General features: G+C 40.2%; 1 protein-coding gene across 2 annotated transcripts; it reads right to left on the bottom strand.

The window, feature by feature from the left end:
- Positions 1-11321: 11321 nt before the first annotated feature.
- Positions 11322-58676, bottom strand: DBP (D-box binding PAR bZIP transcription factor). Of its 2 annotated transcripts, none has more exons than XM_075189820.1 (5): positions 58610-58676; positions 55284-55546; positions 48378-48710; positions 23886-24106; positions 11322-21877 (listed from the first exon to the last, which is right to left on the bottom strand). In XM_075189820.1, exons 1-5 carry the CDS (start codon positions 58615-58617, stop codon positions 21662-21664), a joined length of 1041 nt encoding a protein of 346 aa, XP_075045921.1. In that variant the 5' UTR covers positions 58618-58676; the 3' UTR covers positions 11322-21661. The 2 variants fall into 2 exon arrangements, with proteins under 2 accessions (XP_075045921.1, XP_075045920.1); XM_075189819.1 differs by having other exon boundaries at positions 23871-24106.
- Between the last annotated feature and the right edge of the window lie 12935 nt (positions 58677-71611).

Raw genomic sequence — 71611 nt, forward strand, 5'->3', positions numbered from 1 at the left:
AATATATCAAAGGATTTTGTTTAATATCTTTCTGTAAATCTATTGGATTTGTATGTATCAATGTTATTAGATCAACTTCTGGGGGTAAATGTATCAAACTGCGAGTTTGCCAGCGTGTTTAAATTGCAGCAAAACCCGCGATTTTTTTTTTTTAAAAAAAACTGTAAATGTATCAAGCTGCGATTTTGACACTCATGTTCAAAATCGCTGGTCATCTCTGGCGATTTTGAGCGATGTAAACACTCCCGAGTTTAGCTAACTCTCCTGTGTTTGGCAAACTCTCCTGTGTTGTAACAGTGAGTTGTAAACACATCACTGTTACACTGACCTGTCATACAGCTGCCAGAGCTCCGGCAGCTGTTAAAATGTTAAAGAACAGATAAAAGTTTTTTTTAAAAAAAGCGTGGGGTCCCCCCGCTATTTATGCTTAACCCTAGTGCTGCCTGACTAGTGCTGGTCCCGTGAAAATCGGGGAAAATTTTTGCGTGGGGTTCCCCCGATTTTCACTTTACCAGCACTAGGCAAACCAGCCAGGGTTGGCGGCACTATAGCAGTGGGACGCGCGGCAGGGGTCCCCCTGCCATAATGACTAACCAACCCTAGACTGTTCAGCGCTGGGCTGGATTCCCTAGGGAGTGGGGTCCGCTGAAAAAAACGAGCGGGTCCCCCCCCTAGAAAGAACCAGCCCAGTGCTGATAGCACTAGGGCTCTTCCTACTACCCCTGGGCTGTGGGTAGTAGGGTAATACGGCGGTAAATAGTAGAAAAAAACAAACTGACACCAATTTTGTTTGTGGAACTACAAGTCCCAGCCAGCCTGGTTGCCAAAAACAGTGTGGCCATGCTGGTGCTTGTATAACTACAAGCACCAGCATACCCACGGCAGCCAGGGCATGTTGGCACTTGGAGAACCACAAGTGCCAACATGCCCTGACATCCCTGGCTTGCTGGGCCCTGTAGTTCCACAAAGAAAAAAGTTTACAAAGCCACAACACCCTCTTATAAACCACATACATTTATTAAAAATAAAAACCCCACAATAAAGACACTAGCCACCCTCTTGTTAACCACCACTATTTATTAAAAAAAACAAATACTTACCAATGATGTCTTCTTTCATGATGGCTTGGTCCTGTCCTTAAGTATTTGTAAATCCATCTTGCCGGCTTGCCCCAGTCCCAGCCATTTATACCTCCATAAGGGAATCTTTCCCAACAGGAACTCTTTGCCCAGAAGGGGCACATATTTGTAACATCCCGACTCTTTAGGCTTGATTGAAGTTCCCCAAAAAAAATAAACTTGAGGCACCGCAAACACCTCCTACCTAGTAGGAGGTCCTAGCCGCAATGCTCTTACGCCGTTTGCGTAAGAGCTAACTACTGTATTATGGTATTTTCCCACGCTAGTGGGGAAATCACATATTACAGTATCTAGCGCTTACGCAATTAACGTAGTTCATTGCGCATGCGCTATGCTACTTGCGTAACCTGAATTTACTGTATTACAGGTTACGCAAGTAGCGTAGCGCATGCGCAATGCGCTACGTTAATTGCGTAAGCGCTAGATACTGCCGTATTACCCTACTACCCACAGCCCGGGGATAGTAGGAAGAGCCCTAGTGCTATCAGCACTGGGCTGGTTCTTTCTAGGGGGGGGCCCGCTCGTTTTTTTCAGCGGACCCCACTCCCTAGGGAATCCAGCTCAGCGCTGAACAGTCTAGGGTTGGTTAATCATTATGGCAGGGGGACCCCTGCCGCGCGTCCCCCTGCTATAGTGCCGCCAACCCTGGCTGGTTTGCCTAGTGCTGGTAAAGTGAAAATCAGGGGAACCCCACGCAAAATTTTTCCCCGATTTTCAGGGGACCAGCAATAGTCAGGCAGCACTAGGGTTAAGCATAAATAGCGGGGGGACCCCACGCTTTTTTTTTAAAAAACTTTTATCTGTTCTTTAACATTTTAACACTGCCAGGGCAGTGTAACAGTGATGTGTTGATACAACACGCTGCTATCAAGCAGCGTGTTGTATCTGGCGTGTTTAGAAGCAAACTCTCCTGAGTTTGCTAACTCGCAGCTTCATACATTGTAGACTTGTATAGCTGCAGTGGCAAACAGTGGTGAGTTTGATCTCTGGCGATTTTGCAAGTAGCGATTTTGACAAAAGCAGAACTCTGGCGATTTTGTATGAAAACTCAGCTTCATACATCGGCTAGTTTCAACTCTCCTGAGAAAATCGCTGGAGTTGCAAACTCGCAGCTTGATACATTTACCCCCTGGACTGAACGTTTGTTCTATATCTCAACTAGTACACATATTGGTTTCTCTTATCCAATCGATTGTATATCTATAGTTTGCCGCTGGATTATAATATTTATATTTGGCAAAATTATCCCTCCTTTATCTAAGGGTTGTTGTAATTTCATTAAATACATTCTAGGATGTTTATTCGACCATATAAATTTCTGAAAAACTTTATTTAAAGTTTTTATATCTGTTTTAAGAAGTATTATTGGTAGCCTTTGAATAAAATATAATATTTGTGGAAAGCTTATCATCTTAATAAAATAACATTTTCCTAAATAAGATATCGGTAGATTTTTCCAAAAAGAAAAATCTTGTATTATTTTATTAATTATTCTTGGGATATTTTCTGCTTATATCAAAATTGGATGTGTCAGGATATTAAACCCTAGATATTTCAATGATCTATTTGACCCCATGTCAAATTTAATAAAGTTGTAATTAATGATGGGGATTGTACTAACATTGTAGACTTTAAAATTGTATTTTTACTCTTTCTACCATACACAGTTCCAGATAAATTGGCAATCCTGAAAAATTAGATGTAACACCCCCTTATCCAGGCTCCTCTGGGAATTTGTGCATGTAAATGGCATGGGAGTAGGATTTCCTCTCACCTCTCTTATCCAGAATAGTGCCTCCCCCGAAATCTTGACACGTGATTTCTCTTCTGGGGAGTGTCCAGGAACAGGAGCACCAAGGGGAGATTTGGTGACCCTTTGCCCAGCACTATAACAATGCCATAAACATGAAAATCCCTTTAAAATGACACATGAATGGTGTAGAAGCCACCCTGGCACATTTATTAGATGAGGATAAGGCAGCAGCTAGATTTCTGTATTTTTATAACAAAAAATTCTTTATAACATAGTGAGAGGACATAATTACTCTAATTACTCTAGCTGGTATGATTGAACAACAGCTTGCAGCAGTATGCTCATTTGCAGTTTAATTTTTTATAGATGTTATGCAATAATTTCATAGTATTTTACAGTTTTCAACACACTGTACCACACCCAAACCCTTTAATCATGTAAATGCACAATAATACTTTTAGCTATCTTTTGTGATCCTTCATACTATATGCATATTTTACACAGGTACTTCTGCAAAGAAACATTTTACATCCCTGGTGATCCAGTTAATACTCTTCTCTAGAAACAATAGCACAGTTGAACACTCTCACTCTAAGAAAATGAGCAACTTGAATTCAAACACATTCACTTGAATAAAGGAAGTTTAATCACACACAGCAGATAGGATACATGACTTAACTTTTGAATAAATGCAGCTTCAGATTTCGATAGCAAAAGGCAGAACTTTCTCTGTAATCTCAGAATGGCTGCTTCTTATGGGCTGAATTGTATTAAGACAAAATGGTGGGTAGCAAGTTCAATTCTCTCTGTACAGCAGCTTTATTTTTCCTGTAGTCTTACAACTTTTCAAAAGCAGTAGCAATTTGTTAGCTCAGCAAACATTTTTATCACTTGCGGCAGGTCAAACTCTGTCTCTAAAACCTAACCACCATGTCTCCCTAATCTCTATTGCCTTTACAAAAGATATCTCAGTCCAGCAAAAGAGCATAACAAAAAAATTCACATATTCAGGACTCCCCACACTATCCCTAATCTCTTCACTCTAAGAGCAGTATCTCAGTTCACCAGCAAATAAGTAATATAACCATCTCCAATTCCTCCACTCCAAAGCTGCTTGTTTGAACTCTCCTTCAATAGTTGCTGTCTTTCGCTCTGTCCCAAATGGCAGCTTCAGACTACTATTTTTTTCTCTCTTCACAGTATCTCTCTCTCACTGCTTTGTTGCAGTCTTTCTCTGCTTCAGCTCTGCTTCAGCTCTGTTTTCTCTCCTTTCACAAACTTGGTGTTTTCCTCCCTCAGCTCCTCTGTCTTCACAGACTACTCTCTCAGATTTTTCCTCACACATTTTTAAATCTGTTCCGTGTTTTCTCTCCACTTCAGCAGGCATATCCACTGGGAAAGCTTAACTCATCCTCTGGGTCGTAAGCAGTGGAGATTACTAGGAGATGTAGTTTTACTCCTATCCTGGCGCATGTGCAATTGCACAGCGGTGCCTGTGTCGCATAGACACAGGGGACCTGATCAATGTTCAGTCATATGTCCATTTGCGTAGCGTATCTTGCGTAAATTAGCTCTGTGCATGCCTAGAAATGGACCTCATGCCAATGAACGCAATTGCATGTAATTAATGTCTGAACACAAACGTCACTTGCTACTGCTTACAATTGGAGAGGCGGAATGGGGGATTAAAGAGGTGAAATAACATAGGCTGTGTACAGTAAGGGCAGATGTGGCCAATTTCGGTACTGGGCTTCCCATAAGTGCACTTGCATAAAGCCATATCATTTGCACCCACTCCAGTGCTGGTGTAAATGCCAATTGATACTTACTGATAACAGTTGTTAGTTTACTTCATTATCAAAAAATTGTATGCGCTCAGATGTTCCTTTGACTTGTACATACGATTGTGCGTATAATGCAGTCTGTTCTGTGTATATATGTACCTAAGTACTATGTAGGAATAGCGTATATGCACCTATATTCAGATGGCAATGCATCTTGAAATATGCTTGAATTTGAACTACTCTCAAGTTCCGTTTTTCAAATACAACGTTTGATCTTGAATTGGTCCCAGAGTGATTTACCAGAATTATGTATCTAAGCATTCATGAGTAGGGTCATTAGGCACATTTGTGCAAATGATGCTGGATAGAAAATAAGGTACATGATTCTGACCATTCTGCTCTTATGGTTGATCTCCCTGTGTTCTTGCTAAATTGAATTAGTGTAGGTAAGAAAGAACAATAATTGATTTTTACTGGACACAGGGCCTACCAATGCCAAGATGACTGCCAATATGACAAGGTAATAAGTATGCACAATTCATAAAATGTACCATTGTGTGCCATTGAAATTTGGGAACATAGGGTAACCATGTTACCAAATTTGAATGGCACACAATGGTACATTTTATGAATTGTGCATACTTGTACCTAGACATATACGTTTTTGTGAATTGTAAGTGACTTCATCACCAGAGTAAGTATGCTTGACTTGTATCGAGGTTTGAATGTAGGCTACCGCTTATGCATCCTAGAGCGTACATGTGTGAGCACACATTCTCTCTTATGCAAAAAATGTCATGGGCAACATTTTGGTACTTATGCCTGAAATCAGGTAATTTCCCATGAAAGATACTGCTCAAGGCAGCACAGTGGCCTAGTGGTTAGCACTTCTGCCTCACAGCTCTGGGGTCATGAGTTCAATTCCCGACCATGGCCTTATCTGTGTGGAGTTTGTATGTTCTCCCTGTGTTTGCTTGGGTTTCCTCCGGGTGCTCTGGTTTCCTCCCACACTCCAAAAATGTACTGGTAGGTTAATTGGCTGCTATCTGGCTAGTCTCTCTCTGTTTGTCTGTGTATGAGTGTGTGTCTATATTAGGGAATTTAGACTGTAAGCTCCAATAGGGCAGGGACTGATGTGAATGATTTCTCTGTACAGCGCTGCGGAAATAGTGGCGCTATATAAATAAATGATGATGATGATGATGATGCTGATACCATGGTGTTATTTCCATTTGACTACTATGTATCAACTTTCCTTGACCTTGATTACTTCCTCTCTGGACTGATTTGGACCTGACCATTCTTGATTTATAATTCTGTACTTGCTGACCTTGGCCTGATAGATGGAACCATGTTTGTTTCTTTCTATTTGACATCTGCTTTACTGGAAGATCTTCAACTAAGTGCTTAACAACTGAATGCACTGGAGTAAAGGTAAACCTGTTTGCTGGTGGCTTGGTAAAGAATGTGCAAGAGCCTGGGCCAATGCCAATCACACAGTGATTTATGGGTCCAGATATTACATTAACATGTCAGTTCAACCCAGATCCTTGTTGACCAGATCATAAGTTTCAGTCTTATGGTGCAAGAATTAGTGATCAGAAAGGCCACCTAAGAAGAACCTTTTCAACGAAATGTTGATGGTAATGTTGTTACTGCTCTTAGCCCAAAGGTTAACCTTCAAAACCACTTTTCTGAAGATAGGTAAATTGAGACCACAGTCTTCTAGCTCAGAGAAGGTAAGAGAAACAATTATGTCCCAGACTTCGAAACTACATCCTTGCTTAACCTAAAACAGGGACTATTGGAATATTAGAATATTTCACAGGATTTTGTTTCTGGGCGATGGAACATAAGAGTTTGCTCCAGAACACAGTCTGAAGTTATAAACTATGCCATGGTGGATTATCCAAATTTTGTATTGTTTGACTCATATATGTAGTTTAAATAGACATCTGATAAAAAGTGTCAAGAGCAATCTTCATTGCCATCTGTTGTCATCTTTTCTAGAATAATTGATCTTTGATCTATTAACAAATACACCTTATTATAAATATTCACCCACAAACCATTAGGCCAACTATCTTTCAATTTGCTTATATCAATCCCTGCCTTCCCTGTGTCATGCCTAAGCATTTGTCTGTACCCGGACAGGGATGTGTCTCCGTAGGTGCTGGCTACGTGCAAAAAGCTGGATGGCCTGATTAGGTTTATTTGCATGAGATGGAAAGAACAGGTGCAGGTGGTGAGAGTTCAGGAGATTGCTAAATATGAATGGCACAGGAGACTGGCAAGAAGTCAAGATTAGCAAGACAATGATCACATTAGAAAGTGAGACTAGGCTGGAACTGGATTGCTGGACCAGACTGGGACCGGATTGTTGGACCAGACTGGGACCCGGATTGCTGGCTGCGCTGTCTAGGGAGAAATAACTGCTGAGACTGCAGACTGCTAGAGACCAGGTTGGCGTCTAAGGAATCAACAATGCACTGGCAACAGGTTAGGGCTCCAGGAAGTTCTTTTATAGTAACTGCTATCCCCTGATTGGAGGCTGCAGTCAGTTGAAGCAGCACTCTAATTGGCTGAGAGGGAGCATGTGACCGAATCCAAAATGGCAGCACCCATGCACTGGTTTTGGAGGGATCTCTGGAGTGGAGACAGACTAGGCAGCATCCTGCAGAAAGATCTGAGACCAGCACAGCCTGTAGTTCGCAAGGATAGCCAAGAAAGACAGCGGGAGGGGTAAGTAACAGGACCTAAGAGTCTGATGCGTGACACCCTACACATTTATCTATTAGGGCTTTTTTTGTGCATTTTGAATTACCCAGATCATTCTCCATCTCCTCTTCTAACTACAAGTTGACTTGAATACTGCTTTGCATTGGAGCTGACCTTTCTTCATCAGTAATGAATCTGTACTTTGCTTCCTGATTTTTGCCTGCTTAGAGTTAGCTGACCCTGCTGTTTGTCTGGATCCCTATACTACCTACGTTTCATTGTCATTGATTATTCTGAGGTAGTCCTAGACCAATGAGGACGTTCTACTATAATGTGATGCTTTCCATGCATTCTGATTTTAAGCCAAACTTTATGAAAATGTAAAATATGACCAGTCCCAAACCATGCTTAATATCCTTGCCAATCTATACTAAAGACCAATGTGGATTTGTTTATGAAAGGAAACACATACGAGTGCCTTTGTGATTAATTACTTGTGATGCTGATTAGGATCTCGACTTGGTAATTCAGATAACTGCTATACTTGCATAAAATGTTTGCATTTTCGAGGCCTTCTTTACATGCCATGTAGACATCACAATGCCTAGTGGCGTGTGTGAAAAAAAACAAAACCAAGCTGCAGCGCCACCTGCTAGGCAGAGTTATACACTGACCTATATATTTCTTGAAGAAGTGACAGTTGGGAGTGGTTGCCGGGGGTGATAGAGGGGAGTTTTTAACACCTTAAGTAGCTTGATGAAGGATGTGGCGATGAAGATGAAGGATGAGGTGATGGAGAAAAATGATGAGGTGGTGACATGTGGACAAAACCACGTTAAAAAAGGGCGCTTGCGTCGGGAAGTAATGCTCTTCCCCTGAGGAGGCCTGGGCTAGGCCCAAATGCATGACAAGAACCTTTTTAACACCTTAAGTAGCTTGATTTGACTAGAATGCATGAGTATCATGCACGGGTTAACTTGTATTACATAGTCTCCTTTTAGATCATGTGTGTAGTATATAGGTATGTAGTTTTAGAGTACTACACAGCAACCTAGAAGTCCATCTTTAGTCACTGATGTAAGATCTGACTGCCTCTCTTCCTGTCCATTCTGAGCTAAGCTTCGTTGACATCCCCTGTGTATCTTTAGTTCTTTTATTAAATGTGTTTCGCTGTAAAAAAAAATAAAAAAATCTTTTGTAATGCTACAGAGCATTTCATGGCCTTATAGCAACTATTCTTAATAAAACAACTGATGTCAGAAGCTATAAGAATGGAGTACTAGCATTATCCTAAATAAAAGTGCTTGTTTCAGCCTCCTTGTATTATAAGTAGGTGCAGCATTTGGTCTTTTCCACAGAAGGCTGGTGGGGTCTGGCATCTCTAGGTAGTTTGGATTGTCATGCTAGTGTGTGAAAAATTTACATCTCACCCTAGAAAGTGTCCCTTATAGACTACCAATCAGGAGGAGACCACGTTATGAGCGAAAAATACTGACTTTGCTTTCTAAATTGGACTTCGTTCATGTTAGGTGGTCCCCAACCTATCTCCAAGATTTTTCTGCTTGTCAGAATGCTGGGATATGTCATGTAAGTTCGGTTCAAGCTGGACATCATTGTGTCTACAGTCTTTCCATTCTACCGGCTCTTGTTACACTGCTACAGGATATCCACCCTCTCATAGATGGATGCTGAGAAACCTTATATCATTTGTACCTGGGAGTCCCTGTAAAAAAAATGGCATTAATTACTCAGATTCTAAGGGAACTCAAACGACAAATACTATGCCGAGTTGGATGCAATTTATGTAAAAAAGTAGGTGTAAACTGGGGCCAAAAAAATACGTATTGTACGTAGTATGTAGAGCTGCAGTTAGATACCTGCAACTCTGCATATTATGTAAAACGTGTATGAGTAAGATAGGCTTACATGGAATGTTGCGCTTAAAGCTGATACTAGCTTAGGCTAGGAACACTTAGTTTGGGAGATGGGGGGGAGCAAATAGACCTCCTGAAGGCTGCTTCCACCTCTGTTTAGTACATAAAGTGCACAATACGTTATTTTCCCAATACCTGTCCGTCCCTTCATTCCCTCATTTTACCTCTTAGCGTAGAGAGGCGCAAGTGCTTGGTATGTACAGGTCTGTATAGTTTGTGATTTTGGTGACTAATGACAATATCTTTTTTATGCCAAGAACATTTCTGATATTTAAAAAAAAACACAACCATTAATGTTATATTTTAATGATTTTTATTGTGTTTAATCTTTCTTTACACTTGTAAACAGCTTTTAAAAATCTCCATTAAAACAGATTCTGACCACGAAAAAGAAAAGAAATGGTAATTGAAAAATAATACATACGTACCATGTTTTTTTTTTTTGTGTTTTTGTTCCTTTTTATTCTCAAGCATAATTAGAATATTGAATTTCTTTCAAAAATACAATTTTTTTTTAGAATACTATTGGGGTCTGTGCTCAGAGAACTACAACAGCCAGGCGACCGTGCTGGACATGAAGGAAAAAAGTTTCATAATACAAAATAGTAGGAATTTAGGATTACAAAAGAAATCAACCGTCCACCTTTATACACCTATATTGTGCAAAACCCGTGTATTTATGTCAGTGGATTAACTTTTACAAAGCCTGCCATACACAGCAATTCAAAGATTTCATGGGGTTTGTATCGTTCTACAAAAAATATATTCTTTATAATTACTGTAAAAATTATCTGAATTTTTGCGTCAAGAGAACAAAATATGTTTCATATATACCATTTTATATTTCTTTCTCAATTCTGCCTTTGCAATTGCAGAAATTGTATGGTTTAGACTGTACATATATTCAAAAATACTTTGCTGAAGGTCACAATGCTAAACGGGAAACATTTTGAGAACCATATACCTACATTGTATTGCAGTCAACTTTGTAACACCTCAAAGGCTTGTAAACAAGGGTGCTTTTTATATGGTGAGCACAGTTTGGATGTAAGAAGTAGAGAAATTGTTTATTCTTAAAGGGAACTGCGTCACTGTGCAAATAAGCATTCATAGTGAGTACTGAACGGACCGTGGATGCAACATTTTCTTGTGCCCATGGCCCATATATACCATTGACTATGCATACTCCTTAGAGGAGCGGATCATAATTTCATGAAAAACACCCATGTGTACACACCTTTAACAGGTTTCCCTTCCTGCAATTGACCTTAGCACTTTACGAAAAACCTTGCTTCAGATTGGACTTTTTTCAGTAAATCGGAACCTGTATTAGAGAACAGGAATACAAATGCAAGTCTGCTACTCTATGATTTGGTAGTGCATCTGTGAAGTTACAACTCACAGCAAAGTGCTCTTTAAGGGCCTGATTCATTAAGAAAAGCAAAGCAAAAAAGGAGTAAGTTTGCTCCTGGACAAACCATAACACAATGCAAGTGGTGCAAATTATTTTATTATTTTACACGCAAGGAAAATACTGGCTGCTTTTTCATTTTGCACACAAATACCTGATAGCTTTATTTTAACATTTAAATTTAAAGTTGATCTAGGACATATCCTACCCCAAATATAAATCTGCCCCCACATTTTGCATTTACCTCCCCCTCCAATGCAACATGGTTTTGCCAAGGTGCAAATTTACTCCTTTTTTATTTTGCTTTGCTCTCCTTAATGAATCAGGCCCTGAGAGTATGGCTAGTTCATAAAATCAACAACAAAGTGTCCATTCACAGGAGGGTGCTTACTAAAGTCTCTTGGCTTGAATCATTACTTAAATCTGTTAATTATGAAATCTATTTTAATTAAAAGTACACATACTAATAACTACACATACGTTTTTGGGTGTGGTTATCGGTGTTGACTGTGCTGTGACCACTTTCTAAAATAAATCTCTCTCTTCACATATCAGTTTTTACAGATCTATGTGACTCATATATTGACCAAACCATTTTTAATTTAACATTTGGGAGATGTTAGATATTGGTGATCAAGACCACAGTATACAGGTAAAATTAGCAAATCTCTTAAAAACAATTATCACGATTGTGATTCTCAACCTCTCTGGTGATTAAAGAATCTGCGCTTAACAATTCACTTATTTTTATGATATATTTGCTGTTTGGTTCATATAGAAAATCAATATCTGATTCATTTTGCCTTTGGGTAGCACCCTTGCCCATAGAAAAATAGAATCTTTACAACTACATTTCTTTATAAAAGCAAACCACACGTGCAGTGTTCTCTGCTCCCACATTGCCACTGCGTACAAAGGATTTCAAATATATATTCGCGTTAACTATCCCTGCGGCTCTGACTTCTCTTTGTGCTTCTATCTTACCTAGGAAATGGAGGCCTTTTCTATATATGATTGTCGTTCTATAGTAATAAAAATAAATAAATAAATAATACCCACCATCCATTGCAAAATAACATATACATGCCTATTCCACAAACTGTTCTCATGAACTGCCACACAACCCATAAACACCAGAGAGGATTAAATAAAGGATATGGATGTAATCAACATTATTGAAAGTGACAGAAATGTATATCAAAGAAATAGATCCGGTTCCCCTTCTACAATTATATCTTATATTATAATACAGATGTTGTGGTTTGCATGTGTTAGCTTTACCTCCTATCCAGCCATGTAACATTGACCAGGTAGGTAAGTTTTGTGCGCTTTTCTATACCTACTTCTGCAAAAATGTTATAAAAAATGGCTATTGCCCCCATGCAAATATTGCCTCTAGACAAAGTGCAGGTTGACATCATATAACATCTAAGATTGTAGTAGAAGACAGGTATATTCTTTTGTGTATGATTTGATCGATTTATGTGTGACCTTGTCAGGGCCCCGATTTTCATTCACGCTTAAATTACAAAATAACCTTGTTAGATTCCTACTGTTCTGTCAGTTGGACGTCCTCAGGATAAAACGGTGAACTGCACCATCTCTATGATGTGAGCTTTTGGTAAATTAATATTTATTAAACATCTGGGAGTAAATGTACCAAGTTCCGATTTCTACAAGTTGCCGGAAATCGGCGACTTTGCAAGGGAAATTTAAAGCGGCGATGCCTTGTAAAGGCAAAGGCATTGCCGCTTTAAATTTCCCCTGCAAAATCGCCGATTTCCAGCGACCTGCAGAAATCAAAACTTGATACATTTACCCCCAGGTGTGCATGTCCGCATAACGTGCACATTCAACCGAACAACAGCAAGAGAACAGTAACAATTCCCAGAATGGGAGAGAAGACAGCTCAAAGATATTCCCCAGCTCTGGTGTACCTCTCATCTACACACGTTGGAGGCACAGTGGGCTAAACCAATACTCATAAATATAAAGCCTATTGATTCACTAAGATCTAGCGACGACTGGGGTATGAGGCACATGGTGAATGGATAGGCTGAATATTGGTTCAATGTCTGCCGATGTTTAGGTAATAGGTACACTTGAGAGTTGGAGATTCACCCCATCATAATAAAGGGTTTGAAATCTTCTGAAGTCTGCAGCTCCAGAAAAAAAAAAAAGAACATGATATTTAAGGGAATAAGATTCTCTTTAAATTCAGTTCTAAACGCAATAACGGAATGAATAAGGTATCCACTCTTTGGGAAGTAAAGTAAGACACTTTCAGGCAAACAAGGCTCAGTCATTTCCCTTGCACAATTAGAACCATGATGATAAACTTGAATGTCAGTCTAAAATAAAATACGTACTTATTTCTAAACAAACATCCTTCGTTCTCACATTGCACTGAAATATAAGCTACACTTAAAGAATCAATTTGGGCAAGTTAACTTTAAACTGTTCTGAGAAGAACACAAAATCAATCGCAGAAGTGCTTAAAATTTTCAACAATAGGATCCAAAGGCGAAAAAAATGGAGGGCACCAAGTACACGTCATGTGTATGCAAGTAAAAATAATCTTGATAGCTCCCTAATAAAACTGTAATATTTATAGGCAAATAAAACAGACTGTATTTTAGTGGTACTGTTCCAAATAGTCCATCAAAAACAGCATACATAAAAATAAAATATCAGCTAGAGAGTCCTTTTAGAGTAACCTTAAAAGTAATGCCACTGTGCAAAATTACAGGTAAACACAACACAGGGTTTAAAATTATGTTCATTTCAGGTTTTTAAAAAGCAATCTATAAGCATTTCTCCATTCTTGATGAGCCTAACATTTTTCATACAACTAGTGCTTGCGTCTATATATGTAGCTATACAGTAGCCACTATTTGTACTTTCTTTATGAAAAAAAGGTTTTTTTTTATACAACACAAATTGACTTAGCTTGGTAATGTGTGGCTTTAAGTTGCATATAATAGAAAACAGAATAAGTGGTTTTATAATTGCATGCTGCGGTGTGGTATCTCAGGTGGCTATTCAAAAGTCTATAGATTTGCTCAAGGTTAAAGCACATGTTCACATGTGAAAAGCATCTTGTGTAGTATAGTTAACAGTGATGTGAAAGGGACACAGTGCAATTTAGACCATATTTCTGGATGTGTCAGATCATTGTGTATTGACAGTTGTGGGTTGTTTTTTTTTCATTTGTAAAAATTTGACATATAATTCTCAGTAGTTTCACTAGATCGTAGTAAAGTGATTGGGCAGAAAATTGGTTCTGCCCACAAAATGGCGATGTGTATGCTTTAATGGCAACAAATACGGTCTCACTTTTTGACCCATGTTAAAGGTCTATGTTTAATAAAAAAATAATTATTAAAGGAAAATCATGTTCCTCTAATTTCCCATTGCCCAGTAACAAATATGAGTACTGAGAAGGTCCATTTTTTCAGAGACTATCAAATGACCCGATTTCAACCAGTGTTGCCAACACTTGAAATTATTTTTTTAAATAAATAATGTACTAACGGGCAAAATTATCAGTGACACTTTATATTCTGTTCAAAAACATATGCAAAAGTAAATTAGTAATATATAGCGAACAGAGGGGTATAGGATATATATAGGTTTGAAACACTATTCTTATCCCAAGCCATTGGGTGGTGGTAAGTGCTCTATGTAATTTACTAGTGTAAAAGGTGTTATATTTAACTGATCTTTTTTTCTTTCAACAAATAATGTAATATTTGTTTAATGACAGTTAGTAAACTTACTGGCACCAACCGAGTGGCAGATACAAGGGGGCCTATGACGTATTAAATTATATCAAATACTAAATATCCATTGCGTGTAGTAGTTCAAAACCCCTTATTGTCTATGCCACCCAGTTGTAGTTTAGTTCCTTACATTTAAAAAATAAAAGATTAAGTACTTCTCATGAAATCTTTATGTGCATGTATTTAAAGATCCAGTCATCTGAAGAATGATCTATAGAAATATGTAGTAAAATAAGGATTTGGACACTCATTCAATACTATATTCTATTCTATATCATCATAATGTGTTGAATGCATGGCCTGTATCAGATGTCAACACTATACAAAAGTGTTTAGAACGCTTAGTACTCCCCCCCATGTTACTGTCAAGGCACCACATAGGTCTTTTATTAACATTGTACAGTATAGCCAGTTGGGATTAACCTGGATGAAAGACATCCAGTGTAATAAAATACTACTATCATATACACCTGCCAAACTAGTGTATTGTAAAAGGTGCACACAGATCAATTTCAGCTCATGCTATAAAGAACATGTATGACATAAGTAATGTATAATGTGCTAAAAAAAAAAAAAAAGAAGAACGACAGCGTAACTCATGGGAACACAAAACACATAAGCTTTACTAATTATTACAGGATTGCAACAAATCGGTACAAAATGCTTCATTCATAAAATGGTTTTGCAACAACAACATAATATGACACAAGCACCAAACCATACAATCTTTTACATATTGTCAAAGGAAAACCAAGCCCCCTGTTATCTGTGACCTTTATTGCTTACAAATATATTTCTTGGATGATAAAATAAATATATCTATACATCTATATTATATATCTTTATATATATTGTTCTCTTCTCTGAATATATTTTCTTGTGCTAAATATAACCATAATTTGGCAGTTTAAAAAAAAATAAAAATATATATATAGTAAAACATTTAGGGCTCTCTGTTTATACCTCCGATCTAGAAAATTTGTGGTATGTTGAGAGTAGTGCTATAAAAGGTTTAATACAATTTAACTGATATATTTAATGGACATTTAAAATACCTTGTGATAAGTAATGTCATTATGAAGAGGATGCGCTGTACTTATTTCAGATAAGAAATGACGAAGCTCCGTCAATCTGTGCTACCAACATTCCGTCCATCTTAGTGTGTAAAAAGTAAATGCCTAAATGTGGCATCAACTTGACTAAAGGCATCAACATTGGTTTTGCTTGGTAATTTTCTGAAGCTTGTGGAGATCCCTGGCACCCATGCAGAGAGCGTGGGGGAAATTTTGATGTTCTGAGGGTTCCTCTATTTAATCGGAAAGGATATCCCATTAAATAATGAGAAATAATAATAGTGTGCTGTGTTAGCAAATGATCCCAGTGGACCCCGATTTTCCTGAGAAAGTTCATTGGCCCTATTGTATGACATTTCAATAGGACATCGCTAGCGTGTAGACAGTCCTAAAAATCTGGTTCTTTGCCAAATCATCAAATGTTGATAAATCCAGGAGGCTTTATTTTTCTATTGGCAGAAAAAATATGTTAGCTTGCGACAGCAATACTTAATGAAACAGATCATGTTTCATTGAATATTATAAAGGTTTTGACATGACCGCTTTTCTTCAATTTACTTTTTCTGCTTATTAAAGTACTGCTTCCATCAAGCTTAGGTCAGCATTAACATCTGAGATGCTTCTCCCACCAGAAGGAGGATCGTAGTTTTGATAAGCAGACAAAAGCTTAGAAACTGCAATAAAAAACACCTGGATTTGTCAATTGCTAAAATTGAATATACCATTTTTCTTGTGGAGTTTGTTAAGAGTATTTTTATGACTATTAAAATAAATTTTCCATAGCAACATGAGCATATTTCATTTTTAAAGGAGTAATTAAGAAACATACAAATTAAGTGAAAACTAAGAAAAAGGGACAAAGGCCTCTCTACATTTAAATTGCAAGTAAGTCCTCTCTTAAATAAGTGACTTTCATAGGACCACTAAACTTAATAGAAATTGCCTTTTATAAATGAGCCACTAATAATATTCCTATATTATAAAAGTTAGAGATGCTTGAAAGGTTTTAAAAATCGTGCAAAATTCTCTAACGTTTGTTAAATCTGTTTGATGTTTGCTACGATCACGTTCGAGGTCCACATAACACATTTGTTGAATGTTCTTGATATATATGTAGCATGATTGAAAATCTAGCATGTTTGCGTATCAGTTGCCATGTTAAATTCAGTTTCAGAATATAGGTCAACCGGAGAGCAAACTTGGCCAAATCACAAGCAATTTGTGCATAAGTTTGGGGGTTGCCGAACCGGTAGGTTCAATACGCATTACAAACTCACTCGGGCAGTTTAAACATCTCTACTAAAATTTCCACTACCTTGACAAAACTTGAGATTCTAGATATTGCATTTATGTATAGCTTGTATTCAATGTTATGAGCCTTTTTCTTTTCAAAAGCTAGTTAAAAGAGGCAGACTACACTGTACTTTGATTAATGGAATCGTTTTTGGGTAGAAAAACCTCCCGCACGATCACAACCTCATCAAAATAATTATATTCCGTTAAGCTACTCAAATGTTTTAATGTGCATATGTAAATACTAATAGCATCTCTTTTATATAAACCAACTTGATTTTTAGGTTAGTGGTCCTTCGTTCCATATCATTCTCATAGAAGCTATTTGGCATTTATATAATTTTTGGCTAATAAGTATCACAAAGAGTAAAATTAACAGAAAGCTGTAGCATAATGCATTCCCCCATAAACAAAATGACATTACATATACCCACTCAATTAACATGGATTGTCCTGCGTTTTGCAAAGCAGTTTAAACTGGTACAATTTTGTGTGGAAACCTAGGGTTGTTTTTAACTAGGTCATCAATGCAATGACCCAGGGCATACTAAGAGGGTGCTCCCATAGCCTTGTATCTCTCTACTGCCCCCCGTCACTCGTCTCCCCAGATCTTGATTTATCCTTATCCCCCACATTTCTGTAAATGTAAATAAACCAAGCATGCCAACCATGGGCCATGCTTATAATGAATACACAATGCCAGTAGGCTGCATAAAGTAAGGAGACATGAGATTGAACCAATGATGAGGAGCATACAATCTGTACCATACAGTAAGGCACCCAGAGTTGTAAATTGTTTGGTTAACAATATCATAAGGATAAAAAGTAGAAACTACAGTAAAATTGCAACAAATCTGTCCATTGTTTCTGTAATAATGCCGACAACTATATAAATAGCAATTAATATATAATGTATCTAAATTCTCCATGATAAATATTTACCCTCAGAAATGAACTCTTGGTACGGTATTGATTGCCTAATAGTTGAATCTGTCATCAAGTGACGTTTTGTGACAATTATATATATAGTGCATAAGGTGCATCCATTTGAACATGTACAATATTTGTAGCGCATCGCTTTTAAAAGTGCCTCATGCAAAATAAAAAATAAAGAGACCCCATACATTTGGGTCAAACATTTGTATGGGTTTTTTTTGGCTTGTCAATTCCAGACAAGTAAACGCGAGACGTCTGTAAGTATAGAAAGGATCTAGAAAATACAAAGATCATTTGAGAAAAAAACAAACATATTCTATACTGTATATCTGAGAACCCAGAAAATCTACAATATTATTCTTTATCCATTATAAGCTAGTGCAAGTAAAATATATAATACACTCTCTACAGATATGCAAACTTCCATACACAGTCATTCTTCTTTGCCTCTCAGGTTTTGGAAAAGTGGAACAAGTATAAAATCACATAAAAGTGCCAAATGCAGATTCACAATAATTGAGATCTAAATGTAATTGAACCAGCATGTACAAAACACCTTATCAATAATCATGGAGTTTCTGGTTAGAAGTGCTGCTAGTATCAAGCTAGAGTCCCTCTGAATCCATTAAGATGGACTTATAGCTAGGCATACAATCCCTGTTCCCAGGCTGTTTAATATATAATTTGTATGATTAGGAGTTTATAGGATTTAGCCCAAATTTTATTGAACACTTTTCCAGATGTCTCTCCTCTTTTTATTCTTATGCTAATCTAGAGGAGACGCACTTGGGTGTCATCTCACATTTACACTATGGGCCTGAGTCATTAAAGAAAGCAAAGTATATAAAAGGAGTAACTTTGCACCTGGACAAAACCATGTTGCATTGGAGGGTGAGTTGAAATTAAAATGTGGGGACAGATTTATAGTTGGGGTAAGGCATGTCCTAGATCAACTTGAAATTTCAGTGTACACAAAGCTATCAAGTATTTGTGTGCTACATGAAAAAAATAATTCAGTATTTAACTTATGTGCAAAATAATAAACTAATTTGCACCCCTTGCATTGTTACATGGTTTGTCCCAGGAACATTTACTCCTTTTTTTGCCTAACTTTCCTTAATGACTCAAGCCCTATATGTCTCTATACAAGTTTAGAACAGATCAAGAGTACAGCAATTGCCTGGGGAGCTGGAAACTAAGGAACGCAGGGATGTGCCATGGTTATGAAAGCCTACAACGAAGATATAGACTGTGTGCTCATATATATTTTGGTTTTGCTTTACCGATTAACTTTCTATGTAATATAAGTGGTCTCAGGCAAGTAGGTGGAACTTAGTGCATAAATTGTGACTGAAATACATAAAAATATCAGTTTATATTAGATCTCCAGTCATGAAATATGTATAAATCTGTTGCGCTGTAACACACACACACACACACACACACACACACACACACACACACACACACAATGGCTACTATCTGGGTCAATAAGAATAATTTGCCCCGCAGGCACCCATCTGGCAGAGTTTTTTATGGTACAATTAACCTTCAGTCTAATAGGTAGTTTGCTTGTTATTTATGCCTGATCATTATTTGCTGTTCTATGGTTGGTGACAATAGGGATTCTTCAAAAACTGCAGCTCAATGTAACAAATCGCATTTCATACCCAGAACTACTATAGAATCCATAAACCTTTAACTGTTAGGGGTGTCATTCAGATGGTTACTAGCTTTACACTTCAATAATCCATTCCTTTCCAGTCTCAGTTTGTGTTCACTCTTCTTATTGGCTAATGAACCAAATGCACATTTCATCTAACATATTTTCATCTTGCCAAGAACCAGGTTGAGAAATGTGCATGTTTATCTTGACACAGGAACTTTAACATATAGTTTATGGCAAACGCCTGTGAATAAATGCTTTTTGTCTTGAAAAGCTACACTTTGTGACAAATTAAAAATACACAGCATGTTTTGGTAACACAATGCTTCATACGTATTTTCACCTTTATACGTCCATTCAAAGTTAATGATTGATGTTTACTTTCTAACACATAGGACTGGATTAACCTTTCGTTCTACTGTAGTACAATTTGTGTAGCAAAACGATTTAATGTCACTAACAAAATGATTTAATCTATTTGTTCATTCAATGTTTGTATCATGTTCAGTGTAGAGCACCAGCAAACCGATATATGATGAGATTAGTGAACAATTGGTTTGCCCAGCATGAGTAGTATGCGCAATGATTAATGTTGGAGTGACAAAAGGGGAAATCCAGCGACTAGTTGTGAACATTTAGTCTGGTCTTAATTTGTAAAGCATGCTACCCTCTATTTCCTAAGACCATAGTGATCTGCAGAAAGTCAACATTAATCCTCGGGGCATCAACAACATGTGTGCTATTGCTAGTACATAACAACAGTGATCTCAAATGGAAATTTCTGTGGCCACAAACTATCCTGAGAACCTTCCTATAGTACATTAAAAATATCCACGTTCCCCATCCCATAAACCACTGGCACAGAATTCATCTTGAAAAGTTGACAAGGAATTAAGAGAATTCAGAATTTGAATACAATTGTATAAAACCATAATCCTGAACTGTTTTAAAACAACTAACAAAGAGAAATATTGATCATCTTGACAATATATGGCTCTAATATGGCAGGTAAAACAATATTATAGGGCTGTTAATGTTACACTAAAGTTGAAAAATAAACGTACGTATTAATAAATACCAAACTTTTAGCTCCTGAATCTACTCTATAAAAAAATAGTAAAGTACATTTATTGATGATTGAAAGAGAAGCTTTGGAAATATTAGTTTACTACTGGATTGGTCAGTGGACTGACACGGTTGCCTGTAAAGCCAATGCCACAGAACACACCACAAGAAGTGCTCTCAACGTATACATTTTAGCAATGATTTTGGATATTCTCCATGCAGGAGTTACTTTTTCCTGACAATGGGGAGATTAAAATGAGGATGTGCACTGTCAGCACTCCAAGCATGATCTCCATCTCTCATAATGATGCTCATAGTTGGGAGTACTGGATAGTGCCCATTCCTGACACAGGAGTGGTCAGTGGCTACCTAGGAGATGTAGATTTAGAGATGAAACATGTAGTTTGCAACAGCAATAGTACTGAAAGTTTGTCCATCCTCGCTTTAATACAATAGCACAGTAACAAATCCCTGCAGTCCTAACGCAATATTTTCAAAATATTTGTTCAACACCTTATCTGCTTGTTTAATTGCAATAAATGTTCAATATTAGCATACTCCCTTTACATATATACATTTTTTACACTTTTTTTTCTCTCTCATTCATGTTGTATCTATTAACCTTTCTCTGACACATAGAAAAATAATCAAAAGAATTGCAATGCTACTGGAAAGTTGTGTGCAAGGATTATCAGATACCAAGTAATTAGCCGTATGTGCTAGCTGGTGTATTGGATAGTGCCCTGTGTTCAGAATCAAATATCAGCTTTGGCTTCCTCAGAATCAGATTTGGCTTCCTTTTCCCCTCCTTCCTTTGCTCGATTGCTGGTGATACCCCAAATAGTGTTTAGAAGTCAACATAGCACCCTTGTCCTGCAGAAAAGGAGGTCCTGATGGAATGCTGACATTTAGAGGAAGAAAGCAAGGCAAAAGAGTTTGATGGACTGCTTCCCATGTGTCTCTCATGCCCTCTAAATCTTGTGTTGTTTATCAGTGAAAAAGGACCGATCTTGGGAAAACACCAAAAATAGGTTGTGGGGGAAGATTCCTGTGAAGTCATGTTAGTTCGTGCAACCAAGTGGGACAGCTACACATTTTCTCTGTTCTTTACAAGGTTCCATGCTGCGACTCATATTTTGACAGTATGTTTCGGTAACGAGAGAGTTCTTGGCGAATTTTGGCTACCTCTTGGCGCAATACTGAATTCTCTTTCTCCAGAAAGGCAGCCCGGACTGTGATCTGGTTTTCCTTTAGCCGACGAGCATCTCGTGAACGTTTGGCAGCTTCATTGTTTTTGTACCGCCGGTTCCAGTATTTCTCATCCTATAAGAAAAACAGAGCGATCAAAAGTTACAAAAGTTGTTTAAGCTATACACGTTGCCTACCACAATAATATGGAAATTGTAGTAATGCTAAAAAAATAAATACACATATTAATCTTCGTTGACTCCTAGAAGAAAGTGCAAGTCCACTATTATTGGTGGAATCAAAATAAGCATTGTGCAAATATTAAGCTGGCCACTTAGGATGTAATATCGGTAGCAATATTGGGCAACTGGCCCAATATATCCAAAAATTAACTCGATAATTATGATTATTTGATTGGATTATCTGAAAATTACTGCTATTGGCCTATGTAAGCAGTCATATTCCAACCGTGCTAACTGACCCTAGTGAAGCCGGACAAGTTTTGGCTGCTCGGCATGTGCGTCAAGTGGCTGGATATCATCCAATTTTGCCATCATGGTGTGGCCAAATTTGACATTGAACTTGTTGCTCAGCAGCCAGACCGAACAGTAGGAGGCTACTGTGTTGCTATCATTATCTGCATAACAAGGAAAGTTAATTTAACCCTTTTGAGTCTAGTTGCAATTTTCCAGCTCTCTAGCTAATTTATCTAAAGTAAATATTGCCAAATATACTAAAGTTTTGTGTGTCCCTTAAACCAAAAAGGTACAGAACTTGTGCATTGAGATCCTAAGTGCGGTGTCATATAATGTTTTTGGGGTCCGCTGATCGTCAGGGACACAAATACATTCTATTGAGAAGTGCCTGTTTTGTGGTCCCAGAACACAATGACACTAGGGATTCCAGATAAAAAATGTGGGTACTACAGGCTAAAAGTGTACCTTAGGCCTTTTTATAGTGGAGGAACCACTGCATTGTGTGCAAGCCATAGGTACAATTTAATAAGAACAATATAAAATTATACTATTCTTTTTAAACAAAGAATAAGAAAAGAAAACAAACTACAATTGAAAAAGTACCCAAAGTTATAGCATTTTATTTGGCAGTTGCAGCCATAATTGTATGTGGCACAACATACAAAGCAACAGAAGACAATTAATCAAAATGTAAAAAAAAAAAAACTACACTATATGGGTCATTTAAAAAAAGTGCACAGGTAGAGGCTTGCTGCCCAATTACTGTGTAATGTATTGCACAAAGGCACCCAGTTTAATGGAGAAGTGCATGGATTTGCAAATCCAGACAGCAGGGTTTGCAGGGGTTCAAAATTTTGTAATTTCTGGAAGTTCCCTGAGTGCAGGGTAGGTGTAGAGCAAAATCTGGAATGACGTGGGAGTGCACTTAGTAATGTACAGGGTTAACAACCAGCCACATGTCCGCAAATAGAAATGTATTGCTTGTCTACATGTTTTGTGGGAAGTACGTGTGGTATTTAATTGCTTTGGTTATAACTTTACATCACAGTTTATCATTGTATAACCGATTCACTTTCTTTTCTATTTTTTAAGTGTGATGTGAATCCTCAATCAAAAGCACCCCCTTATAACAGCATCATAGTGGTTGTCCATGTATCCCACCACTTATAGTGGAGCAATCTGGACAGCTAGAAGACTTGAAGTGCATGTGCATGGGAGTTGACAATAATGTTGCATGTATTTAAACAGTTCAGTATCATTCCTACAGAGTAGAGATGAACTGTTGAAGGGTTCGGTTGACCCAGCAGATTGGAGCGATTTTGTTTTTGTGCAAACCAGTGTTCAATGTATGGATTTGATGCACAAGTCAAAGTCATGCTTCTAGAACAATCGCAAATACATTTTTTTTGAGAGGCGGGCACACATTCAAAACAATGTCATTACTAAATTGACGGAACATCTGTACAGCGCTGTGTAATATGTTGGCACTATATAAATATTTATAATAACAATGCAGCTCCCAAAGGGTAAAAGGTTCAGCGGTTTTTGCTTGCATTTTAAAATACTTTAAACATCAAACAGAAACTAATCCTCCAATAACAGGACATGTTATACAAGTTATATTTATTTTCCACAACAAAATGGTGCATGACCTTTTTTCTTTTTACCTTCTGCTCATCTGGCACCTGGATTTTTCGCGCTTTTTTCATGATAGGCTGGGGTTTCAGTTCCTCTTCAGAAAATCTGTGCTTCCTAGGGTCAAAGGTCTCATGTCCTGGCACACTGGACAAGGCAAGGTCAGCAGGGTCTGGGTCAAAGTTCATCATTACTTCCACAGACTCCGGATCCACAGGACTTGGACTTTCTCTTGATAAAGGAGTAATCTGGCCTAGTGTGGAAAACAATATCTGTTAGTATAATATTAATACGATTTGTGGTAAAATCATTTTAAGGGGTCATTCACACCTTTGTGATTTCTCTGCTCATCTTTTGTGTTTTCTCATTTATTCATAATTTGTGTCTGATAAACACATGAAAAATTCATGTAATGACACATACATTTTTTTATGTGCATTTGGTGCATCCATTACAGGAATAGCAGCATGCACCACTTCATCACACAGACATGTGTCTGCTATGGTATTTCCCATTTGACGGAATTATCCTGGACACAAATTAATTAATATGAAAGGCTTGTTTGTCCCTTTTCAGTTCATTAATTTGTGTCAGAGACACAGAAAAATCCCCCTGTGAACCAGAAAAAATGCAGCTATTCTATTTGTACATATAATGCAGGAATCTTCGTTACACACATATGCAAATATATGATAAGCCAGCCGCCACTTCATAGCGCTCCTCCTAATAGAGAAGCCTTAACTATAAAGCAATGAGAGCTCCTATGTTGCGTCACATATTCATGTGTTTTTAAATTGAGAGCTAATTTATCTGGTGGTACCAGAAAACAGAAGAACCAAGCACTCCCTGTCATTTACTGATCCCGTATATGCCTCAGACAAGAATACAGTAATTATGCAGGCATCTTAGATACACACATTTGATACTTATCTAGAAGTCTGTATGTATTTATAACCAGTGAATATAGACCCCTAACATACATTGAACTTAAATATTAATCCCATAGAAAGGATATAGTAATAAAATGATGTTGCCAATAATAAACCTAATATTTTCATATTTCATATGCATCTGTGTATAAATTGGTAAAATGTTGATTGAATGTTCAAATTATTTTTATGATGTATGGGCAAAAGACTGTTTCATTTTTAAGAGTTCCCACTGAATTGTATGTGTATTGAATAGGTTGTCCCACAATCCCATTAGCATATACACAGCCCTGTGCTAGTGACCTCACAGGAAAGGAGAGCTGGGGCTGTAGAAGCATGATTATAAGGTCATTTTATGTGATCAATAATTGTTCTTATCTTGGGGTTCAATATGTTATTGAGGACTGATCCATATTTCTACTTACCCCAGTACAGAAATCTAGGAATTACATGAGTTTTTTTGTGTCTGCTTTTCTCCCTTTTATTTAAAGGAACTCATTTGCATTTTAAATACTGTATGACACTGTATTATTCTTTGTTATGTTAAGCATTGTGACTATTTTATCACACTCATTTCCATTTTATAACTTTCTACCTTTGTGTTCTCAATTAATTCATGTGCTAGATAGCTTAGTCATTTTAAAAACTCTACATAACTGAAATACAGGAGATTGTTTGGCTTACGAATGATGATTAAATTAAGTTTGTTTGTCGTGGGAGCTCTTTAGCTGGGTACACACTACAGAAATTTCGACCAACTTTTTATGCCGAGCGATTTTACATGTGATCGATGGTCCGATCGCTCGGTCCATGGACTGCATACACACTAGCCTTGTTTAGGACGATAAAGGGAAGAGCGGACGTCCCTTCAGCGACTTTTTAGAGCCATGTTGTCGTGAGCAAAGACTGTAATTTGGTACTCACTGTTGTGGATCGGTCGGAATTTTATACACACTGCACAGCGGAAACGAGATTGGAACAAAAATATTAAACGGTACGACCAACCAAATGATGCGACGATCGTCCATTTGGGCAGACTTTCGACCATTGTGTAACTGTACACACTGACCCGACTTTTGAACGAGCGGTCGTATGTCGGCTGTTTCAGCCGATTATTGGACGAAAACAGTGTAGTGTGTACCCAGCTTAACAAAGTGTTAGCTTTAAAAGCAGTTCTTGGTGGTTGCAGATTGTGGACAAGGATAGCAAGATAACATTTTTAGGATATTAATCATTTGTAAACAAACCAGGTGGTTTAGTTGTGATTAAGCCCTTGTCACATATACACATGCCAGCTCAAGTGAGTGCTGTATGCGACTAAAAAGGTAATTTTTTTGTTTTATTTTCTACAAATAAATATAAAACGCAGGCATAGGTTATTCAGCACACAGTGTCAAATTTATCTGGATGTTTGCATTCCTTGACATCGCACCTACACAATCTGATGATTCCATTGTGGGTCATTGGGCTCTATTTATTAGGTAGAAAAAAAAAGCCCTATCTCTGGCAAAGCCGGGAATACTTCTCCCTATCTATTAAGATCTGCCACCATGCTATCATCGATGAAAGCAAAGCATCGCAGTGGTACATGTAGCATAGCAATCCTCCTTTCGCTGTCGCCATCTTGGGAAAAGGCATTTTTTTTCTAATCGAAATGCCAGCTAAATAATTTTTTTCTTTTTTTTTTCACAACAGGCTAAAACTTCCCTTCCTGAGTTCAATAAAAAAAAAAGCAGATTTAGGCTACAGCAGTGTCTGAGTGTGAGAGCAAAGGCCTTAGGGGGCAGCACTGTGGTGACAGACCGGGCTCCAGTATTCTGGGATATAGAGCTCTGATGGCATTAAAAGACAATATAGTATTATTATTAGGTTATAGGGTAGCATTATGGGGATATGTGATATTCAAAGCCTTTCTCAAAAACAGGAATGCTTTTGTTTTTATTCACCAATATTTTTCCATCTTAATGACACAGTCCTAACTACAACACAGAAAGGGTTAAACACTGCTGTGCTCAGGCATATCAGCAGAAACACTACAAGTGAACTGTGAAAAGGGAGTGTTCAGTAAGGTGGAACAAATCCTATGGGTAGCAGGCATACATCTGTGCCATGCAGTCTAGTTAGGCTGTAAATGTTATATGCTAGCAACTGTGCTAGCAATTCAAGCATGCATAATTCAGATGAAGCCCTGAAAATGGAAGACATGTCTATTTTTATTTCCATAGTCTTCTGCTTGAAGCAGAAACTCCCACGCCAACAACACTGAGGAGCTGATGAGCTGGAGTATTACATCTAAATGTACAGTACTGCCGCACATTATCGATCAAAGCAATTAGCTCTAAATCACTGCAAAAGTAAGTAGTGACATTTGCATTAAATAGATTGTCTGTTTTTGGACAACCTTTTCTCACCAGCAGCGCCACTTATTAATGCTACCGTGGGAAGCCCCCACTCTACAGGACAATCGCCGCTGTTTGGAGAAGCCGTCACAAGGCTTTACTCCATCTCATGTAAGCTACATCTGCCAAGAGTTACCTGTGGAGGTCCAAGTTGGAATGCATCAACTTCTAAAAACCATTGAAACAGTTGCAATGGATGGTATGTATAATGGTGATCACCATAGTATGTAGCTTCCAGATGAGATTAAGGATTGTGCCGGAAGAAATATTCCCCAATATCACTTAATCTACGTTGACATTGCTTACTGTACTTGCAAAAAAAGAGGTTGACTTGGGTAGCAAAGTAAATGCCCTGTCCAGCTGCAAGGCTATGACAGTCATGCAAATCGAAGTATGTCAAATTGTCACAACGTGCCTTTGTGAAAACGAAAATACTTGGCTAACAGTGCTTATTTTGCCATAATTCATACTCCGGATGCTGACAAATTAAAACGGATAAGTAGGAATAGGTTCCTAATAACTGCTTTACCTCATTAGAGACATAAAAGGCAGTATATGGTCCATGTGTGGTCCACTTAGGTGGTTTTTCCGATACCCAGTACTCCCTTCCTTACAACACTGTTTTGCTCTAGAGTAGCCTCATACATTTCTGCATGAATGAGGCAAATTTGGCTGACAACTGATGTCTTAGAATGCTATGCGTTCGGGCTGGCTTTCTAGATCAATCAGATACGTTCATACTCCACTTCCTCTGAGGAAAACGCGCTCTGCAGCAACATGGCAAGAGATAAGTGGAGTGGATGAGGGACGTGAGAACAGTGAGAGATATGAGAAAGGACAGAGTGAAATGATGGGCAGGAGTATCCAGCAGTCCATGGATGATGACTGGGGCATGGGCATTCAGGGGTCAGAGGGAGATGACTGGGGCATGGGCATCCAGGGGTCAGAGGGAGATGACTGGGGCTGGAGTATTCAGGAGTCAGAGGAAAATGGCCATGGCTGTATATGTGTGCACATAATGTATACAAACACACACATATATACATATATATATATATATATATATATATATATATATATATATATATATATATATACACACATACACAAAATATATAAAAGTATATATATATATATATATATATATATATATATATATATATATAACTATAAAAATATATACATACACACACACCAATAGTCTGCGTAAAATTCATGAACTTGGCAATTACACTGAATTTTTAAAACAACAATAAAACAATATTTACATAAACGTACTACAACTGAACCTAGTATAAAAGGCATCTTTAGAAGGGTATCATTGAACTGCCAGACAATATAATATTCTGACAGCAGCATTCATTCTTAATACATGGGGACAGTGCTAAAAAGATGAAGGATGCTTAAATATCTGATTTATCTGAAGTTTGAGCCTTTGTTAAAGGGAACAAAAGAAGAAAAAGTCTTCTTCCAACACTTTTAACAGAATTTAGGCTCTTCACCACAACATAAATAGACCCCTATATGTGCTATATCTTCCTATAAGCTTTACTAGAAAAAGCTCTGCTCTTTCAGCACTTAATTGCACTGTGGTGCCAGGAGAATGCAGTTTGAGCTTCATACTAATGCACTGTGAAACTCTAAGTAGCTTTTAGTCTTAAAATAAACTGTTTCGATGAACACATCACCACAAATAACTACATCATCATCATGGAAGGTTTGTCACAGCAAAAATCAATACTCGGAGACACATAATCAATATGGGAACTTGAACTGTCACACCAATCAGACCTGGACACGGTTTCAAGCTAATTTGAGTGAATAATTTCCAAATGTATAATATGTAATGTATTGCTCATGCTATTAAATCACGTTCAAATAAAGTAACCAATAGCAGTAAATATCATGAAAAGCTTATTACATGTGTATTATTTTAAATGTTAAATTTAAAGGCAGGAAAGTGGTTTGTTTCTGTGTAGCATGAGTCTTGGAACTACAGCTTATGTCCTGCACAATTACATTCCGAATTACTTGGTGATTAGCAAGCTTTGAGCCTGAGGATGAAGCACGTGTGTAGGAGGATACCAGAACATACTGCATGGAATGAGAGACACACAGCAAGGATGTGCAGCACATTTTACACGATGTATCATCTAGTAAATTCACACACACCCATGCACGGAGGACATTCATGACTTGGATGGATACACAGATGCATGGTGTACTTCTGTGGTCAAACACACCCAATGTGCTTACAGGATATAAGCATCAATAGATTGTTATCAAATTATATGCACAATGTGTGCCACATCCTTACCGTGAAGAGCAGAACAAAGTGTTAAGGAACTATGAAATCAGTGAAAGATTGTTCACTATGACAAATGCTGTAAGAATACTTACAGCAGTTTTAATAAACACTGGATAGACCATTGATTGTTGAATTCACTATAATTATGAATATCCATACACCCAGTGCTTGCGTTAGTAAACTGGCGTTGGTTGCTGCTACTGCTGGGGTCTGAGGAAATTCCTAGTGGGTTTGAGATACAGAAGATTAGATTCATTCTTAGAGCTTTGCATGTATGGACGGAATTTTGGTTTCTCTAGTTGATGACAAGTCCACTTTGGAGATACTTTATGGAGATAAAAATCACTATTATAGTTATTTAAAGGTTGATGAGCTAGTAACGAAATCTGTTAAAGGCAAAATGACCTATAGACCACCAGTTTTAATAACATCCTCCAGAAAATGGCTTGCAAAATAATAAATACAAAAAAAAATAAAAAATGTCCTTACACCCATAAATGGCTAAATTAAATGGCGTATGGGCCCCTGATGTGTACAAATACAATTGAAAGCTGAACACAATTTGCACAGTGCAAAAGCAGAAAGTGGCATGACCAAAATATGGGAAACCTATTGAGTCCCATGCTAAAAAAAAATCCACTCCCGTTCCCAATCCACCTCCCCCCCCACAAAAAAAAACCCAACAACAAATAGTAAAATGAAAAGAAAGAAAACAACAACAAACACTTTCTGCCCCTTTATCTCACTAGGACCTTGATTAAAATAGAAACAAATTTGGCACCCCTGTATTCAGGAGAATTAAACAGTCCAGTATAAATTGGTATGATGGCTCTACATGTGTAAAAGTAAAAAAGTAACTAGAAATGAAGAAAGTGTGTTTTTAAGGATTTTTTTTTTCCTCCTAGCTAATTAACATAAAACATAAAAGATACTTTAACATGTTAACAAAATAAACTCCTATAAGTCTGTAAAAAAAAAAACACAATACAAAATTAGCTTTGGTAGATTAAGAAACAGAACAAAACCATTGAAAATAAGTCTGGTCATATAGGTATAATATGGTTGTGAAGAGTATTCATTCCACTGGCGATTAAGCGTTTGTACACGGTTGGGGGTAATTGGAATTAATTAATACACAATACTTTACAGTCATAATTTCGCAATGTATGTCCAGAAGTAGACTATCTGTGTTTCCAGCTGATGTGGGACTACAATTCTAAGCATGCCCAGCAAATGCCTGTCAGGGCATGATGGTAATTATAGTTCCAACACCAGCTAGAGAGTTCAGGATTGCCCAAGCCTAGGAAAGAACTGAAAGTGCACAATGTCCTGTGTGAGGTCAACGTCCGGCAGCAGAAGTAGGTGAGTGATTCTCTGATATGTGAACACAGGTGATTGCTGCGCCTGTGCACGGGACTATGTACAGTAATCCGGCCTCATGTGGCTGCACAGAAAGCGTCTGCTGATCCAAACCCTGCCCTCCCCGCCTCCTTCACTGGCCTAGCACATGTCAGCTCCTGCAGCTGCTCCCCGTGAGTGGATTTCCCTGGCTGGCCATGCTCTCTGGATGGGAGGGAGAGGTTTGTTTGCGGTGAGCATGCACATGGAGCTGGAGTGTGAGGTGGCCCCAGGGAAGGGAATGCTAAGGAGGGTGGTAGAAAAAGAAGAAGGGAGGGGAGGAGTAGGGAGAGAGGACTTCTTGTACAAAGGAAGCTGGCTGAGCGAGACTAATTGATGTGAAATCCTAAATTCCTAGGGGGGAAATGGGAGGGGGCTGGGAAGGCTAGATGCAGGATCAGATCTGCTGCCAGTCTTCTGCAAAGCGTTGTTGCTAGCTTATGTGGGTAGATCTGTGCCCACATAGGAATGCTATTTGCATCTTTTATAACATGCCATAGAAAAACAGACAATATTATTCAATTATTAAACACATATAACATAGTAGAAATTTATATAATGAAGCCAAGTTAGGCTAATATTTGTTAGTATTATATATACACATACATACATGCATATATACATACACTTGGATATACTAGAATCACTTATCCAGAATCACAAGGTGACCAATTGAGTTCATACTAGAGCCACATTTTTACTCAATTAACTATAAGACAATAGAGCAGTGATTCTTAACCTTTTGGTGTCTGGTACCCCTTTCATCATCATCATCATTTATTTATATAGCGCCACTGATTCTGCAGCGCTGTACAGAGAACTCATTCACATCAGTCCCTGCCCCATTGAAGCTTACAGTCTAAATTCCCTAACATACACACACACACACACACACACACACACACACACACAAAGAGAGAGAGACACTAGGGTCAATTTTGATAGCAGCCAATTAGCCTACTAGTATGTTTTTGGAGTGTGGGAGGAAACCGAAGCACCCAGAGGAAACACACGCAAACACAGGGAGAACATACAAACTACTCACAGATAAGGCCATGGTTGGGAATTGAACTCATGACCCCAGTGCTGTGAGGCAGAAGTGCTAGCCACTTAGCCACTGTGCTACCCTTTTGATTCTCTGAATAGGTTCTCGCACTCCCTTGAAAAACATGTTCAGATTTTTATACTTGTACATATAATGTTTATTAAACTTCGACTTCAAATAGTATCAGTAGCTGCAATGTTGCCTTTGCCAGTTGTGGAAATGGTACTAACTAATCACACAGCAATTGTTCCAAGTCCATTTTTTGAACTCCATTTAAATGTGTGCATTAATTATTTTTTTTTCGGTTAAAAATCTAACGTGACAACTCACATCGCCAGGAATGTTGTCACTCATCCCTGGGACTACTGCAATAGAGTGTTTACAGGTTTGACAGATCATGGATTTAGACTGTAAGCTCCAATTGGGCAGGGACTGATGTGAGTGAATTCTCTGTACAGCGCTGCGGAATTAGTGGGCTATATAAATAGCTGATGATGATAATGGTGGATGTTACACTGAACAAATATATAACATACTAACTGCTTGACTACAGTGTGAGCATAATGCATGCAGTATTCTTGAATCACAGCAACAACTTCAGACATGCATGCAACATGCTTCTAACTTAATTGGAGTGTCATTAGGTAGTATGTGTAGTTCACATATGTGCAGTTTATAATAGCTGAACTGGCAAACCTATGTGTTTAATATGAATTAATTAACTTTAACCATATGTCTTTGAAGCACCCCCTTAACCTCTCCCATTCCCCAACTTGCTATGCACTACCTGTTGGACTTCTCATTCGAGCAGCATGATGAGCATACAAATCATAACCCTCCAAGTGAACTAGACTCTCAGGCACAGGAACAGGGCATCACTTAAGAAGGGCAAAGGATTTGCAATGTAAAATGCTTTGGTTTTACACTGCTAAACCTGGATGGTCCACCCAATGCACATGAAGTGCAGGCCACGCCGCTCTCTGCAGATGCCTCTGCAAACCAGAAGCAGAAAACTCTGAAGAGGCGCTGTGTGCAAAAGTTTAAAACGTCCAACAGCTTACCACCCCTTCCATTAACCGCTTTCTCCTAAAATACTGCTCAATTTACCTTTATTTATCGTTTAAATGAATCATTTGAGTGAGGGAACTTTAGAACTGATATCTTACATGACACTTTTATGGGGAATAAATAAATGCATCATCTCATAACCCTTGTGTGCACAAGTGTTCATTTTAAGAGTTTAAGTAAAACCTATGGAGTAAAATATTTTGGGACAGTTCTTAGTACACTATGCTGGAAGGGAGCTTTGAGACAACCCTTTTAACACTCTGCTACATAACGGCTGAATGTATATTTCGGTACAAGAACAACATATTGCCTCACCTATGTCATCATCATCACCATTTATTTATATAGCGCCACCAATATGTCATTTATAACCACATTAATTCTCTTCTAATGTATATATTTGAACAATGTTGCAGGAATTTCAACAGTCCCCTTGCCAAGATGTACCTACAATATAAGCCATACTTTAAAAAATACAAACAAAAAACTACACTGCAGTGTAATATTTACAGGCAAGTAAGTGCTCTTTCACTGTGAGACATGCAGATCTTACATTTTATGAGCAGATACAAATACTGACACAGTAGGGCATATTCAATTGTTTAGAATCCCCGCGGCGGTAAAACTATTACCGGTATTACGGTAATAGTAAGCTGGATTGCAGCTCACGGCTCAGGGAGCTGCGAGCTGAAATCCAGCGAGAAAAGTACCATACTACCAGTATTTACGCGCACTATTACCGTAATAGTGCGCCCTGGCCTCATAAATACCAGCGATGGGACACTGTGTATCACCGTGGTATGCAGCAATGCAAAATGATTCTCACTGCTGCCCACTAACGACCAATGATAAATAGACCCCTAATTCTTTCAGCACACAGTAAAGCTCGTACACAGCTTCTCACCATTCATAATGGGGAAAGAAGGGTGGTAAAATAAATATAACAACTACCTCAAATATGGGAGCACCAAATGATAAGCAGACACTAATGAAAATGGTTATGCAATGAATTGCAAATAATTTTCTCTTTGCAAAATGCCTGCATGTCTGAACATTTGTAGGAAAAGGAAGAAAAATACTTAATGGACTCTCTGAATATGTGTAGTTGCTCTCTCCCTAGCAATGCCCCTTGTATAACCTATGTACTCTGTCCTCTTTAAAGCTGGCCAACTTTGTGCATTCTTGTTGCCAAGCTTCAACCCAGAAGAAAGTGAATAGTGCCTTACATTTAATGTAATCCCTTGTACAAACTGTGATGTGACGGACTGGTTTAACCTCCTAGGACATTATTTGTCATACAGATCACACAGCTATGGTGAAATATGGTGATCTAATCTCACATTTAATACAAGTTAGATATGATCAATTAATCCAACAGGGTAAAATTAAATGTACAGAACTACAATTAGCGGTGCACACTTGCTGCACCAAAGGTTGTTCCGCCACTACATGCAATGTGTCACAGCTGTGTCACATTGCATGTACACATGAAAAAACAGTCAGTATTTAACTTATGTGCAAACAGAATACTAATTTGCACCCCTTGCATTGTAACACGGTTTTGTCCAGGAGACTGAAATAAGAAGTTTCTTAAGTTAAGATCCCTAATGAATTAGGCCCCTAGTATGCACCACAAGTTGCTCCATATCTGATCTCACAATTTCACCAACATGAGCACAACCATGTCTCATGCATATCTCATTCACGGTCTGTCCAATCCTCCTTCTATAAACTATACAGACCTGATATGTCTGGATCTACCAGGCTCAAAAAACTTAATTGACACTAATCACTCCTGTATCTTTGAATCCAAACACTTAAGCCACCTCAAGGTTCTGCCTAGGGTCAGGGTCGGATTAAGGGAATGGAGGCCCCTGGGCTAAGGGCGCCTCCATTCCCCAGTGAGGCCCCCAATGTGAGCCACCCGCCACCCTCCCTCCCCCCCCGTACCCCGTGAGGGCCCCCCCAAGCGCTTACCTGTCACTGTAGTCCTCAGTCCCCGGCGCGCTGTAAGCTCCTTACTGAGGAGATCTCGCAAGAGTTCACTCTCGAGATCTCCTCAGTAAGCAGATTACTGAGCGCCGGGGACGGAGGACTACAGTGACAGTGCTCAGCAGCATTGATCGGGCTGGGGGCGCCCCCGCCCCCGGACCGATCAATAATGCTGCTGAGGACTTTGAAGGGCCCCCTGGATGCTCAGTTAGACCTCGGGTTAATCCGGCCCTGCCTAGGGTATCTGCTATCCGCTTTTTACACATTGACGCTTGGGAAAATCAGTAGCTGGCTTCAGATATCGCCTATATCACCTTATGCAGATGATATACATTTTATTATTATTTATTTATTTCTAAGGCGCCACAGATTCCGTATCGCCGGATACAGAAGCACGTAACACACAGATGAGGTGATACATGTAAGTAGCACAGATGAGTGTGAGTAATGCTATGGGGACTCACACAGAGTGCAGCAAAAGACATGACAGGACGTACGAGGGAGTCAGACAGTAGACAGACGTGGGACAATAGGTAGAGAGGACCTTGCATGTGAGAGCTTACATTTTTATCTTTCCACACTTGACAGATCTACTTAATTTCAATTGCTAATAATACTCATCCAGTTAATGGATAACAGAAAAGCAGCTAAAATAAACATGTCCAAAACTGAACGAATCTTTCCACCAAAGCCATTGTCATCAATAGACATTGCGATCACAGTAAAGGATACAGTCATGAACACTGTTCCTCATGCTTTGCGGGAGTCATACGATTCCTCTCATTTTCCCTGCACATTTAAGCTACTTCTACATCCTGTCATTTCCTTCTCCATTGCTAAATTACAACCTGTCCGATGTGTCTCCACTGCCAAAATGCTCATTCAGGCTCTTGTACTTTCATATCTTGATTATTGTAATCTCCAAAAGCAGCTGCTAGAATTACAAGCTCATCCCCTTGACACCTCTTTATTCCAGTCTCTCAACTGGCTTCCATCAAATACTTTATTCAATTCAAATGTCTACTCTTATTCTTCAAGGATTTTGAAACCCTCACATCCCTGACTTATTCTCTCACTACACCCCTGCTTGCGGTTTGTGTTTTTCTGTGGCTGGCCTACTTTTCACTACATATACTAACATAGCTTTGGCATGTCATTTAAAACCCCTTTCTGCTCAGCACTGTATCTCTGGAACTCATTACCTTCAAAGAACAGGTGATCATCCCCCCTTATCACCTTCAAAACTTCTCAAACACCATTTGCTGAGTGAAGAAGCCACGTATTCCCAATTAAGCTTGGACCCCTGCTACGCACTTAGATCCACATAAGTATATGCATTCAATTATAATTCATTGTTTCCTCTTTCTTATTTTGTTGAGTATTTATCTCCCAGTATTGTATATTGTGCTAAGTACTGCATATCCACTAGTCAGGGGCAAGCTGGGTTGGGTTTTGGTTTTGCAAATCTGCAAATGCTCAGACATAGGGTTTGCAAGGAGACACTTCCTCAGAAGTGGAAAGTTCATGTGCACAGTGGTCAAATGCATTTCTTCAATGTTAAATGAGTTGTGCATATTTTGCAGTTAGTACCTTTACTGACTCCAACAAAACAGTATATCCAGTGGTCATATTGCAATGCAATGGTAGTGTACCGGCTTCATTTACCAAGTAATACCTGTCCTCACGGACACGGACATACGTCTATTTATGTTTTATTTAGCAAAACAAAATGTTTAAAAATACATAAAAAAGTGTTTTAAATAAGTAAATGTCCCTTTAAAAATATATATACTTTAGAGCAGGCCTGTCCAACCTGCGGCCCTCCAGATGTTGTGAAACTACAAGTCACAGCATGCCCTTCCAGCTATCAACAGGTTGTCTACTGGCAAAGCATGCTGGGGCTTGTAGTTTCACAACACCTGGAGGGCCGCAGGTTGGACAGGCCTGCTTTAGAGGTATCAAAGCTAGACCTTGACTCTTTTAAGCTGTAGACAATATCAAAGTGTTAGGCCCTCAACTTTATTTTACTACTCTTAAAATGGGTTGTTTGCGCTAAAGCAACTTCCTCCTTGTCAGTTAATGTCTCCATGCTGCAGGGCCCCCCCATTGTTAAAGACAATCACAAATGTTTGTTTTGAAGACTGAAGAACATGTCTGGAGAACTCCAGTCTTCAGCAACTGCGACATTCACAAGTCTAAGGATGGGATGTGTATAGGGAATTCAGCAGCGTATTGGATGGGGAGGGGCAGTAACTAACCCGTTAAAGAATATTTTTCAGGCCTCTCTACTGCTTATGTTGCTATACAGCATAATTTAAGCATACCAGTATGCTAAATCAGAGACAACTAAAAATGAATAATATTAAAATCTGAACAAGGCTAAAAATATGGGTTATAGAACGGATTCAGCAATGACATACTGAATCTGTGCTGTAACGGAAGGGAGTGCAGCAGGACTGATGACATCACTCATGAAACCTTAAAGCAATTCTAGTGCTGGGGCCTGTTGCTTTGCTGATGATTCAGTTTACACCAAGTAAATTCAGTTGACCAAGTTTACACTTGACTGATTATTGCCAGTTAAGGGAGTCCAGTATTTGACATGCTGGTGTTTAATTAACAGTTAAATATATGGAGAGGATTTTAAAACACTAAAGACTATAGCAGATATTGATCTAAAACACCCTTCATATATAAATGTGTAGAATATTCTGTCTGGAAACCCATTATCATAATCAGTAATTTATATAGCGCCACTGATTCCGTAGCGCTGTACAGAGGACTCATTCACATCAGTACCTGCCCCATTGGAGCTTACAGTCTAAATTCCCTAACACACACACACACACACACACAAACTAGGGTCAATTTAATAGCAGCCAATTAACCTACCAGTATGTTTTTGGAGTGTGGGAGGAAACTGGAGCACCCGGAGGAAACCTACGCAAACACAGGGAGAACATACAAACTCCACACAGATAAGGCCATGGTCGGGAATTGAACTCATGACCCCAGCGCTGTGAGGCAGATGTGCTAGTCTCTCTCTGTCTGTGAGTGTGTATGTTAGGGAATTTAGTCTGTATGCCACAATGGGGCAGTCTTTTTGTTTTTGCTGTGGCGCAGCCTGTGGAGAGAGAAGAGGGAAGGGGAGAGAAAAGAAGAGAGAAAGGGGGGGGGGGAGAGAGAGGGGGTAGGGTGGGGGGGCAGATATTTGCGTGTGGAGAACACAGAATGGGCTGGTACCTTCAATATACTTTTAGGGCTTTAAGTGGTTTATAGCTCTTTTGCCGGTGTAAGTCTATAGCTCTTTGCCCTGTTTACAGCCCTATTTGCACTGTATATTGTGGGGGTTAGGTACCTCCTATGAGGGGTGTGGCTAAAGTATGAGTGGGGGGTTAAAGAGCTCTTATATGGCTAGAGCTGAATATAGAGGCAGTATGTATTGTGATGGCCTCTAAATTATGTACTGTGATGCGTTTTTAGTGTTTGAATTGGGCGCTAAAATGGACTAAGTGTGGTGGTCAGTGGGGGTGGGGGGTGGTAATGTGTATTATGCGGGTGTGGACCTTTTGCTTGGAAAGCTCTTATAAGAGCATTTGCTAGTTGTGAGGCGGTCTCTCTGTCCTGGAGTGCGGGCGCTGCAGTCAGAGGGTTTCTGTAGCGTGTCCCGAGCGGTGTTGTGGCTGTCGTTGAAGCGGGGATGCTTTTTCGCCTGGCAGACGCTTGTACCGGACTTCCGGTTTTGGTGGAGCTCACTCTGCGTTCCACTGCGGGCTCAGGTTTCTTCCTAGTTTCCCTGCTTACCCCTTCGGTCCTGGAGAGTTGTGTGAAGTGTGGTTCCAGGGTCGAGGTTAGTATTCAGGTAGTCGCTTTGTGGGGTGTGTAGGGGCCAACGCGTTTCGTCCTTAGACTTCGTCAGGGATGTGTCTTAACTGTTTGCTTGTGTCAACGAGATCGACAAACGGAACATCCGAAGAATCCGTAACGGCAGCACCAATCCCTAACAAACCCTTGTCAAGCGCAGACGTCCAAGGTAAGCTCACCAACGAGAGCCCCCACCACCCGACAATGGGGCAGTAACTGATGTGAATGAGTTCTCTGTACAGCGCTGTGGAATCAATGGCGCTATATAAATAAATGATGATGATGAGATATCAGCCCAAGTGCTCTGTTCATAGGTTCTGCCAACAAAAGTAAAGCAAGACTCAACAACCACACTAGTTGTCAAACTCGGGTCGTTTGCAACATACAGGAAAACCCCCCTTCTCCTACTAACACCCGCTCCTCTATTGGTTTGAAGTAAAAGCATGATACAAATCACTCGAAAAAAAACCCCAACTTAAATACATAGGGAGTTAGCAGAAGAATTCACCAGTTGGTTAGGCCAACCTATATGTTTGTACTATGTCAAATGGTTAAATCTTTAATCCTGAGGTTAATGCCACTTGAGCATTTTTCAAGAAATACTTGAAAATGAGCTGTAGATCTCGGCACATTATTTGTAAAAACAGTAAATCACAGACTCTTCCATCGTACTGCAATCACATTAATATTTGAAAACTTTTTCCTATATCCACCCTTACAAATGCGATGCTGATAATACAGTTTAACTGTATGGGATACTGACATGTAAAGTAATTTATACTTTATCTTGGAACAGGATCTAGGGACTTTTTTCACCAGTCTATTATGCTATGTGTTGTTACATAGAACAGGTTACCCAAAGGACAAACAACAGGCCACTGAGCATACACACACGGCATTTTGCTTGACTATGTAACATGTGCTATGCTAAACCCCTTCATATGAGGGTCTTTGACTGCAGTAAACAGACCATCAGGGCCGTAACTAGGGCTGTGCGACCGCCCAGGGCGCAACGCTGAAGGGAGGCGCAATTTAGGAATATTTTAGGTTAATTTGGTTAAAATTGAGGGCTAGGGGGGTGGGACTTGTCTTTCTCGCCCCAGGCGCTAGAATTCTAAGTTACGGCTCTTTAGACCATATATCAAGTATTTCAAGACAGAAACAAACGTATAGATAAACAGCGATCATGACAGTGCGAGGTGCATATCAAGAGAACAAGCAGTACAATCTAAGACACAATAGAAACACAGTATATGGCAAGTGCATCAACATAAGATCTATCAAGACAAGTAAAAATTCACTTTGCTGCTGTCTTTTTTTTTTATCTGCACTAGTAGCAAAAAATCAGATCAGTGGGCCTTTCATCAGTCAAAATCACTAGTGTATACACTTTATTCTGAACAGTTCTTTTATGTTTTTGCTATGAAAAGCAGCTTGTTATGGGACTGGAATAAATAGATTTGCAAAATATGTTTGATTCCAGCACAGCGCTATGCAGAATGATCCAGGCACCTTGTGTGTGTATAACAGGGATATACAGGATAGAGGACATAAACGGTAGACACAATAAATGCAGGCATGAAAACAAAAGGTAGAGAGCTCCTAGAAGAATGAGAAAAAGGCACAGCAGTTACAAAAGGAGCGAGTGCAAAGCCCCACTAAGCAGTTTTTCGCATTGCGATCTGGCTGGATCATTATATAAGAATTGTCATTCGTGTATAAAACCATATTTGCCTACTCTCCCTGAATGTCCGGGAGACTCCCAAATTTATGAGAGTTCTCCCGGACTCCCGGGAGAGAAGGGCAAACTCACGCATCCTGCCCGATTTGTTGGTGAAGTGGGTGGGGGCAGGGCTAATCACACCATCCTGGCCCTGCCCCTTGCTGAAATTGGACGGAATTGTTAAGGTTCAGCAGAGGGGTGGGACCCAAAGGCGTGTTTTGTGTGGCCACGTCCCCAGGTAGCTGCATGGAGACTCCCGGATGGGAGATCTCCAAAGTAAACAAGTATGTATAAAACTCCTATTTTCCCTATAGATTGTAAAAATACAAGCCTGGCTCTCTTTCCTCTGTAAATACCCAGTCTTGTTTTATTACTGTGCCCATTGTTGTGGAATATGATGGTCCTATATAAATAAACGGAGAGGAAGTTCCTCTGCGCTAGAATGAGTGACTGGCAGATGTGCGTGTAATATGAAATTAGTTTGTGTAGCATTAACAAGTGACTTCTTGCAAACACATAAAAAACGTGATACTGGCCAATATAGTATTTAAAATAGCACGGTTGTAATAAATAATGTAATAATACTAATAAGTCTGCACCAAACAGCCTAGCCTGACAATAATGTGCACAGATGACACACAAATTAATCAGAGTGGTAACACTCCATAAGACAGATATCTGCAGGTCACTCATTCTAGCGCCAAGGAACTTCCTCTCCATTTGTTATCCCTGTATAGGGATAGGGTCACCTATACCTCTTCCTCTGGCAGCTTTCACACAATCTCACAGGGAGCGCAGTTAACCATACCTCGTGCTATATAAATAAATGTTAATAAAAAAATTAAAACAAATGGCGAATAAAACAGATTTTCATCTCTAGCTGTTGCACCAGTCTGCAAATCCATATACTGGTTCCTTATATATTCCAGAATCCAATTCAAATTTCTTACTCTCACCTATAAAACCCTCAAGAACAGCACAAACATCTCAAGCGCCATCTCTAAATACTCTCCTTCATGCGCTCTTAGATCTACCTCTGACCTGTGCCTTGCTTCATCTCCGATAATAATAATTTATGTCTGTATTTATTTTGGCTACCTTGTATGTCCCTGTTTTATACATGTCCTGTTTTACTCACTGCCCAGTGCTGAGGAGCACTGTGGTGCCTTATAAATCAACAATGATATTATTATTATTAATAATAATAATAATAATAATAATAATAAGTACAAAACATGCTGGAAGTTGTAATGTTAGATAATATTCAGTGGTTGCCTGAACAACGATGGAATAGTAATATATTAGACACCCAACAAGCAGAATTTTTTTTTGAAAATAAATGCACCAGGGAAGCCATTACTAAGGAATCCAGGGTATTGGAAAGGTAAGAAAAAATATTTGGACTAGGTTTATTAAAAGAGAATCTATGGAGATGAAAGACCTCTTCAAAAATGTTGACAAGAGGCTGCGTTGGTGATGTCACTGGCTACTAGCGATTTCATAGGCTGAAATTTAGGTCAACCCACCAAATGATTGCCCCAGTGGTGTGTAGATTGTATGTAATAAATGTAGCAGTGAGAATAGCAACTGTATCATAGTTTTGTGCTCTGCAATGTCATTGGATACAGCTTATTCTAGAGACTAATTGCAATCAGTATCATGGATCTATTGTAGCACCAACTGTGAAAAGTTTGATACTGAATAGGAACAGGATACCCATATGCTAGAGCTGTTAAGTAAATTTAGTACATTTTCATTTGTACATGCAACCTAATTTAAAGTCTATCTCTGGCATAAACCTCTGTAATCCTTCTCCTGTTGTTGCTATCTTTTAACATAAGTGGGTTGAAGTGGTGTCTTTCCACAACAACATGTGGGATCAACATCGTGATTTGATGTGCTCCACTCGCATCGCCTTTGTGTAGGGTCTTAGTTTCTGACAAGAGAAAGCAGTACAAAAAAAACAATTAAAAATTCTAGATCTGAGAGATATCTTAAGACAACCACTAGTTTGAAACAGAAAATGATAAATGGAGAAGCAAAGTAAAAACAAAGGTAAGGTAAAAAGATCTGGGGCACTCTCAACTCCGCAAAAGTGGGGAACAAATAGGAAGCCCAACAAGTGTTCCAGGTTAGTAGAGTTCTGGCATCATGACAGCAAGCCATCTACTGGAGACACAGTGGTAGGCTTGTAATATCCAATATTTTCTTCAGGAAGCCAATTTAGAAGTTAACTTACAGAATCATAATAAGCACACAGTAGTCATACCACTTTGTTTTTTAAAATTCAGCGGGATTTCTTTTTGAGTTGTGATATCACTTGACAAGATCTTTTGGAACCAATTCTCTTAATTAACTGCTGTTCTGTATATAACAGGTAGTTTTGCTACTTCAACATGGTCCTTGTCAGCATCACAGATTTGGGGTAGCTAGGACTAAGGTTCGAAAGGTCAGGGCAGAAGTCAGGTTGACCACCCAGACCCTCTAGAGGACGGGTAGAGCTGGCAAATGGACACCTTAAGAACTGAGCCAAACTGATGGCAGGAAACTTGGCGGCAATGGCTGCGGCAGAAAAGAGCTGTGGATCTTCCTATAGATACTAGTTTCCAGGAGATCCTCAGCCATGAAGCTTTCCTATCAATTTTTAATGAAGGTGCTTCAATTAAGACTTACTGATCCAGTGACATTTTTGTGACGTTACACTTATTTTGTCCAGTGCAGGAATATGGCAGTGCACAAAATACTGGTTGAGGAACTGGGCTGAGGTAAACAGAACCAAACACAGACATACAATAAAAATCAAAAACACTGGCAAAACATAAAGTTAACATCATCATCATCATCATTTATTTATATAGCGCCAACATATTCCATAGCGCTTTACAATTGGGGACAAACATAGTAAACTAATAAACAAACTGGGTAAAACAGACAAAGAGGTGAGAAGGCCCTGCCCGCAAGCTTACAATCTAAAAAGATAATAGGCAGAGAGTGGTTTACAAAATAAAACACATACATGACAACAGCAGGACCAAAAACTGATAACATGAGACAACTGAAGATAGTAAACTAGGCAAACTGTAATACTCGAGAAAGCTATGATCTGCGGATGCCAAATAAAACCGAAAGGCATGGTTTACTATAAAATGAAGATAGGACGAAACCCTAGGTTTAAGTGCATACATCCAAAACACAACCATATTTTGAAATTGATAATGATTTACTGAAGAAATAAACCAGTGCAACTGAAGGTATCAAAAGATAGGACAGAGGAAACTAGACTATTAATATAGGCAATGTAAGACCTGTCCAGATCTTACAGTAATAAGGCAGTCTAAAATAGATTGATGAAATAAAATTAAGATTCGCTGTAAGCTTTCAATACTAAGGTTCTCTATTCGTATGTACATTAATGCAACACTTCAAAATGTTTTAAATTGTGTATATAAGTATAATGTTTGGGGGTACGTAAAATGGAGCATTAATGCCCTTGAAAAATCCAAAAGTGATTAATCTGATTCACATTCAAGCTCTGCTTTCCTCTGCAGATAATGCCAGCCTCACCCATAACCTCATATTCTGCTGTACAAACACTCCTGAGTTATGCTCTTGCCAACTCACCCCACATTACCTTCTCAAAAGTATTTTTTGGCTAGGTGGAAGCAAGAGACGTAAACTAAGCCTCTGGTTGGCATGTAGAAGCATGCATGCAGCCAAACATGGGCACATTAATTCTATGTTCTACATACACTCACTGTGGGAGAACACAGGGTAGACACACACACACACACACACACACACACACACACACACAGCTGTAAGCCTCCTGCCATCTGTTCCACCCTGCCGTTCTGTGTATAAATGCAGACTATAACTTGGGGTTGCATCATACGAGTGCTGGGACGGCACGTGGACTGTGCACTATTGCTGGCAGCAGGCGTCTGCTTAGTTTCCCTTTCACGTCTTAGACACGAGTTTTGGGAGGAGTCAAGGGAAGAAATTTTCTAAGTTAATGGAATAACAAACTAGCATTACCGGACAGTTGAGCTAAGCAAAAAAAAAAATATTAATTCTATTAGTATGAAAAATATGTCAGTCAAAATGTATAAATGTTGTGCATGGGAAACACAAATGTTTTTTGTTTTGTTTTGTAAACTAAACCATTATTGCAAAACACAAAACAAGCAATTTCATCATGCCTAAATAGTATGCTGATTAAAAGAGTATAAAATTAATCTGTGACCTGACCCTTGGTATATGTTTGAGATATCACAATGCATTTAATCCTATTGCTATGGCACAAAGCCCTTCTGCTTCCCCAATTAGAATGGGACTCTTGTTCATGTCCCTGCTTAAGTTCTAGGATTTGCTCTTCCAGCACACAAGCGGTGGCATTACTGGCTGGCGCAACATGGCAAACCGGTTATGTGTTTGTTGGTTGGGGCGGGTTTCCTCCTGTTAAACTGAAAATAAGAGACAGGCTTGGCCTTTCTCTCCTCTCCATGTGCTTGCCAAAGGAACAGGAACACACAGTGTTTCCTCCACGCTATGCAACTGGATATAATTACTAGTAACTATTTCAATACTACTCAGACCCTGTTTTTACAGTAGTATATTAGGCTGCAATACATCATTCATGACATTTAATTTGCATTACATTGTAATGATCTTTAAAGGAAATTCGTCATCCTGACATAAAACCACATTGATGTCTCTAAAACATCAAATAAGAATTTAAAATGGATTTTTTTACTTCTCGTTCTAAAACTACAGTAGCAGGCCATATTTTTTATTGTCCCTGGCATAGAAACGACTTGCTAGCAATAAGAGTGCAAGATACAGGTACAAAAAGGTAAATAACTAAAAAACTATTTTTTTAATCAAGTGGCAAATAAAATAGCTGTTGATATACAGTACAATTGAACAACAACATGTTCTAGTGCATTTTTTAAAACTACAGTACATCCACAAAATTATTGATGAAAAATATATAATCCTACTTGCCCACTTTCCCTAAATGTCTAGGAGACTCCCGAATTTCGGGTAGGGCTCCCGAACTCCCGGGAGAGCAGGCAATTCTCTCGCAACCTGCTCGCAGAGAGCCTAAATTATGCAATTTGAGGTGAATAGCTTAATTTTGGCCCCGTCCCCTTGACAAAATGACGATTTTTGCTGCAGGGGTGGGCCAAAATGACAATTCGCCATGCCCACCCACCACACCTCCTGTCCGGGATCTCCAGGAGGGTAACAATAGAAAGTTGGCAACTATGTATATAATATAGATTTCTTTTTTAAGTAAAAGCTTAAAATGCGAATCACCTTGTATGAAAACGCTACTATTAAGGTTCACAAATCAATACACAAAGTTTAAGGAATGCATTTAGAAAAATAATCTACAGGTTAGGATAGTAGATAGCTCTGCAATCCATAACTTGTACTCTGCTATTTCATAAACCTGTCTGGAATTCCTGTACAGCAAAATATTTATATATATATATATATATATATATATATATATATATATATATATATATATATATATATATATATATATATATATATATATATATATATACACATACACATACATATATATATATATATATATATATATATATATATACACACACACACACACACATACATATATAGCAAGTCTGATCATATCAGAGATTGAATACATTTGCCACAAAACATGTGAAGTGATCATAAAAGTACAGTCATGGAAAAAGCCATTGTAGACATTTTACTTTCTTGGCAATGTATGAAAACTGCTGCACCGGGATAAGGTGCTATATCTGATAGCAACAAATCAGATGTTTGATTTCATTTTTAAGACAACATTAACCAAGAGACATATGGGTATATTTACTAAACTGCGGGTTTGAAAAAGTGAAGATGTTGTCTACAGCAACCAATCAGATTCTAGCTATCATTTTGGACAATATACTAAATAAATGATAACTTGAATCTTATTGGTTGCTAGAGGCAACATCTCCACTTTTTCAAACCCGCAGTTTAGTAAATCTAAACCAGGGGCCAGGGAAATTTTTTACCTTTTACCCCCAAATATATTTAGATACGCCGACGTTACCCCCCTTGATTTGAAAGGAAGGAAATAATATATTATTAATTATTGGAATTCAAAATTTTATTGAATCTATTAAAAAAAAATTGGAAAGCTTCAACTTCAAAACTTCAGGTTTTGGAGAAATGATGTTGCTTTAGTTTTGATATGAGAGCATCAATATTGGGGCATTTTAAGGTCAGAGCAATTTGGATACAGTCTTCAGCGTCTAATCGATTTCTCTGCTTTGTTTTTATAATTGTAAGAGTGGAAAACCCTTGTTCGCAAAGGTAGGTTGTTGCAAAAGGCAGCAACTTTTTGACTGCCTCCTCATGTGCAGTTTTGAATGCCTTTGTAACTGTTGACATCCAAAAATATGACAGATCTGCTTTGTTTTCAAATGCAATACGTGCTGCATTATTGCATCGAAGCTCAAGAAGTGCCTCTGCCAACCCTTGAGGCTCTTCTGGTACAACAGCAATTTCACATTTAAAGGGGTCTACAATCCAACTGACAGAATGTGAATCGGCAGCATTACCCCAAGGAATTTCATTTTTACCCAATTTGGGGTAATTTACCCCTGTTCCCTGACCACTGATCTAACCCCTGGACTTTATATTGGACACCCATGTTAAATATGAAGGGTATTCAATGATAGCTGTAGTGAGTGATCGCTATATTTGTTGGGCTCTCATTGTGGTTATGACCGATATGATCAGTGTAATTATAGCAGTGAAAGCCAGCTATAGAAAGAGAAAACAATCTAGCAAAATCAATGACACATGTTGTAATCAAAATTAACATACAATACAGAACCCTTTGAATGCTTTTAGCAAAAAGCTTTCTGTGTATCACAGATATATATATATATATTTATACACATATACACACACACACACACACACAAGTTAACCCGTGCATGATACTCATGCATTCTAGTCAAATCAAGCTACTTAAGGTGTTAAAAAGGTTCTTGTCATGCATTTGGGCCATAGCCCAGGCCTCAGCCACCAACCACTCCCCACTGTCACCCCCGGCAACCACCAACCACTCCCAACTGTCACTTCTCCTTCAAGAAATATATATATATATATATCTTTTTTAAATCTTTATAAACACTTTTAACAATTAACAAATTAAATTAACAAATTAAAAACATCTTAGTATACCAAATTTCAGCCCTTTCTGAATTTTTTTTCCACACACACTAAGAATTTAGTAGGTCAGTGTATAACTCCGCCCAGCAGGTGGCGCTGCAGCTTGGTTTTATTTTTTCCACACACACACACACACACACACACACACACACAGACTAACACAAGCCACTAGACATTTATATTATAGATATATATACTGTACTAGAGAATGTATATAGAAACCGGTTATAAAAAGGATAAAAGACATAAAAGAACTCTGCAAGACTGGAACTAACCTTTAATTCAAGCCATTATATAAAGAAGAGGACCTTCACCCTTCACTACCTGTAAAAGCTCTACTAGCCGTGTCATACATTAGCTTTAGCATAAAACACAAAATAACCCACTATAAAGTCCTTGCACTAAATATTCCATTGTTGAAAAGTATAACCAAAAGTAAAAAGGAAACATAAAAAAAAATTAATCATGCTCACTGAAATTCTGTAACTTAGCAGAAGATACATTAGTCCCTATAACAATACACAGATATAAAGCTTGTCCCTATTTAATTTGATCATATTACAAAATGTAGTACCTGCTTTGCCACTTGGGTGTTCATATTCACTGCCCATCATGCTCTGTCCTGGAGAGGAACAAGTAGAAGAAGAAGAGGCGCAGGACGCTGGTCGGCTGAGATCAACAACTGACTGGTTAGATGGCGGTGGTGTCAGGTTAGCCGATGAAAAAGGCTGGTGAGGTGGGCTTGGAGGAAGTCCATTTTCTAATAGGAACTCATCCAGGTCAACATATTCTATTTCATTGTATGGTAATGTGCGTTCCCATAAAAGTGATCCAAGGAATGCACAATGAGAAGGACGAGGTCCAGCCATTTCATCCTCCAGTTTTCTCTCTTTATCCTTCACAATACCTTCAACAGAAACACATTGAAGAGTCACATACCCTGTAAACTCTTTTTGCTTCTGGATATTGCCAGTTTCCCCACATTTTACTCATTAACTTTATTTCTTACCATCATCATCGTCATTTATTTATATAGTGCCAGCAAATTCCACAGCGCTTTACAATTCGGAACAAACACAATGATAAAATCCCAATACTGGGTAATACGGACAGACATAGCGGTAAGAGCGCCGTGCTCGCAAGCTTACATTCCTTATTTAAACAAAACTAAATTCAACTAAGAATCATGTGTAGTTGCTGTGTGTTCACCAAATCTGTGCACATTGCACCAAGAATAAGCTCCATTGACCTAAAGCTGCACTGCCACCTAAGAAATACATTTAAGTTCACAACTTTTAAATGACTGCAGATTGGTTCTTCAACCTCCCCAATCAGAAGCCACAATTTCCATAATTGCGGCTTCTTGATTGAAACTACTGTTCCCACTGCCTCTCCTTAATGTCACAAACTTCTGGTTTTCATCCGGACTGTAAGACAAACCATGGAGCCCTGGACAAAATGGCTCTATGGCAGCCCTGTGCGCTGAACGGTAGAACGAGCATATTAGCAATAGGTGGTTATGCAGCTTTAATATGTAACTATTACAATCTTGTTTTCAATATATCAGCAATAATTAACAATCACTGTCATTGTCTAGGCATGCGATTGATTACTTAAGCATGCTTGGACATGAACCACCTCTGTCTAATATAACAAAGCTTATGCATTACATGGGACTATGCAAACTATCCCAGGTTTCTATATATACTATGCAATCTTTGTCTGATCAAAGCAATGCATGTTTAATTTAAATCAATATCCAAATATACAGCTCCTGTGTGAGAAATGTATAGCAGCTAGAGAGATAATTATGTTTTCACTCAGTGGAAAAGCCATCTACGTATTGGAGCACCACACAAGTGCTATTTCACTTTTTGCACATTGTTGGTAGTACAGCACAAACATATTCTCTCTCTGTTTTCAGGTTGAGTGAAGGGGCTCTATCCATACTTGCCAACTTTTCAAACCTCCCCCCTAAGAAGATACCAGAGGGGAGGGAAGGTGGCTGCTTTGCTCATTAAGGGCGAGCTACATGCTATTAAAATATTAAAACTGCCTGTCCCTAAGCTGATGGAGATGCTTGACAACTTGAAACCAAAAACATAAAGCTTGCGCACAGGCCGATTGCAGGTATGTTTTCCCCTCAGTAATTTGGATCACCTTGCCCAGGGCCTGATCAACCAATAGGCTGATCAGGCTGCAGCCTAGGGCGCTGGAGGGCGCAGTGCTGACATAATTAACATTTTTGACTCTCTTAACTTTTCATTTTTTAAATTTTGGTAGTTGGGCTGGCTTGAGTCATCGGGGCCGTCACTGGTCTTAAGGGGGCGTTCACGACAATCATTATTGCAGAGAGGTAACAAATCCAACTTCTCTGTCAGTGCACCTGCAACATCACATGTGGACCGTCCGCAGCCGCACTCGCGGGCAGCGCAATTGGATTTGCTGCCAGGCTGCCTGTTGCCAACAAAGAGAACTGCAGTGCTGGAGCCTGGAGAAGAAGAGAACAGAACAGGGCTTGATCAGTGAGATGATGGTAAGTGACATGCAGGAGGCTGATTAAGCAGCTGAAGGAAGCAACTTGGGAGTAGGGGGGGGCATAATCTCTGCATTGTGCGGCGTTCACAGGCATGTTTCCCCTAATGTGTGGCGGCCACAAGGATGTTCCCCGCAGTGTGTGGCGGCCACAAGGATGTTCCCCGCAGTGTGTGGCGGCCACAAGGATGTTCCCCGCAGTGTGTGGCGGCCACAAGGATGTTCCCCGCAGTGTGTGGCGGCCACAAGGATGCTCTCTGCGATCACTAGATTGCTAAATACTAGTTAGATGGGCTGGTAGATGTTTGCATTTGATTATAGCTCTTTGAAAACAATTTTTCCTATATATTATTGCCTATATATGCCTGTATTATGGGGTAATTTTTTTCTGCCCATAATGGAGTGTTGTATTTAAACTAAAGAGCTTAATTATTCAGGATTTGTAAACATTTTGCATTATAATACATTTTTTGCATATTTTCAAAACAGAACCCCAACTTTCTAGAAGCCAGACAAATAACAAGTAAGACGAAAGTACAGGTAAGAGTGAACAGCATAGTCTCTCTAAATTTGAATACTGGAGAATACTCATGAATATTTAGGAGCATTCCTATACGCCTAAATATTCATCAATGGGTTCCAGATATATGACTTAAATTATATGCTCAACGTCAACATAGTTCCCTATGTGCATTAACTGGTTGATGTGCAGTATGATCATTCTCTTGTTGCTGAATTCTCAAGCAGCAGAGCAATTAATGCCCATTTTTCTGTTTTTTGGGACTTTCAGAATAATTGTGTTCAGGGTAAGGATCCCCACATAAACTACTCATTTTATGTCAAGGTATAAGTTATAAATCTATGCATGAATGTTACTAGAGGCTTTTCATTCCTGAATTAACTGAGATTTAGAGGCCATTTAATCAATCTGGCAGGACATAGCCTTTGTTTGGAACCTAGTTAGAAAAAGTAAGGTGAATATTTCTCATTTTGAAGGCATCAAGTCTTTTGTCTGTGACACAAAAAAAGTATTCTAACAAAGCAGCAGTAATTAGAACGCCTCTAATTTCTTTCTTGCTGATATCATTACCCTTTTCAGTGAAGCAGTCTTTATTTAACTTATTAAAAGCATGCTGCTGTCAACAATGCTCAAATTAAGTGTGCAAGGTGTACAGTATATCTGCCACATGGTTTGTCCTGTAAACACCTAGCTCTACACGTGCTGTACCAATTCAGCCAGTCAGACATGCAGGGCATGGCTCTGAGCTTTAGCTTCCTTGCTCACCTTAAATGCACCCTACCTATGCCCTGCCTTCTATGGCTCATAGGTAGTACTCCATCTTATTAAGCAATATAGCTCTCTTGTAAACACCAAATGTTAGGAGATGGGCAGATCCATCCCAATGAAAATGTAACACATACAAACATCCTACATCCGGTACGGGTGACTCAAAGGACAGGACACGTGTAAAATTCCACTATGGTCTCAAGTTCCAGTAACCACCAAATAAGAATACCATTACAGGGTACCAGTTACCTATACACAGTGGAGAAGTCACACTGCGACATTTACCAATATTCAATTGTGCCTCAAGCCTCAAAGATGTCACTAGTTACGGATGAACTGAGGCAGCATTCTCATGAATGACAACACAGTGATTACCTCCACTGCATGTAGACTGCAAGTACATTTTAAAGACATACGGGTCTATTTACTAAACTGCGATAAGCCAATAATCTGTTGAAAACAGCTGTTTTCTCCAGAGAATGACCATTGCAGCTGTACTTTTAATTTATCAAGGGGTTAGGCAGGAGAAATCAGAGAACATAGTTTATTAGGGTTTTTTTCAGCATTTTAACAGTGTAAAGACAAAATTACAGTAAACAATCAGTAATTAGATGATTATTAAGAAAAATAAAGATGTAAAAGCACAATTAGAATAGAAGAAAAACGGGGAGGAGACTAGGGGATGGGAAGAGGTCTTTGAAATAGGAAAAGGATAAGGAAGAATTAGGGGGACAGAGTAAGGAGAGTGGAAATGGAGCGGAGCGTTGCCCGGCCTGACATCTTTCCATGCTCGGAGCACAGGCTGCAGGTAATACCATTGGGGTCCGTCAACAGATTAGGTGGTTCTTGGCTGGTCTATTCCTTGAGAGGAGAGCCAAGGATTCCAAATGGTATGGAATTTGTTGGGGAGGTCATTAATGATGCTTGTGATATGTTCACAATAGGTCTGCCAAATTCTATTGATCACTTCAGGTAAGGTAGGAGGGTCTAGTTGTTTCCAGTTCACAGCTACTGCACACTTGGCGGCATTGAGTAAATGGCCCGCAAGTGCCATTATGTACTTATCAGTTTCAGGTACAGGTCTGTGTAGTAATGAGTAAGAAGGACAGGGAGGTAGTTGTAATGTGGTGACTCTACGGATCAAATTATGTACCCTTTGCCAGAATCTCACGATTTTTGGGCAAGACCGAAAAAATCAGAGATTTTACCTTCCCTAACCTGACAAACATTGGTCACTGCAGTCCCCATAGACATCTACAGGGACTGCGATATGCCCCAAATTTAACAGGAGGTGAAAAGCTTTCCACCACCAGCCTTAAAAAACGAATACTTTCCTATGGACTCCATCCCCACTGGTGAAGTCTCTCTTTGTCCATTGAGATGCGTTACCTAGTCACACATGCGCAGTAGCCAATGGGCGTTAGGCTGCTGGTGAAAAAGGTTTTAGTTAGTTTAGATGGGGGAGGAAGGGGGGGCGGGGGAGCTTGCTAGGGCTCAACAATGAGCCTTGGCTTGATAAAGTCAAGCATCAGGCATACCACAGAGATACAAACTAAACTTGCTGCTGCCTAATGAACACCAAATAGACCCATACAGGTAGGTGCTTTGAACTCAAGATAGAAAAGTGCCAATATTCATAACGCTAAATCACTACCATGAAACGCTCCTTTCCTAGCACACAGGAGAAGTTATACTCAAAAAATGCATGCGGAGTTTGCCATTTACACCAAGGCGTCAGCTCGGGTAATTCAACACTATGAATTCTAATGATTTTGTAGCTACAAAAGAGCCAGCAAAGTAGCCATCTAAGAGCACTGGAGCTGGAGGTCTCTTTTAGAAATAAATGTTAGATTAGGGGGATGTTATATAACATTTTCTGAAAAGGCGGGGTTAGCTTTTAACTATGAAAGTTTAATTGGCTGTAGGCAGGGTCGCTCATAAGAATTATGGGCCCACCTCTCCTTGAGAGATGAGTTTATTTGTTCCAAAACTTCAAGCGAGGGTTTGATTTTGATCAAAGATTTAGAGTTCCCTTGGTTCCAGAAGACTGATTGTGAGCAGCAAAGGTGAATGCTTGCAGAGTGTTTGAATTCTTCTGGGCCCCAAAAGATTAGTTACAGTAATAGCCTCGTGACCCGGTCACTGGCCCCCAACATGTGTCCCTCTTGTTCCCCTCTATGGGCAGTCTTGGGCGTAGGCATTTCATAGCTATACACCTATTAAATTCACTCCAAGGTAAAATACAAACATTCCCAATAATATTTTATCCATTTTTTGGAAGCTTTATTACTTCACGCCTCTGTTTCTTACTACACTCTAGTTTCACATAAAAGGCTAAAATTGGAGCAACTTGCTATTCAACTTCTTTATCAGCTGGTTTGAAGTAATGGTTTATGACAAGTCTCCTGCTATCTACTGTTAGGAAAACCATACAAACATAATGATCTTTTTCTATTTTGCAATATAAGAGAAATGTGTTACTAAAATATTTATGTATCAGATAAAGGACTGCACTGGACTAATGCTATTTTGCAGTGCAAGTGTCTTAATGGTCAGCAATTAAAAAAGTAAGACTGAAAAATAATTTGCAATTCTAAAATGACTTTCATGGGCAAAAACGTGAAGATAAAATGTGGCTGATGTTCTCTTCCTATTTATTGCATGTTCATTTAGGCTCTGCAAATGCTAATTAATGCTAATATTTAGAATTTTCATTACAGTAGTCTTGTTTCTGCCATTTCCAATAGGTCCATTATACAGAAAACCAATACTACAGACGATAAACAAATCAAACAAATTTTAAGAGGATGGTATAGAACCCATTTTTTTTTTTTTTTTTTAATTCAACCTCCTGGAATGTGTATATTTTAAAAACACATCCATTTAATAAGCCATTACCTGGAAAAAACATGGGATCTTGACATAGAATCTCTGAGGATTATATGCATTACAGTTTAACTGCATCATGGAAATTAACAAAATTAAATGTATGGTTTTAAACTTATAATACTATTAATTAGTTTAAATATAAGTTTACAATTCTAGAGCAGTTTAAAGAAAATCGAAAATCAAGGCAAAAAATCATCAGTTCGTTTTAGTATGTAGATTTGCTTTTAAAATGCTCTAAAAAGTCATACAAGAAATTGAGGTTATCAGTGCTGATAATTCATGTAGAGATATAGCTGGATAAACTACGGATCTTTGGTTGTCCTCTATAAAATGAACATTACAGTACATAGAGAAGACAGCATGGATGGATGAACGCGAAATAACAAGATAATAAATGTGTTAAAAACTGGATTACACAGTATATACGGTGTAACTAAAAACACCACAAGCATAGGGATACCAAAACAAGTGACTGCATATGGATATTGATTGAAAATAAATAAATAAAGGCACAATAGAACAATTACAAAATAAATACAGGGAGGACAATACAGAGGTATAGGGAAGCATGCAAGGGCAGTTCAATTTCAGCAAAGTGTTATTAAAAGTGTGTGCCAAGCGGAGAGGTAACCTTTGGCTGGTGTAAACCTAAGGAGATTGACAGATGGATAGGTGGAACACATGCTTGCTGTGCAGAGAAGATAGATAGATAGATAGACAAAGATAGACAGAAAAGATAGACAGACAGATAGCTCACACAGTACTTACAATTGGCTAGGTCTTTTGCCCTGCGTTCTTGCCCCTTGATGGGCCCTTGCAGCAAGCTCTTCAAGCTCACCATCCCCGACCCTGGGACTCCGATAGGAGGCGTAGGATGCAGCTGTTGGCCCTGTAGCTTCTCGTTGCCAACCAGCTGGGCTGTTGGCCGTGCCATCTCCACTGACAGTTTGCACGTCAATGAAAAGTAGATGTAGGATGTAATGATAATCACAAATGGTACTTGTGTTCTCCTCTCCGGGATACAATCTCTTCTTCAATCCACACAGGTTGGCAAAGAAAAAAAAAAATAATGCCTCTTGTCAGAAAGAACTTGCAAGGAAAATTGAAAAAAGAAAAATAACCAAAGCAAAAAGCAATATAATGCAGGACCCCAGCTCAGCACGTCAGAGTGGATGGCTGCTGGCATAGGATGCACTGACCGGTGTTCTTGCAAAGGGGACAAGATAGAAGTTCCCCCATTTCCTAATCAATGGAAAACTGTTTTTGTTATTTTCTTATTTTCCTCTATGGCAGTGAGAATAAAGGAGGAGCCTGCAGCAGCTACATCCATGAAACGAGACTTTTCCAGCAGCCAATCACCTCGGGAGTTTGCAGCCTTTTTTTTTTTCTGTGCACCATTTATTTATTTATTTCGGCTAACCCTTTATTTTAGCAGCTCGCTCCATGAGCGCCTGTGTGTGTGTATTTGTGTTTTCCAAGTTTCACTGGGATAGTCATGTGGCAGTGACATGGGGAGAGGCAGGTGGACCCTGACCTATTTTTGTCCAATCGCAAACCGGCTAGGAGGGGCTTGACCCAGTTATGGCCAATCGGCAGCGTGGAGGGGCGTGTCTAGGAGAGTTAGGTACACATGGACGGGCATGTGTCACCTGGCTGTGCTCTCTGGGACGCTGATTAGAAGGGAGAGAGGGAGAGAGCTGATTATATGTGTGTGCTAGCACGAGTGTTTGTTGTTCTCCTTAAAGGGACACTGACTCAACTAGTAGCTAGCGGGATGGACTGAAGCACGCAGCTTATGTGCTCATCAAGACACGTTTTATAGAGTCTGGGTACTAACAGACATTAGTGCAGTTGTACCAGAGCTGGGTAAATAGGTCTTTTCGAGATCTTCCAAAAGTATATGTTATATTATCTACAGTTTGGGTTTGAAAATAAAGAATACATTTTTTTTTTAACATTTAGAGCTGTACTTGAAGGATTAAAATTCACAGACAGCAGTATATTACGGCATATGTTGATCAATTTCTAGGTAGGAGTGCAAAAGGCTTTGAGATGTGCTGTAGCGCATAACAACCAATATTTCGTTTTGAGTAATCTGTGCCAACCTGGGCATGGCTCTGTCCCTCACCCATCTGCTCATGCTTATCTGCCACCAATGGTGATCAATCTGCAGACACAGCATGTCAGTATCTCTCCTCCTTATCCTGCCACCTGTCTAGGGACTGAGCAATCAATAGGCTGATCAGGCTGCAGCCTGAGACGCAGGATCCTGTGGGGTGTGTGCAGGGCCGGATTAACGGAATGGAGGCCCCTGGGCTAAGGGGGCCCCCATTCCCCCGTGAGCCCCCCCCCCGTCATCAGACTGGCCCCCCTGTTAGCCGACCCCCCCCCCCCCCCCCCCCCCCCAAGCACTTGCCTTCTCCTGTCACTGCAGTCCTCCTTCCGCGGCGCGCTGTAAGCTGCTTACTGAGGAGATCTCGTGACACTCTCGCGAGATCTCCTCAGTAAGGAGATTACTGAGCGCCGGAGAAGGAGGACTGCAGTGACAGAGCTCAGCATTGATCGGGCCGGGGGCGCCCACCCCTGTCCCGATCAATAATTCTGCTGAGCTCTGTCAAGGGCCCCCTGGATGCCCGAGGCCCCTGGGCTGTAGCCCAGTTAGACCTCGGGTTAATCCGGCCCTGGGTGTGTGTGTCACCATCGGAATTATTATTTTTTTTTTTTACCACACCATATCCCCCCCCCCCCACCCCCACAATCAGCTGGATTAAGGCTTTAGGGGCCCAGGGCACTTAAGACAGGGGGGGCCCTATTATGTAGCATGGTTATCATTTTAAACAAATAAATACTGTGTGCACTACAGTTAGGTTCACGCAGCTCTGCCTTCACGAGCAGTACACAATGAAGCGGGACATACCTCCCAACTGTCCTAAGCGAGACAGTCACCCAAATTCGGGACTGTCCTACCAGATTTAGGACAGTTGCCAGACTGTCCTGCTTTCTCCTACCTGTTCTTGTCACTGTCACCACTTGTAGCTGCTGGTTACTTTAGCTCATTTGCTGGTTGTCTGGATCCTGGAATACTGGAGGCCCTATTTGGGAAAAAAAAATGGGTATATAAAATTTTGAAAACTGCAAACAGTCCCAATATTAAATTAATAGCACTCATGTTTTATAATTAGGCCTTCCCCCAGCCCCAACATTAAAATAATAATATTCTCATTTGCTAAATAGATCTCTTTCCCTCCAACCAACCCTGACAGTAGATAGCAAACACATTTAATATATAAACCTATTTCCCTCCCTCCAAACAGCCCCAACAATAATTTAAATAGCATTTACATTTAACAAATACTACCATTTCCCACAACAATCCCAGGCATTAAATAAATCATAATAAATAGACCTCATTCTCCCCAAACAGCCCCACAATCAGTTAATAGCTCACCAGTCCAGCATTAAATTAAAGGTCCAATTACTCCATCTTAAATTCATAGGACCCACTATTAAATTAAATAGCCCCACCATCACCACACATATAAAATAGCACCCAATAATTAGCATTATATTAAGACCCCCACCCCCCACACACACACTACATTCATTCACTGGCCCCCCCACACACACACAGTGCATTCATTCACTGGCCCCCACACACACAGTGCATTCATTCACTGGCACACACACACACACACACAGTGCATTCATTCACTGCCCCCCCACACACACACAGTGCATTCATTTATTGCCCCCCCCCACACACAGTGCATTCATTTACTGCCCCCCCACACACACAGTGCATTCATTCATTGGCCCCTACACACACACACACACACACAGTGCATTCATTCACTGCCCCCCCCCCACACACAGTGCATTCATTCACTGGCCCCCACACACGCACACACACAGTGCATTCATTCACTGGCCCCCACACACACACAGTGCATTCATTTACTGCCCCCGAGTCTTGGGAGCCCATGAACCTGTCACCAGTTCACTGTTTGTCCTTCCTTGGACCATTTTTGTTGTAAAATTACCACTGCATCCTGGGAACACTCCCACAAGACCTGCCGTTTTGGAGATGTTCTCACCCAGTCATCTAGCCATCACAATTTGGTTGCTCACATCCTTACGCTTGTACATTTTTCCTGATTCCAACACATCAACTTAAAGAACTGACTGTTCACTTGCTGCCTAATATGTCCCACCCTTTGACAGGTGCCATTGTAACGAGATAATCAATGTTACTCACTTCACTTGTCAGTGGTTTTAATGTGGCTGATCAGTGTATGTATACAATGAAGGAAGATGCCAGGGTGGTGGAGTAATATGCTTAATGAAGTATGTTGTTTTTGAATTGCACCTAGCTGTCAATGCAGCGTCTTGACCATTCGGTTGGTTAAGTCTAACTGTACTGTAAACCCATGCATCTAAGGGTAGGAGCAAAGCGGATACTTGTTGATTTCAGAATATTGGCAATATTCAGGGCTCAAACAGGTTATTTGATAATTGATTTGTAGTCAGTAATGGAGTGTGCCTATTAATAGTATGGATGATTGTACTAGTGCTTAATGTTATTTAGCAGGAACAAACGCAGGATTTGTAGAAGGGGGTTTCCACACCACACCACCAGTGGGCGTGACCAGCATGCATGGGGGCGTGGCTTTAATTTTAGACAGTGCTTGGCTGCTCTTCAACTCTTCCTATCCCCATAATATACATGGGAAATGCTGCGTGCACTACTGTTAGGTGCACACAGCTCTCCCTTTTCAAGCAGAGCTATGTGAAGCGGGAGCAGGGTCCAGCCACCTCAATTATATAGTGCCCCAGGCTTGGAGGGGGATTTCCAGGCACTAGAAACCCCCCCCCTCGGTTTGCCTATGTTTAGGGCCTTTAATGTATGTGCATATAGTGCATACAATCTGCTTACTGATGTTAGGTACAGTGTGGAACTAAACTTCATTCTACAGTGTGATAGGGAAAAAAACAGAGGTAATATAACTATGTACGTACTGAGCTCCTGAGACCAACAGCTGTACCACCCCCGAAATGAATAGCACAATGGAGGTAGCAGCAGTCATCTGGCGAAAGGGAGGTAATCACCTCTTAGCCAGAATGACTTTATCAGGCTGTATCGTTGTGATGAAACCAGTTCAATATCACCTTAACCAACCTGTCCATAATTTTTCACAAAATATGGAGTATAAAAACATGCACCTTTATAACCCTGTTATTGTTTCACAGACTCCAAAAGTGCAAGTGCAGTGTCTTATTACATGGGGATATTGGGACATTGTAGCCATGCCTATATAGCTGACTTTTGCAGTATGTGTTACTCAATGTAAAAATTAATATTGTTGATAATTGTAATGATATTTGTTACACATGTCCTTAAATTGAAGCCAGGTGGGTTATGGATAAGAATCAGATGGATACAGTACCAGGATACAGATGAGGGGGCTGTAGCTGCCTTTATACCCCCCTCCTTTCTCTATAGGAAGTCCTGATCAGCTGAGAGCTACTTCTGGCTGTAAAAGCTTGTAAAGGGTTAATACTGGGTGTGTCTTAATCATCTTAGCCTTGCCTCTTAATTAACCTGAGTATGTCCCCATTGTCTCTATTCAGACACCTTGGAGTGAGCCCAACAGGGAAACAAGGGGTTTATTGGGGTGAGAAGGGACAGCCATGTAACAGCCCCTTTTGACAGACAGCCACTCTTAGGGGATCCTATTTATTCTAAGGCCAACCATGACCCAGCTCCTAGAGCGTGGGGAAACTACAGGGTATAGAGAAAAGAGTGAGACACAGGGAAGGTTGTTGCTGTGTTTGTTTTGATCCTGGGTAGAGCTCAAGTGTTGACATCTAGACTTCTGCTGGACTGAGCATCTTTCTGGCATATCTGCAGCTCAGAAGAACTCTGTGGGTCTTGTGGGTGTTAAAAAGAAAAACAAGAAAAAAAATGTACTCATGTGATTATGGCGTCCCTCTTCCCTGCTCCGTTCACACTGACTTTTGGGCGTAACGTCATCAAGTCACGCCCCCGACATTCAGTGAGTAGCGGCGCAGAGAGGAGCCTGCAAGCAAGTCAGAAGAGAAGTAAAGAGATGAAAGAAGTCAATAAAAAAGGTAAGTAAAGGAACGGAGGCAAGGCGAGAAAAGAAGAAAAGCGCAGTGTGAGGAAAAAGGGGCAAAGAAAGGCACAGTGTGATTGAAAAAAAGGGGGGGGGAGAAAGGCACGGTGTGATTGAGAAAAGGGGGAGAGAAAGGCACGGTGTGATTGAAAAGGGGGGTGGGAGGCACAGGTGTGAATGGGAAAAGAGGGTGGGCGAAAGGCATGGTGTGATTGAAAAAAAGGGGGCAGGAGAAAGGCACGGTGTGATTGAGAAAAGGGGGGGAGAAAGGCACGGTGTGATTGAGAAAAGGGGGAGAGAAAGGCACGGTGTGATTGAAAAGGGGGGTGGGAGGCACAGGTGTGAATGGGAAAAGAGGGTGGGCGAAAGGCATGTTGTGATTGAAAAAAAGGGGTAGAAAGGCACGGTGTGATTGAAACAAGTGGGGAAGAAAGGCACAATGCGATTAAAAAAAAGAGGGGGAGCAGCATGGCACAGTGCGATGAAGGGGGGCCAGGTGAAAGGGGGAAAAGCAGCATGAAGGGCGCAGTGTGATCATAAGGGGACACAGCGTTGTGATAATGAAGAGGCACAGTGTGATGATAAGGGGGCACTGCATGGTGATGATGGAAGGGCACAGTAATGTGTGTGTGATGGCACAGGGGCCTTGTGGCAATGTAGTGTGTGTGAGGTAGGTGGTGGCTAATTAATGGGTGCTATTTTGTTTGTGGGGCGATGGTGTGGTAATTTAATAGTGGGGACTACTCATTTAAGATTGGGTTGTTTTGGGGACTGTTGAATGTGGGGGTGAGTTTGGGAAGAATGAGGTCTCTTTATTAAATGTGACTATGAATTATTTAATGGCAGTGATGATTGCGGGAAATAGGTATATTTATGAAATGTAAATACTATTAATATATTGCTGGGGCTGTTTGCAGGGAGGGAAATAGGTTAATTTATTAAATGGGAATACTATTATTTTAATGTTGGGGCTGGAGAAACTCCTAATTATTACTCGTGGTTGCTATTGATTTAACGCCGAGGCTGGTTTGAATTTTCTAAATGTACCCTTTTTTTCCCCAAATAGGGCCCCCAACATTCCAGGATCCAGACAAGCCGCACCTAAACAAACCAGCAGTCACAGGTGGTGAAAGTGACTATAACAGGTAGGAGAGAGCATGAGAGTCTGTGAAATGTTGTGATTCGTGTGGGACAATCAGAATTTTTGGTTACTGTTCTGCCCAATGTAAGGGGCAGGCCAAGATTGTTAACTCTTTATATACACACTGCATTCTTTATATACTACACTATGGTGCTAGCAGGGCCGGATTAAGGGAATGGAGGCCCCTGGGCTAAGGGGCCCTCCATTCCCCGCGAGGCCCCCAATGTGAGCCGTCCGCCGCGAAGACCCCCCCCAAGCACTTTCCTGTCAGTGCAGTCCTCCGTCCCGGCGCGCTGTAAGCTCCTTACTGAGGAGATCTCGGGAGAGTTCATGAACTCTCGCGAGATCTCCTCAGTAAGCAGACTACAGCGCGCCGGGACGGAGGACTGCACTGATAGTACTCAGCAGCATCGATCGGGCCGGGGGCGCCCCCGCCCCCGACCGATCAATAATGCTGCTGAGGAGTTTGAAGGGCCCCCTGGATGCCCGAGGCCCCTGGGCTATAGCCCAGTTAGACCTCGGGTTAATCCGGCCCTGGGTGCTAGATGTCCTGAAAGTCAGGAGTGCACAACAATGCAGGTTTTTTTTTCTGTAGGAGGGTGGTCTAGCATTTTTCACCTGCTAGTCATGCCCCAATGATGCATAGCCACGCCCCCAATCGTATGAGTACATCCATGCTCAACTATAAGGTCCCATGAAGTTGTTGTACCGGGGCCCTGAATTCCTCTTGGCAACCCTGCCTAGAAGAACTGGGTATGTTTCCCTGGCAGAGTAAGGCACCCCCCTGGGTGTGTATAAATGGGCCAGATAAACCTGGTATATTCACAATTGTATATGGACATTTACAAGTGCATGAAAAGTAAGTGCACTACTGTGGTTTTGTGTATGAATATTAAAACTGGTAATACTATTTAGGTAAATATGTTTTTTACCCTTTGACCTATAATTCCACACTATTGGGAGAAGGAGAGATACAGGATTAAATTCAATTCCTTGCGTTGTTCTAAAGAACAACACGGGGCGTGCTTCATTACCGTTAGTACGGGCGTTTTAACACAGATTTCTGCTCGCAGCTCATGGAGATGCAAAAATCAGCATTGAAATTACCATACTAACGGTAATAATGCACATCAATTACCGTAGTAACAGTGATGATGCATGCCTTGCGTTCTAAAGAACAATGCAGAGAATTGAATCTCTCACATGGACACCTTATACGGAAACTCAGCAGAGAACACATAGAGATTTGAAACAACTCAGTAAAGATCACACTTAGCAGCAAGCAAGAATGATCATGCATTATTGTAAGTGCATACGTAAAGAATCTGTTTGTACTGAAATCCTACAGTACTTCACTATGTTATACTTTTTTCCATCTCTTTGCATGTTATGTTGTAAATGGAGCTGATGTAATTACATAAGGAACAAAGAGGATTAAATGAGACTGTTTTGGAGGAATTGCTTTCACCTGGGACATTATTGAAAAAGACTACATATTGTACCAATCAAGGACTTGCAATTTTTAAAGACATGTTCACTTGACAATTGATATACTTAATTTATTCATAATTTTGTTACTCCAGTGTCTATTTTGGCTTAGACATGTATGCAAATCAACATCGTTTAAAATCCCACAGCAAGTTTATTTTAGGAATACAGCAACATTAAGCACTTGCACCATCATCCATACTACTAATAGACACACTCCGTTACTACCTACCACATTTATCAAACAGCCTGTTTGAGTGCTGAGGAATTTTGACAATATTCAGTTATTTAAGTCTGTTTGCCTAAATTCCAGGTAAGTACCTGCTTATCTAACTACCCTGTGAATAGAAAAAAACAATCCAATTCAGTTTGAGTAAGATATCAGATGAAGCCACAATAAATTCATTTTCTTTCACTAATTGCTGTGCACAATGCTGGTTACTACAATAGAGGAATTTCCACTTATTGTTAACGGAGATTTCAGGCCATATATCACCAACAGAGGTCGTCACGGACCATTCCGGAGGCACTTTGCAGCACATTACTAAGAATTTGAATTCCCCCATTGTACAAGGATATGCGCTAAATATAGTTTAATGTTTTCTTTATGGGCAAACAAACATTTTAGAATGTGTCTGTCTACCCTTTTGCATTCTTTCTATCATTTTCGACCCTCCAGATCTAGTCATGCCCCTAATTATATAATACCACTTGTATAATTCTACAAATAATATTGTTGCACTAACTAATAAAATAATATAATATTGCGCGGGCTACACCTAGATTTCTACTAAAGCACATGGGTTTGCAGAGGAATATGGTAGTATTTGCGGAGGGACAGAAGATTGCACAGGGGAAGGTAGTCATTAGGCGGTGTTAGGATATTGCTTTCTAAGTTGAGAGTAGGTGCACTGATGCATCTACTTTCGTAGAGCAATGAAAAAACAGGATTTATTTTTGCAGAGTGAGATTATTAAAATAGGACTAAGGTAAGGGCAGAACTACAGTGGGGGAGGTAAGTGGGCCGACAATGCTAGGTTGCTCTTCTTTAGAACCAGTGCCGGCACCAGACCACTCATGTTCTGAAGACATCGGCGATATGCTCTATTGAAAGAAGAGCAAAGCGCCCAGGAGGCTACAGTGCCGTCGCTACTCAAATTTTACTATGGGGACCAGCAATGCTCTGCACACCCCTGGAGAGAGGGCACATTTTCACTCCCTAAAAGTGTTAGGAACCCCTCCAGCCGGCACAACATAACCCAGAGTCTACTCTGCCAATCAGGTGTTCACTGGAGCCCCTGATGGTGGGGACAGACTGGGCTGCAGACTGACAGAGGGTCGTGAAGTGTGTACCGGCTGGGGAGAACCCAGGCAAGCGGAGTGAGGTCCACGCAGAGGTCAAGGGCCGGCAGCAGGTAGCAAGTCCAGTTAACAAGTCGGGGTCAAGGGTCACAGGCAAACAAGAGATACGGTAACAGGCCAAAGGTCAGGGTCACGGGATACACAAGCGAAGTCCAAAGCCAAGGGTCATACACGAGAGGTCAGCAGAATACAATAGACTGGAACAGGAACAAGCAGGTCAGCAGACTGAGGAACAGAAGCTATAAACGGCAATGAGGTAGCAGACCTCATTGCCTTAAATAGTAAGCCCAGCCAATCGGAGCCTAGCTCTGGCAATATCCAGCCCCCTTGCACCTAATAATTAATTAGCCCGCAGGCAAGTAATACACTAAGCGCATGCGCCCGGCTACTCACCGCCGGGACGCAGCGCTGAAGCGTCCATCCGTTGCCCCGGCAACGGCCGGGTTATGGGCGGAAGTGACGTCCCGGTCGCCATAGCGACGGCCGGAATGTGGGTAAGTGAGTCGCGGCGGCTGGGTACCGCCGCGGCTCGTAACAGTACCCCCCCTTGAGGAGGGGTCGAGGGGCCCCGACATCCAGGTTTTCTTGGGAATCTCCTGAAAAACTCCTTCAATTGCTTAGGGGCATGGAGTTGTCTCCGCGGAACCCAAGACCGCTCTTCTAACCCGCGGTTCCTCCACTGCACCAGGAAGTGCATCTGCCCTTGCAATTTTTTGGAATCCAGGATCCTTTGGACCACATATCTTAGTGGTTTATTCGAATTTCTTCCAGGCACACTTGAAGATTGGCTAGGATACAGTACCGGCTTCAACAATGAACAATGAAATGTGTTGGGGATCCTTAACGAAACCGGAATTTTTAACCTGAATGCTACGGAATTAACCTTCTTGATAATGGAGAATGGCCCGATGAACTTAGGGCCCAACTTTTTGCAAGGCTGTCTGAGCTTGATATTTTTTGTAGAGAGCCATACTTTCTGGCCCACCTTGAGAGAGCAGATGGTACGGTGGCGGTCAGAATTTTTTTTTGCAGCAAATGAAGCTCGTCTCAAAGATGAGTGTACCTTCGTCCAGATAAGTCTGAGGTCTCTGGCAGTGGAGCGGGTCTCCTGGATACTAGCAGATTTGAGTGAGTATAAGGAGTTGGATCTGGGGTGAAAGCCATAATTGCAAAAAAATTGAGAGATTTTGGTGGATGAGTGGCACGAGTTATTACAAGCAAATTCCGCCCAGGGTAACAAGGAGGACCAGTTATCATGGAATTCTGATGTGTAGCATCTTAAAAATTGCTCTAAGGCCTGGTTAACCCTTTCGGTTTGCCCGTTTGACTGAGGGTGGTATGCGGATGACAAGCTGATTTTAATTCCGAGTAGGGTACAGAAGGATTTCCAGAATTGTGCAATGAATTGTGATCCATGGTCAGAAACGATATCAGAAGGAAGTCCATGGAGACGGAAAATATGTTGTATGAAGAGAATGGCTAGATCTCGAGCAGTAGGAAGCCGGATTAGTGGAATGAAATGTGCCATTTTGCTGAAGCGGTCTACCACGACCCAAATGGTATTGTGTCCCGCAGAAGGTGGTAAATCAACAATAAAGTCCATGGACAAATGTGTCCAAGGTTTTGCAGGAGCGGCCAACGGAACCAACTGACCTACCGGGCAAAACCTGGGAACTTTGTTCCTGGCACAAACTTCACAAGACGTGACTCTTGACGTCGGCAGACAGTGATGGCCACCATACAGTACGGGAAAGGATTTCCAATGTTTTGAAGACTCCAGGGTGTCCAGCAGACTGATTATTGTGTGCTTCGGCAAGGACTGCCTTTCTTAGATGAACAGGAACAAACAAGCATCCTACCGGAGTATTGTCAGGAGCCAACCTCTGGAACCTTTGTAAGGTACAGCTCAAATCTTGAGTTAATCCAGCATGGATCATAGACACAGGAACAATAGGTTCTGGACTAGTGACCGGAGCATGATGTGCCAGGAAACTTCTGGACAGGGCGTCCGCTTGAATATTTTTAGAACCAGGACGATAGGTGACAATAAAGTTAAACCGAGTGAAGAACAGCGACCAACGAGCCTGTCAGGGGTTCAGACGTTTGGCTGACTCTATATACTGCAGATTCTTATGATCCATTATAACGGAGATCTGGTGTGCAGCTCCTTCCAACCAGTGTCACCATTCCTCAAAGGCCCACTTAATTGCCAGCAATTCTCGGTTTCCCACGTCATAGTTGGTTTCCGCTGAGGAAAACTGACGGGAAAAAAAGGCACATGGATGTAAGCGGTGGGTCTGGGGATCTTTTTGTGACAAGATGGCCCCAGCACCGACGTCAGAGGCATCTACCTCAAGAATAAATGGTACCTTAGGATCCGGGTGTCTGAGGACCTGAGCAGACACAAAAGCTTTCTTCAGGGTTTCGAATGCAGTTATTGCCTGTTGTGACCAAACAGCTGGATCACCTCCTTTGCGGGTCAAGGTGACGATAGGAGCCACGATATCAGCCAAACCGCCAATAAATCTCCTGTAATAATTGGCGAATCCCAGGAATCTCTGGACCGCCTTGAGGTTATTCGGTTGTACCCAATCCAGGATTGCTTGGACCTTGGTTGGGTCCATGGAGAAACCTTCTGCGGAGATTATATAGCCCAGGAAGGATACCTTCTGGACCTCAAACTCGCATTTCTCGAGTTTAGCGTAGAGGTGATGTTCCCACAATTTCTGTAGGACTTGTCTGACATGACCCTGGTGCACAGACAACGATTTTGAATATATGAGGATGTCATCTAAGTAGACAACAACAAAGTGTCCCAGGAACTCACGTAACACCTCATTAATCAAATCCTGGAATACGGCAGGAGCATTACTAAGGCCAAACAGCATGACCAGATATTCATAGTGGCCCGAGAGTGTGTTGAATGCCGTCTTCCACTCATCACCTGCTCTAATACGTATGAGATTATAGGCACCATGAAGATCAATTTTTGTGAAGATAGTTGCCCCTCTTAATTGATCAAAAAGTACGGAGATGAGAGGAAGGGGATAGGTGTTCTTAACCGTAATAAGGTTCAGCCCCCGATAATCGATACAGGGTCTGAGTCCACCGTCCTTCTTGGACACAAAGAAGCACCCTGCTCCTACTGGGGACTTGGATGGCCTGATGAAGCTTTTCTCCAAGTTTTCGTCAAAATACTCTTGCATGGATTTGGTCTCTGGACTGGAGAGAGAGCACAGGCGTCACTTGGGTAATTTAGAGCCCGTAATGAGCTCAATAGCACAGTCGAAATCCCGGTGCGGTGGTAGAGTGTCAGCAGCCTTTTTGGAGAAAACATCCCAGTAGTCATGATACTGTGAAGGAAGCTGCTCTGGAATAGACTGAATCACACGCAGAGGTAGTGTCAAGCAAGACTGTGTACAACGAGAGCTCCACTGGACAATGTCTCCTTTTACCCAATCCATGACGGGGTTATGGCGAGATAGCCAGGGGTGGCCCAGAATTAAAGGAACCGACGGACATTCGATAAGACGGAAGACTATGGATTTCGAATGGAGAGCGCCAATGTTCAACTGTAGTGGTGGGGTCTCCCAAGTAATCTTGCCGCCTGGCAACGGACTACTGTCTAAGCCACATACCGTAATGGCAGATTGGAGTTTAATCCGTGGAATCCCAGCAGAGCGGGCAAACCCGATGTCAAGGAAGTTGCCAGCGGCTCCACTGTTAATGAAGGCCGATAGTTTCACAGGACGAGCACTGAACGTGAGCTGTGCAGGAATCAATACAGCATTTTTCGGGGAAACAATCTGCAGACCTAGGTGAACTCTCCCCTCGTTCCCTAGGCATGCTCATTTCCCGGCTTATTTGGGCAGGAACGGGAAAAGTGGCTATTTGTGCCACAATAGAGACATACACATGTAGCGTGGCATACTGAGTGCAATCGGCCAATAAAACAATATTAACCAATATACTTTCGTTCATCCAATTAAACGACTTCGACAGTTCCACCCTTTGATAGTATAATAAACTGTCACCTTAAAGATGTTATATGCAGGATCTCAGTACCACGTTTCATTGCTATGTAATGCAAGTCCCCCTTGGGGTATGACCATGCTGTTTGTAGATCTAAACAAGTTATCATAAGAGAGAGTCTTAATCCTCAAAACGACTTCTTCTTTTACTATAGACCGTACACTTCTGGAGCTTGGAGATAACCTTTTGTATGCCCTTCAAGGGTGCAATAAAACATGTAATACATTATTTGGAAAGGTGCAGAGTACAATAGAACATGTATCAGTTATACAGAATACTCTACTACAGTTCTTTAAGTTTAACAGATTCATCCGTTCAACGCATGTCTTTAAGCTCAGAATACATTTAAACACTTCATGTTCATCAATAACATCATCCTATGTCTATCAATAATGTCATATACAATCTTCTTCAGCTTGCGTTAATATACACACTTCTAATAATGTCATCAGTTCTTTTCATCAACACTTGTGGGCGGGCTATTGTCTTTTCGTTCTTCCCAGTCTCCCAATACTCAGGTTTCTTTGTACATGAATTAGTGATCGGCTTGCAAACTATTGGGAGACTCCAGACTAAGGGACCTAGGTGTTGTACTTTTCCCCTAGTGACCTCCCACCCATAATTCGGGTATCTCAAGAATATTTAGTGGAAAGAGAACTAATCCTATTTGATATAATCACTGAGGCACGTGAGAGCACGCCCAGCCCTTTGTTTGGTCTAAAACCTTACCCTCCCAAGAATGATAATCATTCTCAAGGATGCCTGCTCAAGTCCGAATATTACTGGACTGGCATCGCTGGGTGTACCTCTTTTTAACTATGTGGTCAACGTACTTACGGACGTAATGCTACTCAGACAATAGCCCCACGCACTTTCTCCAAGCTCCAGGGTTTCCAAATTTTCCTTTACCCCTGAATTGAATAGAGTAATTTCCTGGACCGATTATGCTACTAACTTCTCCTTCATCCCCAATTCCTCAATATCATTACCTGAACCAGCCTCTGTCACCTGCTAATAATTAAAAGAATCGGTCGTCCTGAGAAGAGAATGAAATGAGAAAAACACAGAACAGGAAAAACTACAACTTCATGATGGACAGCTGTCTTAGCCTTTGGCTCAGTGCTACTAACTGCATTCGAGGCCTTCCAGAACAGATTCATGAGTGCCCTTGGACCCTTCTCTGAGGGTTGGCCCCTCTGCAGTGGGTGAAATGGGCACCAGTGTGTCTCTGCTACCCTTGAAGTCGTGATGCTGGTAGCCTACACCTGGTACCTGTTTGTCAAATAACCTGAGCCTAAGAACTTTACTGTTCCACATCTTACTCTCCCGGTCCAACATCCTGACAGTTAGTGTTTCTTTTCAGGAAACAGTGTTTTGGACGTTCTCGGTTGCTGTCTCACCATTTACCTCCTCTCAAAGCCTAAGCTAGCCTCTCAGTTACAATCTCATCTCAAGAGGGGTCAAGAACATTTCAAAAGACAACAGGTTAAGAGGCTGCCTAGGAGTGATATTGATAGCGGGGAAGGACTAGTGGCCAGAGCTATCAGCCACTTCAATCAAGTTCCAACTCTCATTCTATTTAATTCGTTCTACCGTGTCCCATTACTTTATGTTCACACTGGTTTGTGGCTAATCGAAAGTATGTAATTTGTTACCACTACTCATACATTATACATCTATTATCAATAACATGAATACCCCTATCACCTATTTTAACTCTAGAGCTATCACATTGAATAACAAAAGCTTTGAGTATGACACAGTAATACATTATTAGACACATTTCAATACACCTTTACCTAGACATATTTTATCGGTACACCAGTGTATACTTGAGGATCCTGCAAGGTGGTTATTGGATGACGCAGATTTGTTTCACCTGGATAAATTCTTCAGGTAACCCAAATCTTCATATATTAACCAATATGTGTATGCGTGCATGTGTGTGTGTGTGTGTGTGTTCACATTTTAAAACTAAAACAATACAATGAAAAATAAAACAAAACATAGATTTGTTAGCTGTCACATAAAACCCTGCTGTCTATTTGACAGCTATGTTCGCCCTGGCGTGATAGCTATGTATGGTCGTGTGTGTAAGTGTGGACTTTACTAGCAGCTACTTCAGTTGGTAACTGTGTCACTGTGTAAAGTCCTCTATGTAGTGTCCTACTCATGTGCTGGTATTGCTATAAAAAAAAGATTTTTCAGTCAACTCAACATCGCCCCCTAGACTAGAAAAATGTTGAAGGCCAATGTATATCAATCGATTTTTCCTTTGCCAACTCACATGCCATTCTCAGTACCTCACATTCAGCTACTTAACTAAGTGAGAAAGACAAAGGGGGTCTATTTCTATAACACTTTCTTAAAATATATCAGTATCCAGTACATGTCAGTTTAACAGTAAAAAATATAAAACACGAAAATTCTACATTTTCTAGGGTTTTCACATTATGTCATATCTTGTGGCACAAATCCTACTCCAATGTTCTACACAGAGATGCATATCTGTATGTCTACCCTCCAGCAATCTCCTAACCACCCTTTGTGCATACATATAAAGGCACATTTTTGTACAGGAGGCATTCAACAAAAAAAGAAAAGAAAACAAAAACAGATATGCAGTCTATAAAACGTGAATCGTATTTCCACAACAAAACTTTTTGCTTAATATTAGCAGCTTCTATACACATAACACCAAACCCCTGACTGTTTCTGTAACTCATGTCAATCTAGTGTGTATATCCCTGAGTTTGTCTTATGAGAAAAAAATATGTCTTAAATGTCTTTTCGTATCTATACATGAGCAGAGAGAGAGAGAGAAAGATAGAGAGATACTAGCATAGATGTAAAGAATGAAAAATAAGAAAGCAATGAATAATAGAAATACAAAGCTTTGAATACAAGGGTTTGAAAACAAACATACATGCAGAAAGGGA

The sequence above is a fragment of the Mixophyes fleayi genome, chromosome 11 (genome assembly GCF_038048845.1).
Source record: "Mixophyes fleayi isolate aMixFle1 chromosome 11, aMixFle1.hap1, whole genome shotgun sequence".
In the NCBI taxonomy this organism is placed as follows: Eukaryota; Metazoa; Chordata; class Amphibia; order Anura; family Limnodynastidae; genus Mixophyes; species Mixophyes fleayi.

Excerpts from the sequence above, each read along its gene's own strand:
- DBP (XM_075189819.1), bottom strand. Across the intron at positions 48,711-55,283 it reads GGCAAAAGACCTAGCCAATT|GTATTGTGAAGGATAAAGAG; the intron begins GTAAGTACTGTG and ends TTTCTGTTGAAG. Across the intron at positions 24,107-48,377 it reads ACACCCAAGTGGCAAAGCAG|GCCAGATTACTCCTTTATCA; the intron begins GTACTACATTTT and ends TTTCCACACTAG.